Genomic DNA, 71,960 nt, shown 5'->3' with positions numbered 1-71,960 from the left:
CCGTACATATGTTGTATTTACGAGGCTCACTGAGAATTCTGTGTTGTAGAAGGTTTTGTTTTGTATACGACGAAATTTCGTACACGTATTTTATGTATGTTTCATAATATTTCGTTTTTTAGAGCTTGTCCTGACCTCCCACCCACCTTATTGATTCAGGGATGTCGTGAAGTGCTTTAAATCAGCACTTCTCTAAATGAAAAAAGACAAAGACACCAGAAATAAATTCCTTGGTTTAAGTAATTATCTTGTATGCTTTTTACGTTCGCATTTGCTCCAGCAGCTCCAACTCTTGTAAACATCTGCCTTCCTTGAATTTGCACCACGGATGAGTCATTTCTAACTTCACGATTTTATTTTCATGAATTACAACTCTCTTGACAAATACCTTAGAACTGCTGTCAGCAGCTCTCACCAGTGTATTTCGATGAACTGCGTGCTTGACGAAGAAAAGAAGGGTATTTTTTTAGAGGGGCCTGTCCATATGTTAGACACAAAGAAATGAATCGAAAAGACAAATTAGGGTGCGTAAAGCATAGATGACGTTATTTACCGTCTTGAAACTACAGCGTACTAGTTTTGATGCAATTGCAATGAGTGGAGAATCCGCTTTTCCGTTCCGTTGGTGTGATCAGAACCAAACATGCTTTGACGGGGAGGTCATAATCGAGATGAACTAGAAAGATTCCAACGGCGTAAAGGTTGGCACTACAATTATTTCACTTTACGTCACAATTACTACACTAAAGTCAAAGACATAGATCAACGTCCTGTATGCTTTCCCCGGCCTTACTGTCTGCTCGATTCATTTGGTTGCGTATTTTGACGAACTACGCAACAAGCGGACCTCCATCACTGCTTGAGGCTCTCCTCTAGGATGACGTTCACTACGAAATGCATCGTTCGTACGTGGCAAATTTTTTTATGCTGTGCCGTCACGCAATATTGTGGCACCTAATATTGTGTCAGCAAAGTGACATCGGATCTGTAACTTTACACATTGCCAAAAAGTTCCTCGAGCTTTAAAATTTCTGGATATGGAATTCCAGCCACCAGCGTTTCTATTTGCGCAATATATTTGTACACCTATGCAGTTATATCTTAAAATTAATCTTTTCTCACCCGTTATGGTGGTTTAGCTCTAGGTCACGGATTTAATTCTCAACCACGGCAGCCAAATTTCAATGCACTGCAATTCACTTATATTCGTTTATATAGATGTATGTGCACGTTAAAAAAGGCAACAAGCGGATAAAATAATTCTCGAATCTCTCAAAATTGTATGACTGGTAATCATGTCGTGATTTGACATATAAAGCACAGGAGCTTATTATTATTATAATATTATTATTATTATTTATTATTATTATTATTATATTATTATTATTATAGTAGTAGTAGTAGTAGTAGTAGTAGTAGTAGTAGTAGTAGTTGTAGTAGTTGTAGTGGTAGTATTTTCATTTGCTAAAATATTCCCATAGCAGAAAAAGAACATTGCATAACAAATATCGTTCCCCCAACAAATGTACACGTGGCCTATGTATCTTTGAGTACCATACGGTAAACTTGTCATGAGAGATAGGCCGTCCATCGGTATGGAATACCTAAACAAGGGGAAAAACTAGAAATTTGGATATTTGAGGCACTCACCATCGAATCCTTTCCCCACAGAGTTGCAGATTACAACGAGCAATAAAAAGTGCGATGCCGTGCAGATGTTCATGGCTGCTGTGTGGCGGCCCAGCTTCCTTAGAGGTTTCCTTTCGATGCTGCTATTAGGTGTCCGCGACCTTGTTGCAGCCTACTTCCGAAATAAAGTAGTTACTTCTTCGCGGCGTTTGGATCTGCGTATTTCTTTATTATATGCTTGAAGCATTGTGCTTCCCGTTACATCGGACGTATCCATTGTACAACAGAGGCATTGTTTCGACAATGGGTCGATACGTCACAGCTGCTTTACGCAGAAAATGTGCGTAGCTATAGAATGGCCGACGGTGCAAAAGTGTCCCCTGGCTAGTGGTATAACGACGAACAACATTTAGCAATCAGTAGTTCACATATTTTAGTTCACACGCAAATCTTCTCTGTCCCTGTTTATTTTGCACAGTGTTTCGTAGGAATGGAGTGCCAACTCGCCCAGCACTTAGTCATTATATAGACATATTTTAGATAGACAGCATAGCACTTAGTGTTCGCCTCGGTGGTACAAGGGTTGCAGTGCTGAGCTGCTGACCTGAAAGTCGCAGATTCAATCCCGGCCGCGGCGCGCGCATTTCGATAGAGGCGAAATGCTAGAGATCCCCGTACATCGCACATTGCACGTTACCAGTACGCGATGTCAGTGCACGGTAAAGAACAGTGAATGTTCGATGTTTTGCGGAGCCCCCGCTACAGTGTGCCTCATAATCATGTCGTGGTTTCGGCACTTAAAAATACACAAATTAATATTAGTACCAGTTAGTATTGTCAATAAACACAAAGTATCTTGATTATTGCACGCCATCTTAATGATTTAAACAATTTTAAACAAATTCACACTTGATTCAGAAATAAAGTGGATACTGTGGGTTACATCCCAACTGCGAAAAGAAAAATCCCAGACAACTGCGTGCTTAACTACGCCAGGATATTGATAGAAAAAGAAACTGCAGATTAATCAATAAAACAAACATTCTTCCAGGAAATAACACATGCACCATGCTAATACAACACATACCGTATATATTTTTGCAACGTTAACTCTTTTTATGCTACATGAATCAAGAATGTGAACTGAACAACTTTTGCTAGTAGCTAAGTATTAACGTTTGTGATGACTTGGGTTGATTGATCCGGTTATATCTTGGTTATTAGAAGCTTTGTACTGCAGGCCGCGATATCAATTTGAATTCCCTTATGGTTGCTTGATTTGGCACGTGAGACTGTGACGGACGAAACAAAAATCATCGTTCTGTCGACGTAACCGATTTTATACGATGCTGTTCTGGGACTTTGCTCGTCGTCTTTATCAGCGAGTCACCGAATGCCTAACGTGCTTGCACCCACTAGCTATCAGCTGTGTCAGGGTCACGGAATTGCTTTTCTCCCTAAAATCATTGCCTCGATACGGAACTGCTGTACACCAGAGATGGTCTCAGTGTGCCTCTAAGTGGGAGAGACGGTAATCTACGTGCAGATCTTTGCTGTCAACCAGGATGGTGTGGCTTCAACTTTGAGGTATGAAAGCCATCGCGTTGTCATAGATGCCGGTGGCGGCGAAGAGTGCCTGCCTTTTCAGATAGCGCCTGGTACTTGACGTCGTGAGTCGCTTACGAGGGCCAAAGAATCGGCAGAAGTTTATGTGACTGACCACGCTGGTGAATCGGTACTCATACCCATATTCCATCGCCATACTGCTATGCAATGTCTCAGCCACCAAGGTTCTATTGGTTGACATCGTTGCGTTGTTGGTAGCTGATACATACTCTTGCGACCATGCGTGTTTCTTCGGCACATGGTGAAAATTTAGCAGCATCAGTAACAAATGGAAAGGGTCGGCGCGAGCATTGTGTGCTAGGTTGTTACAGCTTCCCAGATATGCAACAAGAAGAAAGTCGTGAAGCCAGTCGCTTCTTGTGCGGGAGTGTTACGTACGATCGTGACATATGAAATAATATTGTAGAAAGAAAAAGACAGGACGCCGACCAAGGAGGTGTCAAAAAAATTGAAATGACATTTCGGCTTCCACACGGAAGCCTTATTCACTAAGCTGAGGAGGGCCGAAGCAATCCCAGCTTAAAATCCGCTCAAATAATCGCTTGAGGTCTCTTGGATACGTGAGCGGTGAGTGGCCGGCGTTACGGTTAATCGCGGTTTCCCTATTGGTTTGATAGTCCAAGATTCTAGATATTGCCGTTTCATCCAGGATCTGTGTCCCGGGTGATAACTGAAAGCTTCGTCCCAGTTGAGACCGTGGTGCGTTTTGTCTGCGTGCTCTGCGGGGCACTGGAAATGACTTTTTTTTTTTTTCACGTCATTCATGTGCTGCTTTAGTCGTCGCTCGAGAATTTCCGCTTTCACCCACGTAGACATAATTGCAATCAGCGCAAGGAATCTTGCACACAACGCCAGGGAACTTTCCTTTTTAGTTTGTCCTTGACGCTGACAAGCTCGTGACGCAGCATGTGGCTCGGAATAGGGGCGACTTGCACATTATATCCACGCAGGGACGCGTGCCAATGCTTCGCTGATGCCGGGAACGTACGGAATGGGAGGCGCGACGCTGCCTGAGGGAATCACGTGGCTAAGTCGGGCGCAGGGCTCGTTTCTCGGACGAACCAATAAAACGTCTGGGGTACTTGCACGCGCCGAGTTCGTGTGGGATGCACGGTAAGTCGGAGTCCAAGTCTTCTGGCTTGCTGAAAATTCTTTGGGCCCCTTTTATTTAAAGAAAAAGCACAGACCGTTGTGGCTTACAGAATTGACGGACGCGAAATGAAGATATCGCCCACTATGTGTGTCCTTTCTGTGAAATTTGAGCGACAGACCTTGTCGGTCCCGCTGTACCACTACGTCTAGAAAAGGTAGACGACAAGAGCTCCTCCTCTTCCGCAGTGAATTTTATAGCTTCCCTCGATGGCCATTCAAATGGTCGGTGAATGCGGCCAGGGCGATTCTCTTATGATGCAAAAGCAATCATCAACGTAGCGGAAGAATACTTTCGGAGGAGGGTCAAAGGAAGCCAGAGCCCGGCTTTCCACAGATTCTATAGCCAGATTTGCCGCAGTTACGGAGATCGAAGCGCCCATAGGGGCTCCATGCAGTTGCTTGTAAATGACACCACGGAAAATAAAGTATTATTCTTCAGAAATCGAGTAGTCTTGCGAGATCCTGCACTTCAAACACGGTGCGCTCGCCCAGTTTCTCATCAGCCTGCAGGGCAGCTTTGCAGGCGCTCACAGCAAGTGCCACAGGAACACAGGTAAAAAACGACGTCGAATGACGCCATGATTTCATCGTCACCTACAGTGAGATGGCGCACCTTGTCATTGAAGTCCTGCGAGTTACAGATGAACGTGGAACCACTTCCAACCAGTGGAGCACACACACTGTCAAGGTAACTCGAAAGTTTGCAGAGAGGCAAATGCGTGAAATCCACGATGGGCCGCATTGGCGTGCCAGACTTATGAATTTTGGGAAGGCCGTACAGTGCCGGAGCGGAGCCGTTGTGGCAAAGAAGCGAAAAATAAAGGGCCTTGTGTTGCGGATTCACGTAGTGGAAAACGTCAGCCAGAAGCTTCTACAGTTCCCGTTCCACTTTGAGATTGGGGTCACGTTTGAGGACGGCATAGGTGCTGCTATCTTAAACGAGGTCCGACATCTTGCTGATGTAAGTCAGTGGTTTTCATAATAACAGTGGCATTCCTTTTGTCAGCTGGCAGCATCACAATACCGCGATTCCTGCGAAGATTGCTGATTGCGTTATGCTGTTCGGGCGACAAGGCAGAGTGCGGTTTACGCGGGAGCTTGGCGAGAATGCTGATCGCACGAGTACGGGCCTCGTCTCGCTCGGAATCGTCCACCTGACCAATTGCATACTCTACGGCACAAATCATTTTCTTTGGGTCAGTGCGGCACTCGTGCTGAAGTTCAGTCCGAGTTCGAGCACGCTCATCTCGGGCTGACTGGGAGCGTACAAGGACAAATTGCACACCACATACATTGCTCGGTTCGACGTGTTGTTCCTGTGGCGAGGCTGCAGGCCATCCAGTTTGTTCCGATGCGTCTGTTCACATCGGGAGAACTGTACTTGAGCCTCGAAGTATGCGTGTAACTGAATACTGGCGAAAATATCCGGGCACTGGCATTCAAGGCGACGGCGCACAGAGAAGAGCTCATTCTGGAAGTCCCGGATGGTTGCTCTGCAGTCCATGATCCGGGCTTGAAGTAACTGCCGCTCAGCTTTCGATACTACTTGGTGTCCGAAAGCCGTGTGCACCGGTCACAGCAAGCGCAATGACTTCGGAATCAGGACTAGGGCTTTGCACGACAGGTTGAAGTTCAGGTGAGCATTGAACGAAGACGCCCGCACAGTAAGCGAAATAAACTGGCGGATTTGGGTAACCATTGGTTGGCCATACGCCTGAGTAGATGAAAGAAATCGAGAATTGGACGAAATCTCGTCTGGTCGGGATGTAATGGCATTGCAGAAAGAAAAAAGACAGGATACCGACCAAGGAGGTGTCAAAAATAATAAAATGACGTTTCGGCTTCCACACGGAAGCCTTGTTCACTAAGCTGGGGAGGCCGAAGCTTCCAGCTTAGTGGACACCTCCTTGGTCGGCGTCCTGTCTTTTCTTTCTACAGTACCATTACATCCCGACCAGACTAGATTTCGTCCAATTCTCGATTTCATATCAAATAATGTCTTTAATGTTTTCGTCGATGCTGTATAATCAAGACAAAGCTTATCAGCTGGTGCCTTGTCTAGCCCAGAGGACAAGACCGCGGTAATAGACCATGGATATAATGATTCAAATAGAAGAAGACAAGCTTTGACAGCCAACTAAGACATTATTTGAGAAGTTGAATTTCGATACGTTGTACATCAGTCACAATTACAGGAAAAACAATCGCACTTCTTTCTCGAAAAAGTTCATCTTTCATTCAAATGTGACAAAATAGCCCTAAAATATTTGTCTCCTTGTCATACATAGGAAGCTTGTATTGTTCTCCTCTGTGTTTTATTACTTCTCTATCAACTTAGTTCTGTGAAATAGGGGAATACACGTGCTCTTACAAGGGTCAGCTCAACAACTTCGTCATGCATTATTAAGGTTGTGGTAGTGCTCGCAAGCACGGTCACTAAAACACAGTTCTGTTTGGTCTATACAAATATTTCCACAGCTAGTAGGTGCCTAATGGGCCAGATTACGCGTGACGATTTAGGCACTCGAGAAAGACAACGTACACATAAAGGCAGGGAGGGAAGCTTCCTACGCACTCAAACAGCAGTATACGCTAGGTGCCCAGGCCCCGCGAGACCGAAGGAACCGTGTTGGCGGACCAGCTAGCTGCAGACGATACATCCATAGGCCTCCCTGCACTACCCCTAAAAGCCTTCCTAAAACGAATGCTCAGGGCTTCCTGGGAGCGCTTATGGAACAGTGAAACAGAAAATGAACTGTACTTCGTTAGGCCTCATCTCGATAACTGACCAGCCATACAAAAAAGCTACGTACGGATGTTACAATTTGCGGACTTTGTACAGGACATGCACCCATCACGCATGCAGAAACTTTGTCTGGTGGTGACCCAAACAGCTGTGATCGATGGGGTGAGCCATTTACAGTGCTGCATATACTCACATAATGCCCTAACTAGATTCTTACAAGAAAAAGCTTTAAATGCGAAGCAGCGTTTGCGCTGGGCTTTGTCCGTAGTTCCATTGCCGACCGTCCGCTTTACAAAACCTGCCATAGCCATCTGTAACATATTGAGCGCGAGCACGCTCAAGGAGAAGTCTTCTTCGTCTTGTTCTTCGACCGCCTTTATGATGTTACGTGTGGAGCACTTTAGGTCCCCGGGCTGCCGTATGCTGTCCTAGCTTGGCGTAACGCAGACAAAACCACGCGTGCTGGCACGCCCTAGCACGTTCCGGCCTGTGAAGGGGCTTGGTAAGACACTGTGACCTCTCCCCCTTACACTCTCTCAGCAATCGCGTGATGGCGTCGGGGAACGAGATTCTGCAGACGCACGATGAACCTGCGTGGCGGGCTACAACAAGAGTTCGGGATGAGTAACAGCAACAGCAACTAAAGTGAATTCATGGTGTGCTCCACATGCAAGGACGCGTTAACATCGGGCAAGGTGCCCGTGATGAACGGAACTTTAAGTCGACCCATGCGCTCCTTCGCATCCCCACATGCTTCTCTTTAGTGGGAGATGGTGAAATTTTTTTCTTTTCCTTACTACACCATCAACGACAGCGCTGGTCCTGTTTGGTCTTTCTTGTCTTCGTTGTATTGCGCTGTTTTCTAATATGTACGAATTCCACTGCCTCCTTCAATGCTCATACGTAAGAAATCTTCCATGAAACATGAAGCACTATTTGGATTTTTAAAATATGTACAAACATTTAAGGTTATATGCCGAGAGACTCCGTAGCACGGCCTCTCAGCAGAGGTGGCTTGTGCGGCAGTTACATTCCAAAAGCAGCGGCTTGCCAGCCCTTGGACTCAAGGGCGCTGACGAGGCATTCCTTCTAGAGCCACGCTTCCATATTTCAGTATATTGATCGCGTGTCACTCCTTCACGTCAGGCACGTTTATCATCACTTTCATGATCCTAATATTATTATTTTTACCGCACCTTTTGTGCGCATAATTTTGGGCCCTTATACAGCCACTAATTACCATCGTTGATCATATCCTATATTGTGACCTGGCGCCCTTTGGCCATCACTGGCCCTTGCAGCATAAAGCACCACATATCAACATCATTACATTATGCATGCAGTCGATGAAGCTGGTTTTATTATAATTCATGTGCAAAGGGGGCTTTTGTGTGTCTTCATAGCCTTCGACGGCGTGGGTAACTGGTGATGGGTACTGAAAAGTTAATTCGCAGTTTGTTTGTTTGTTTGTTTGTTTGATTATTTTTTTTAGATTGTGCCGCAACTTGAACACGCGTGGCACTATGTCTACTGATCTCGTGTTTGCATGTTCTCGGAAGTTTGTAGCGGTGCTCTATGTAGCGATGCGACTTTGCAAGGGTGTGTCATGCTCGCTGCTATGCTAGTCATCATTGACCGCTCACTCGCTCCGTCGATCGCATTGGTAACATGAGCGTACAGTGATTGTAGGGCCACTGGCCAAGTGGGAAAAGGACTAAAATTCTTTAGCGCAAGAAAAGCCATCGCTATAAAGTGGTGGCCTCGGCAGAAACACATTCGTTCCTTTGCCAGCATTGTTTTCTTGTCCAGGAAGTTGAAAACAATTGTCAAAATATGTATGCTTGCAAAACATGTATGACATAGCATGCAAGCGGTTTGTTCTCTACAATTCGAAAGGAAACAATGCAGAGAATATTAGTGATGCTCGGGATAACAGCAAGCGCCCCGCATCTGTGAGAGCATTTGGGAGGGGCGGGGGAGATGCAGGTTTTTTTTTTTAACCCCGCCGCAGCTATCATAGAAATAAAATTACCAAGATAGGGTCTATGATCCGCAAGATTTGTGCCTGCCCTCAAGATAAAAGATGGTGCCAAGCCACACAGAAATGTAGATTAATGCGATTTTCCCGTGTTCTCAACATGATCTTTGTCTTTATCTTGCAGTCTATGCATGTGCAGACGATCATCGAAACAGCAGTTTTAAAATTGCCAGGAATTCTACAAGCGCCTACAAATGAATACTTTTCGCAACTGATAACAGCAACATTTTGAAAGCCTTATTTAGGGAAAGCTCCAACATGACTGATAGAAGCGAGCCTTTTTTAGGAACAGTGTTTTGGAACGTATAACTTTGCAGCAGTGGGAAAGTATGAGCAAAGCCTGTATAATACATGACTATACCTAGAAGCTGCGATGCGCAGCGACTGTTACGGCCACCAAACGTTCACTGCGCTTGAAATCGCGCAGGAAAGTATGCATTCAAATAACTACGATCACGCAGGTTGAAGACGGACTTGACAGGCATGGTGGCGTCCCAGTAAAAGTAGCAAATTACTCTCCGAAACGTGACTTACCCACAAAGAAAATTTCCAATAACGAAAAAACAAGGGTTATGAATACGCTGTTTGAATGAAGTTAGGCAATGAAACATTTCAGTTTTTTTTAAGTTCTTGCACTGTATAATTAGGCTTTCTTCAGACGATCACCTGTTGTGCCGTCAAAGACCAGAAGCCACTATCAGAAAACATAGTGCCTTATTTGCATCGTACAGACACTTTTAAATGCAGCTTCTTTTCCCCTCCTGTAATTTAAACATGGAAGTAATTGCCTCGGTCTACTCGTTCTCTTACCTTAAAATTATTCTTAGAAACTATTCAATTGTATGCGCATTTATTTCATTTTCTTTGTTTATAATCATACGTCTACATCGTTCCGTATTCACACCAACTCCTGCAATAGCACATCAGGGCTGCAATACGTACAAATTAGTAAATAAAATAAACAAACGAGCAGTTTATACTTGTAAGTGTCGACATGCTTTGACGATAATTATACCTATAAATTGCCTAATTAGCGTGTATAAGTTAACAATAAACTATGAAGTCTAGTGCCGAAAGCTCAACAACATAATGGCCTACTTGTAGCCGATCGCGCTTAAAGGCAACTCACTCTTGCGTTTATGTTGCGTTGCCGGTACGCGATTCCCCCACGATGTTCCTCCGTCATGGACGCTTGAAGTGGTGGAACTTGTGGGTGTGCCTGTTGATTGGCTGCTAGTCGCTCTTCCGTTGCTTGAACCTTGTCCTCGAGTTTTTCCTGCTTAGAAGTCAAAATTGCAGTGTAAGCGCTTCATGAGAAAGCATAAAACTGTGACTTCACTATGATTCACCTGCCGATATTTAACTTAATACGTTACAGCAGAGATAGCCGTTCCGGAAATCTTAGGAACTGGCCGGAACGTATAATTAGATTGTGGTGGAAATGAAGAGACCGTGAAATATAGTGAGATACTCAAGGCTTCTTGGCGACTTGTGTGAGATTGTTTTATTAATCTGCGTTTGAAAGTCACAAGAACCCGGTATGGTCGAGTAGGCTAGCCAAAGAGGCTCGTTGCTCCACACTGGAGTCATTTCCTTTGCTGTAGGTAGTCCTTTACTTTTATGGCCACCATACTTAGTGCTTAACATTAGAGTATATGTATATTATTATGCATCGCCGCTTTAAACTGCGCTGCTTACGAGGCGAAGGACGTTAGCGCTGAGAAGCGGCGCGGCCTTTGCGATAACTAGTGCAACATGTGGAGCCTCATCGCTTGCGCAGCAAACCGCAGCGCACAAGCTCTAACAGCTGTCACCCTCACCTGTCACTGTTTGCAGCATGTGTTTTGTGTACGACTTCACAGTCGCCGAAGATAAAAAATTTTGATTCCGAGTGTTTTCAGGGTAGTTTTCTGTGTTACCATTCCGTGATTATACATTGTGACCTGTAATCTTTCCGCAGTACTAAAGGAAAGAAAGTAACAGTTTCGTCTCAAGGGCGAAGTAAGAATACAATAGCAAGAAATTAGAATGTCACAGAAAGAACGGCAAGCGGCTAGAAAGTTGCTGCGTGTTGCTCAAGCACAAAGGAGACAGGAAAAGAAAACACACAAGGGGAACGCGAACTAATAATAATAATATCTGGGGTTTAACGTCCCAAAACCACGATTTGATTATGAGAGACGCCGTAGTGGAGGGCTCCGGAAATTTCGACCACCTGGGGTTCTTTAACGTGCACTTAAATCTAAGTACACGGGCCTCAAACATTTTCGCCTCCATCGAAAATGCAGCCGCCGCGGCCGGGATTCGATCCCGCGACCTTCGGGTCAGCAGTCGAGCGCCATAACCACTAGACCACCGTGGCGGGTGAACGCGAACTAACAACTGTCACAGCTCGACACCTGCAGCGCCTTCCTGAAAACACAAAGAAGGACGCACGAAAAGAACGTTCTCGTATACACAGGAGGATCACGAACGGTCACATTTGTTACTTCAACTAGCCCCTACTTTGGCTCCTCTAGCTAGAAGCTCACTCCTTTCGCAAACGCGAAAGGAATGAGCTCTAGCAAGAGTGACCTTTGTATGGACTATAGCTTCAACGCAAACTTTGTGGTCAAAGCACAAGACGTAGAAAACTCCCCCACGAGGGATAATCACGCGAGTACGGTGGACCACGCCCTGTATGTCAAGGTAAAAGCCGGAGGCGCACATCCCAACTCCGGCGAAACACTAGAATGTTTTTAGACTTGGGAAATAAAAAAAATGCGATCCTGAAGGATGCATGCGCGGCACGCAAGCCACTCTCGGACTCTTGCGCTCGCGTTGTCCCAAGACCCTACAGGGCCTTCCTTTGGGTGGCGAACAAAACCGGAGAGCGCGTGACCTCTTGAGGTCGCGCGCTCTTTGGTTGGCAGTGACACGTGAAGCCGTGGCTCGTGTTCGCTGCAGGCGTCGGTTCTGGTCACTAAAATAAGACTTCACTTGAGGACTAGTTGGTGCAGATTCCAGAGTGAGTGAGTGAGTGAGTGAGTGAGTGAGTGAGTGAGTGAGTGAGTGAGTGAGTGAGTGAGTGAGTGAGTGAGTGAGTGAGTGAGTGAGTGAGTGAGTGAGTGAGTGAAACAACTTTATTAGGTCCACAACAGACGTGAGTAAATTCAACGTCACCTGGCTAGGCCCACTCGGGGACCATCAGGTTAAACCTGACGGCCGTTGGCGTGGGCCCTCTGGAGGGCCAGAATTTGAGAGGTCTCGTCCTGGGCCTTAATGAGTTTCTTCATTTCCTCTGGGGTGAATAGGGGACCGGCAGAGGTGCAAGCCGACAAAACATGCTCGAAGTCCGCATAACCACCACACAGGGGGCAGTCCGGGTTGGGAACCGCTCAGTGTGCATTGTGTGCAGTGCCGCAGGTCTCGAGTACGTGGTTGTTCGTAGCACTCTAAGAGTGACATCTTGGGCCCTGCATAGCGAGGAGTATGACAGAGGCAGCAGTCTTTTTGAGAGATAGTGGTGATTGCTTATGTTGTTGTACGAGCAGTGATGCTTGGGTCGCCCAGGAGATGACGCTTTACCCGGCACTTGCTCAGTCAAACCTAGAGTAGCCGAGTGCGCCTGCTCGTTGGGATGGAGCGAAGCACCCTCAGCAGTTTCAAGGTGCGCAGGAAATAACCAATGAGTGATTTTCAGGCATTTGGCTTTTTCAGTGATTTATAGGACCCGGATAGCCACCATGTCTATCTAAAAAGCCTTGATAGCGGACTTGGAGTCCGAATAAATCGTGTCATGTTGTTTTGTGCACCGTCCATCAATGCAAGAGAAATGGCAACCTGCTTAGCAACGCTGGAACTATAAGTGCGGATTGTAGCGCAGCTGACGACTTTGTAGTCACAGTTGACGACCACTGAGGACAAGGCTTTCTCTTGAGCGTACGAAGCAGCATATACAAAGCAGGCTAGATCCTTGTCCAAGCGGGCACTGGCGAGGAGAGCTTTACCCCTGGCTTGTCTAAAATTACATCGCAAACGCACTTCTTTGTCCTTCTTACTTTTTTGCCACTGCACCCATCTGAATATAATTTCATGTCTTTTAGTATCTAATACACTATCACCCTTGTTAAACATTTTGGTTTAGAGCTATCGATGTGCGCGCATGCGCGGTAAGTTTGCCTTGGGCTCATATATGCATTAGCATATTAAAGAATAAAGCAGTTGAGTGAGCGCTTGTGTCTTACGTTTCCTTTCATAGTGGTTGTCTCGTGGGTTTGCACTTTAATATTAGCAGCAGGATTCTGGTCACATACCATATATACTGACATTCTGCTTCAGCCGCCTCGTTTCTTCAAAAGTATGCCGCCTCCTAACACAGACGTCGCGTTGCACAAGGTTAATTGGTTGTAAGCATGAAAAGAGAAATTCCTCACCAGATCGGCAAACTTCATCACAGGCAACTTTGCTCAAGAAGGGTGCTTCTCTGCTGCAGCTAGGAAGGCATTTTCCAGATTCGGTGTCGAGGTACCATCTCTGACGACATTTGTGAGTTGATATTTCCGACTTGACATGACATCGCTTATCTGAAGCAGAGGCAAAGTTCGAACAACATTAAATCAGAAAAGTGATCCGGTACAGAGCTGAGAAATCAATTCGCTGTTATCAAAGCGTTTTTGCGTTCCTCGTCCCAATGCCCCCAAAAATTTTTTCAGCAGTGACTGGCTGATACTTTCTCGCATGTGTAGCAATTATCGGTTCTAATATTTCCTCAATGCCAGCCTTTACGCGTATAGGCACAACTCATATACGAGAAAAATACCCATTTGGGTATAAAACATCTCTAACAGGCCTCGTGTCATGACTAAGAACTAGCATTTTCTAATAGTTTGAATCTAAATATGGCTTCCACATAACCTAACACAATGTTCCCTGAATTGTTATCTTTTATAATTCATTAAAGGTGTTCGGTAAAGTGATATAAAGTTTACATTGCTGGTGTAAAAGCTCGAAAAATAGGCACAACTCAAGCTAGTTTCGAACTCGAATATGAAGACAATCATTAATTTTTAAAGCCACGCTGCTCACTGTCATTTGCACAATACCGTGCTGACTTATTCCGTCTCACTTTATTTTTTGCTGCCACACATGAGTAAAACATGGCAACTGAGCTAAAATTCTGTCATTGATATGTACGGCTTACCAGCCATAGGTGCCTTAGGTCTCAGATGTGCTCTGACTGCTGTCAGATTAGGCTGCTGAGGAAGTTGCTGCCCAACCGATGTACTGAAGTTGCCGTGTTCCCTGGATGCTCCTTGACTGCTCCCAAACGAGTGCGTAATTTCTTGTTGCTCTGCATTAGAGGAACGGATAGATTCTTAGTGCGTATGTGCCCGCTAAGAGCGATTAACGAAGGAAATAAAGATTTCTTTAGTTTTTTTGTATATACATGAGTCATAGGCGTAGATGAAAAGTTTGCTGGCTTGATTATAAATTCTTGACAAAGTAACAATTATATTTTTTTTATGAAAAAGTGTGTCAGAAAAACAGAGAAGTAAGTTTAATGAAACAATCTCCCAGGGCCCCGCTGGCCACTTCGACCGGTCCTGACCCATATTCGACAGATGGCATCCCAGGGTCGGACTGGCTGTGGATACAATAGACACGAACTCACCCGTCGCTTTTTTCAGGAGAGTGCTTGGCGTAATTGATGCTTTCAACTCATTCGCCTGAACGGATCCACGAGTGCTGCCCGTCGCTGCATTGGCGGACCCTTGTCCTGAACATATAAATATAGGACGGGCACGAGTTAATAGAGAAATGCTTGGGGTGCATGTACAGGAAGCACAATTTTCTACTTGTAACCTAACTCGCAGTGTGAAGTAACAGCGTAATATAGCAATATTTGTCAGCATCCTGAATACCCTAAAGCCCGATACCCATGGCGCGTTTCCAGCTCGCGAAAAGAAAACACGACTTGCGACAAACTCGTGCATTGCTACCGTCAAGATTGCACAAGCACGAAAAAAACAATGCAGCGGCAGTGCTGCAGTGCCGCGCCACACTTTCTGGGTTGCCAGGGTCACACAAGATAAATCAAAACGGCATGAATTGTTTGCGTTTACACTGCAATAAGAAAGACTGTCGTCTAATCAGTGAATGTCGCCTCAGCCGTTTCATACACTATACATTACCATTAGATTTGTTGGGACAGAAAAATAAATAGAAAAGTGTGAAGGCCTTAGTATACAATGATAGTGAGAGCTAAAGATGTTTTCGATGCGCCAAAGCACGTTACAATCACTAGTACGTCTTTTGGACGAACGATTTCAATAGGCGCACCATAGTATAATAATTGTTGGGTTGCAACATCCCAAAACCGCGATAGGATTATGATGGATGCCGTAGTGGAGGGCTGCTGGAATTTAGACCACCCTTGGTTATTTAACGTGCACCTAAACATAAGTAGACAGGCCTCAAGCATTTGCGCCTCTATCGAAAATGGGCCACCGTAATCGGGATTCGATTCGGCGACCTTCGGGTCAGGAGTCAAGCACTGTAACAACTAGACCACAGTGGCGAGTGAATGGGCATGTTAACTCCGCTTAGAAAAACTTCCGCCGACATGCACGAAGAGGAGGGCCATCTGGTGCCATTGGGAGAAACTAAAACGCGACTCCACATGGCTGCATTCACGGCTCTGATTGGCGATCGCGCACCCAAGGCGTCTGTTCTTCCCCTATTCCAATTAGTAGCAAGGCGCTACGTGATTTCGTGATGGCTTCTACTAGGCGCCAGTCAAAATCATGCCTGAGCCCTTGAAGGCACGTCAATCGCGCCATCAATAGCGCCTTGGTTTTCCGGCTTAAGAGGAGCACGTAAGTGTTGCGTAAACATCGAACGTTAAGGACCAGTGCATTTATTAAGCCATTTCATGTAACAATAGGAATGTGCATAAAATATTTTGTACACAAATTTTCGGTATTGATACCTTTTAACAAATGCACATCGTCGATATGTTAAATGTTTGCGTCTGTTGTTGGAAACCACCAATTTGACTTGACTTCTGCTTTTGCTTTCTGCAACTCAATAGCTTCAATGTATATCACAATCAGTGCTCTTGTATGTAAGCGAGAAGGTGTGTAGAAAAGGTAAAGTTTTGTAGTTCAGCCATGAGACTCAAATACAGCGTTTCCATCCTGAATGACCATTTTTGTAAAAATACACCAAACGACTTTCGCATTTAATGCATCTTATGTGCTGCTTCTGGTCCACAATTTTAGAGCCGTATTTCCCGGACTATTAATTGATGTCAGGGAATTTATAGTTACATTATGTTAGGTACGTCCAGAGGTGTGGCAACCGTATGATTAACAAAGACTACCTAGCTACCTGCAGTTATGTTTGCTCTGTACCTTTATTGTGGTGGATTGCGTTTAACAGGGAAGCTCTTTAGGCCGGCCGTAATGTCGACCCTGCCGAAAAACTATCATCATCATAAACAGGTATGTGCCACTACGGCGCCGCGCAAGAGAGGGCACCACTGCCTCTCCGAGTGAGCAAATTTCCCCCCCTCTGCGCTTCGTCGGCTCTACTGCGAAACAACCTGACGTAACTCGCTGCAGACGACGCGTATCTCAGCTGCCGTAACATGCAGGAAGTCGATAACGTGCAGCAAAAAGTAGCGTTCTTGTCGCACACCGAGTTTGAATCTGCCTAACAAGATTCTACTCGTGAGGTGACGGGCCCCTGCTTCACTGTGCCAAGCTTTGTGCGACTAATTTGCGCGATATAATTTTTTTTATGTGAGACTCTTCGTCTGGATTTACAAGTACGTTCCATGGCCTGCTTCTTCTGAATATAATAGTTTCATAAAAATAACAATAATGCTCGTGGCTCAGTAAAGAAAATGCGAACACTCGTGTAATTTTTTCGCACTTTTGTTTACCTTGAAACGCACATCGGTTACATTGCAGCGCACTATTTTAAACGCAATCGACGATCGCATGAAACGTCTGCATCTTTCGAAAAAAACCACCGCGGCTGTTTGCAAAAGGCGCATGCATAAAAAAATGCGTTATATAAATTGGCATTCGGCAATTGCACTACTTGCGTAATGCCTTGCTGTAGGCGAAATATAGAATCACAGTACACAACACAATACTCCACTGTTTGATTCCGGGAACTTCTATAGCTGCACCGTAAATAGCGACAACGTTTTTAGATCCTTGGCGCAGAGAGCTTGGTTCAGTACAGGGTTCGAAATGTATTTTATTAAGTAGTACTCTCCTATGGACTCTCCAGGTGCCCTTCCCGTTATTGCTCTTCCTCACAAAGCCATTCCTTATATGTAGTCTATTGTCTCTGAAGATCATGCAATCTGTTCTGCTTTGTTCATCCTGGAATGATTGCTGTGGCTCCAAGTTGATCTTAGGCAACCAGCTTTTACCTTAGAATAGTGTTTCAATCGCTAGCGCGATGGCTTCCGGGTGGTGGTCAATAATTATTTTGGTGCAGTGTCACACACAGCAAACCAGCGCGCGGGTACCAGGGACGTAGGCGCCTCGCTTATAGGCACTAAATAAACATAAGTGTTTACTATGTACTCACGCCGCTATTTCAACAATGCCCCTTTAGTAGTGGCCTCCGAGATTTGCTCCGGCGGCGCGCTGGAGCTAATCGTGGAGGCGTCGCTCTGTTGCGCAAGCTCGATGCCATGAGGCTCTTCGTACTGATGAGAGAAGGCGGAATAGAACGCCTTTAAAATATCCCGAGTGCATGCAAGTGCGTCCACTCGTCTGACGCGTTTGCACATCGTTGGTTGCTTCATCAGTACACTTCACCCAAGCGCGGGCGTCAAGACCCCTGACGCCTTCTCAAAGCGCTGACAGGGAGTCGTCGAGTTACCGTTATGCTAGCCGCAGTGGCAGTGTTGACTACACAGTTCACTTGTTTCTGTGTTTTCAAATTTTGTACACAAGTCGCCCAGACCACTTCAGTTTGCACCTCGCGCTTTGCTAATAGACATGAGGGCTCCTCGGAAATTTTGTTTTCAAGTGAACCTTTTGTGACTCAGATTGTGGCGTCGTACGAAAAAAAAGAAATACGATGCCCGGGGTCGCGAAGAAATGCGGCTCTTAAAGGTGCGTCGATCACATGCGTGTTTTTACGCACTGATTTCCAGTAGCTTATACCCTCTATGTCGTGGCCTTGTCGGCGATCAGCGTTTTTGATGTGGCAGTCTGATATTTCATCAAGGTGACTTCGTATTTCATGTGGCAAGATTTGATTTTTGTCTGGATATTAAACGCGTCGACTAATCATCCACGCCGCCTGTGCCTGACGGCGATTACATGGTTGCACCGATTCCTGCCGTGATGCTTACGCGTGGTTACGCTCTGATTTCATTGAAAGAAATGTTAGGTATACACAGCCCAGGATACTTGCAGATTGACAATGCCGATGATTACATAAGAAAGGTATACATTGATGACGAGACAAATGCTTAGTATAGGAAAATATTGTAAGGCATTCTCTAGTGCAGTTTGTTTAAAGAAGCTCTTGTTTCATTACTTTTTAACCATTTAGCGGTCAGACTGCCAGATCATTATTTATACTGGCTATTGTCATGCTAACCATTTTTGTGCTACGCATAACAATGGCTTATGGATCATCTGTCAATCGGAGCATATTGCTTATGTAACAGGCTCCACACAACGACCTTCATAAGAACTATATGGCACGCTCATAATAATAGCATAGCTTTTCATTGCGGTTGTGGGACTTCGATAACAGCTAAGAAAGCATGGACAAATTGTAACAAAGGAACCTCACCGCCCGTATGGCGCACTCCATATCCAGCAACAAGCGACGACTTTGATTGCAGCGAACTTCCATGTCTTACATCTCGAGATTGATCGAAATTTGCGACTGTGCTTGAAACGTTCGTACTGCTTCGTGTGGTACTTCTCACTTCCTGATTCCCTGCACCTGTGAACAAAAGGACAGTGTTTATTCAAGGAAATGTTCGCTAGCTTAGTTGCAGCTGAACACAGAGATTTACGATCAGGTTATAGTTAGATGTATGTGTGAAGATATTTTTTTTTTGGAATAGCGACGTACGCGCGTACATTATCAGCATATGCTACCACAGTATACGACTGCAGCCATGTTCTGTAGCTTTTTGTGAGCCACGATCGCTGAGTTACTGGCTTCTGTCTTTAATAGCTTTTTGATCTCGTTGCTAAAGCCACGGGAAGTGCTTAATATTCTGGAATCATTTAAAAATGATGCGTTATATCAAAATTTCAAGTATTAAAGCACCCTTTGTGTTGTTTTTTACAAACACAGCATCTAGTAGAACGCCTGAGTGTTTTCAAAGTTTTACATGGTTTAGAAAATGTCACAAAAGCTTAGACAATCTTCACGATTAAAAGGCGATAGTTTGGGTGAATCGCGGCCGGTGATATCGGCAACGTTGAGGACCGCCTGACCACCTCAAGGATCCCTGAAAGTCAAAATGCGATCGTATTACATGAGAAAACCCATCAAAGGGCTGTCTATGGTTTGATTTATATGTTTTACCAAGAGAGAGAGAATAAGGATGAAAGAAAGGCAGGGAGGTTAACCAGGGCTGAGCCCGGTGGGCGACCCTGCACTGGGGAAGGGGGAATAAAAGATGGAGATAGGAGGAGAGAAAAGTCACTGTTGGCGTCGACGTAACGGCAGTTCTGCGCTTGACATCACAGGCGGTGAGTCAGTCCCTTTGCTGAAACTAGAGAAGCGCATTCGTTGCTTTATGCAACTTGTATGCATGGTCCCATGCAACCAAAATTTTGTTGACGGTGAAGCCACAGTGGTGCTGTTAGTGTTCTCACGCAACAGACTTCTGAAGACTTGCGAAAACTGGAGTGACGGTGTCCAGCAGTTTCAACACGCTTCGAGATACCGGTGTCTGCATCTTGCTTAGCAGCACACGAATAGCACTCACTAGGGTGTTGACCATGCCGACAACTTGTCTTTCTTCGTCCGTCAGTTCATGAGGTACCGATGAAGTGTCCCTTTCTGTGGAAGTCTTATGTCGCTCATCAGGTGCATGCAGCTTTGGGAGTTGAGGTCAAGCGTCAGCTGCATTGCTGGTAGAAGCGTCATTGTCCATAGACACGGCTGCGTGTGGTCTGGGTGATAGAAACGAAGCGCCAGCTCCATTTCTAGCAGAAGCGTCTTTGTCCTTAGACCAGACAGCGCTTGGCCTGGGTGGAAGAGGTGGACGTGGTTTTGAACGTGGTTCGTGTGGCAACGAAGCTTTGGAGGCTTTGGTGCACCGCCGGCGACGGGACCGTCGTCGCGTAAGAGATGCAGCCGCTTCTCGGTGAGACAAGTCACCTCTAACCCATTTCTTCAGAATTGCTATCTCGCTTCGAATAACAGGGCAATCCTTCGAAGATGCATCATAGGGCCCGTTGCAATATAACAATGTGTCGCTAGCTAAAGCTTCCCTACTTGTACTGTAAGTGGTGTTCGGAAGCCTTTCAAGCTGGACTGCGTTCACTAACATATTTAAAATGAGTTTTCACCCTATCATTCTTTTTAACCTGATAAATCTATTTGTCTCTTCTTTTCTGTGAATTCTTAATAACTGTGATCATATCGTATAATGCACTTTGTGCAACTAATTTCTAGGTTGTAGTCAGCACAATACCAACTAAACATCCTCAACGATTGTTTGGGTTGTTCTAATCGATGAACAGCCACCTGTTGGCGACTTGGATGTGTCTCGTGATATCATATTGCTTGTCTGATCTGGTAATTTGGCGTTTGCCTGAAATTGTACAGATTACCAAAATGCTGTGACAGTTGCCAATGTTTCTAAAATAAATGGTAAATATAGGAACCGTTTGCATCTCTGAATGAATGGACGTTGACGTATTACTCTCCTAGACACATAGCTGCGTGAGTGTCGCCAACCTGTTTACGATGTAGAGTGTACTTAACCGAGCATGTATACCCTTGTTGAGCAAAACAATTCAGTCAGACTATACACAGCAGATACGAGAATTAAGCAAGTGAGCGCAAATGTCTAGACTGCTGGGACATCGAAGGGTGAATAAATATTCCGCTCGTATTAGCAACTTTTTGGCACCAAATTTGAAAACATACTTATCATACAGGTGCCCCGGCATTCTCCTAGTGTCGGGAACTTATTTCCGAAGTAAGAGCAGTCGTATGAGGCGAAGCATCTTCTCGTGTTAGGGTTGTAGATGTACACAGGAAATATATCACCGAAGCAGATTGCTCCTGCCATGGGGTAATCGCACACGGCACCTGTAATCGCAGAAGAGATAAATACTGTGACATTATTAAACAGAATTTATTGTTGCCGTGGTATAAGTTATTGCCACACACGGCGATGGTGAGGTGAACATCCTACAGTGATACGGGGCTTTTGTTCAAAGGTGATTGCTATCACTGGGTGATGAGAAGGTGAGCAAGCCATTCAATCGTATACGTTATTACAAAGGACAGAAATTGGAAAGAACTTGTTCTTTTTATTTCTGGCCATATAGAGAAGATTCGTGGATAAAATTATTAAGTTTAAGAAGTTTAAAGAGCTATTTGCTAATTCACTGGACATGTATTGGCGATATATCTTGAGACGCAGCAAAAACAAGAAAAAAAATGTACTCCCCACTTCGACATGTCCCTTCGCACTGTACCTTCTGTGTAAAGGGTGCTGCTTTATCACAAGTTTGAACGCACTGCTTGGTTTTTTCCTGAAAAAGCCATTTTAGATTAGGGCACCCGCTTTTTTCTGGTAGCTCCTTAGCAGTGAAACTACACCTCTTGTCTGAAAGGAAGAATTGACAAAGATGGTGTATAGTTGAGATCTCAATATTCTGTCTTAATTGATGTATTCAAGTGCTATGTAGGTGTACCATGTTAGAACCCATGTCACGTTACCATCACATCGCAACATATTTCCCATATTCAGCGTACTTATGAGCACCATTACTTCAGCATTTTCCAGCACTATACATCGATTAAATTTTAGGCATCTATGTCGGCATGTCAAAATAACTATTTAATAAACTTCACTGGAAAATCGTGACTATGATTTCGGAACTCTTTGGTCAGGCGTAACCCTTGCGCACTAAACCTGCCCACATTTCTTCATGATCCTCAGTGATTCAGGTGAACGCTCTATGTCATGTTCACAACCTGCTGCGCATATCCGTTTATTAAGGCAAAAGCCTGAGATACCTCATCAACGCGACAGTTGACTGGCTTCCCACGTCAACACGAGTAATGCAAAAAATGATCATCTGATGACATCACCGTATGACGTAGCGTGACGTCAGAGTGACGTAACGTCACATGATGACGTCATCACATGCAATCGTAGCTCGGACAAAGGTGGGCCGATCACGGAGGCCGTGCAATACCGGGAGACGGGCCTCTATTCCTGGAGGCACTGGAAAGCCACGTTAGGCGCACAAACCTTCCGGAGGGCGGTGAGGCAGAGCGTTAATGATATCTGGGGATTTACGTCCCAAAACCACGATATGAGTATGAGGGACGCCGTAGTGGAGGGCTCCGGAAATTTCGATCATCCGGTGTTCTTTAACGTGCCCTGACATCGCACAATACACGGGCCTCTAGCATTTCGCCTCCATCGAAATGCGACCGCCACGGCCGAGATCGAACCCGCGACCTTCGCGTCAGCAGCCGAGTACCGTAACCGCTACACCACAGCGGCAGACGGTGGGGCAGTATGAATACATCGACGGAGAAGAAAAATAATGCGGCTTTCGCCTTTCAGTCCTCTTAGATGAGTGTATAAGGGACCCTTTGAGTTTTTGTACTACAATCATCTTACTGCACGTTCAGTATTGCGTACTGGTTGTATGTATAAGAATTCATTACAAACTTTTATATGTCGAAATTTATACTTCGTGTACATGTCCATGTTTTGCGAATTGAAGAGCATGGAAGTGACATTTTAACTCTTCACGGTAGTGTGACGATAACTCATAACAGAAACATGAAAGTCTGACCTTTTGATCTTGAATATGACTTTCGTTATTCTTTGAATTGGCAAAAGAAAATCGGATGCATGCACACTACCACGCGAATCCTCGCATAGTGCGCAACTATTATGTATTTTTATTCTCAACCTTTTCTGAATTTGTGCTGTAGTTTTTGAAGTATTCCTGCTCACAATCTAATTTTGCAATATTATTGCACGTCTTATTTTTTTATAGCCCTGCTGGTTAAGCAGCCGTTGCTACGCAAATATTGCGCAGAAACTCGTGCGGGTATGTGCCACAGGAATTGAGCAAAGCCCACTACCGAGAACAACAGATTCCGAGGCAAGGAGCCGCGAAAGAGGAGGGAGGCGAGCGTTGAGCGAAAACTCTGCTCGGCGAAGTGGATAGCAGGAAGCAAAGGAGTTAAAAAAGGAGGACAGAAGTCGAGAGGATGAGGAGGGGGAGAAGGATTAGGAGAAGAAATAAATAGTACGAAAAAAATTAAATTTTTCTTCTGAATTCACCTAAGACGTCTCGAAGGCGAAAGTCATCTTTTCCTTGTCAGTCTATGTATTAGGGAGTCTACATCAAAGCCCGGAGGTGGAGGCTCTCTAGATCTGTTTGTGCTGGCCTGCCACCCTCCGAAATGATTTGTGCACCTAGCGTGGTTTCGCGCGCCCTCCTGGATCGGAGGCACCTCACCTGGTTTTGCACTGCCTCCGTGATCAGCCCACCTTTGACCTAGACACGATGCCATATGTGATGATGGTGTATATATATATGCCACAGAAGCGAATGAACGAGACGGCTGAACCAAAATTGGCGCCAGCGGGGAACACGAGCAGTGGCTTCACGCTCCACTGCGAAGCGCCGTCTAATTTCTTCTTTGAGGTCACGCGCCCTCCGTTTTGGTCGCCGCCTAAAGGAGGGTGCTACGACGGCATTATGTGGCGTTACGTCACGTGACTTCACGTCAAAACGTGTGACGTCATGATGACGTTATAAGGTGACGTCATCACGTGATGTTGATTTTTTTTCACCACTCTTCCCCTACGCCGCAGGGCGCTAGACGCCGCGGGACGCCGACGGTCAAAATTCGTATTTAGTGAGGCATATAAGGGTTTCGCCTTATTAAAATGTTTTGCCGAGGCGGGATCTCAACACGGGTACCCACTGTCCGAAGGCGAGCGTCGTAACCACTCGGCTATCCAGGCACGGTAGCAGAACAAGCATTTATGGGAACCATATGATTGTGTTGCTATGGGGCAGAGAACGAGAAAAAGGAGAGAAAGAAAAAAAAAACGGCAGGCCTGCGCAAAAAAGCAGCACAAATGCAGCGAAAGCTGGCAGAGCGGCATTTCTAGAGCCCGTTGTAAACACTCTTGGGGCTACTAATACATGTAGACTTGCAGATGCCTACTACGCCACTACACTTCTGTAAGGCATTATGTACATTTTGTTGATCCAGCGGCTGACAAAGATAAATAATTGTAAGCACTTTTAGCTGGGCATTGACGATCCGATCCGGTCAGACCGGTGAATGCACACGACCGCGTAGAAGCAACCGTAGGGCGCCTGACTCGGTTAACACACAAACACGTTGAAAGGACTGCAGCGCGCGTGCGCAGAAAGGTCGTGTGACTGGTGGAACATAGAACGCATCTCTCGCTCCGCTCGTGAAGCTAACTGACCGGAGCGTGAAGGTGCATCCATCTGGTTTCGCCATCGTGCTGCAGCCAAGCTGACCGCGTCTCGGCAAAACGCGCTCGTGAAAATCACGAAATCAATGCAGTTCCCTGCACTCTGTCAGGACGCTACATCTGCGAGGGTCTGAGCGTCAGCGACGCTCAGCTAAAATAGCCTTATGTCTGTGCCCTTTTTAATGGGTCAGAAGCTTTCGATGACCCACTAGTTACGTAATTCACATTGTGTGACGCCCGGTCGTTATTTCACTCTCCTACCACGCTAACACATGTTAACGTGAGCAAGAGAGAGAAATAACTTTATTGACGCCCTGAGAAAATGGATAATGGGGACCTTATTGGCTTCCTTAGCAAATAATACAAGTACACTTGCGATCGAGGTACCCGCTACTCTATAAATCATCATAATTTTTGTGAAATAGCTCCTCTCTACGTCATTTCTCGTCATTCTGCGAATAACCGTGACACCCAGTACACACCTGCAATTGTAGGAGGGCGATGAAGGCATCCATGGCATCGCATGGTGACAAACCGCAACAACTCCTGGACTGGAATGGCGTACCGAAAAGCAACTAATAACATGCTATCGCAAACTTACGTCGTCGCGTTTTTGTCGATAATATTCTCTCCACAAAAAGTTATGTTGCTGCACCGGTATATCTCAAGAGCCTCCAAGCTCACGCACTGGCTGAAGGCGTTCATTCGAGTTAAACGGACTTCTAGCGCTCCTCTGTATTGTAGTAAAGCTGGTGCAGTCCACTTTATATGCTCTAAAGGAAAAACAATATCAGAAAAATGATGTTATCCTTGCTTGATTTACCCAATATTCAAGCATAAAGATTTGAGTGTTCATGTAAGAGTGCACCGCATTATGAATACCATTCCCTCGAAGCATACGTTGCGAAAGAAGAAAGGAAGTAGATAATTGCAGTAGATTCGAAGTTGGGCATTTTGACTCTATTCATGGTGAACTTGCAGCCCACACAAAAGGCCTCATTGTTTGTAAGCGTTTCTTTGTCCTCTTCCTCTGCCCGTGTCTTAGAAATTTCACAAGCAGGCAATTGCCACTAGGAGGTAAAACAAACGCGTCTCCTTGAACAATAGGTCTTAGCGTGCTTTCCCAGCTGCAGAGCTGCGGCTGTCCCACATAACTAATTAGACTGACTACCTATACCGGCGTATGTGCACGTTGCAGCGGGCTTTCCTTGACTCGGCCTGTATTAGTTCTCTGCTTCAAATACGTGCAAACGTATAGGCATCACGGTTTCAACATTAACGTTTTCAGAATAACGAATGGGCTCCGCAATACCTGGACATCTCCGCATGGTGCAGCTATAGAAGTGCCCGCTAAATATAAGGTTGGCTCTGACGCAAATGCTTAGTCTAAACGACGCTGATATGACACACACTGAAGGCGGTGGAAAGAAGAGTCCGCGCATTTCTTAGCCATAAGCTGTCGCATTTCAATGTTAAAGGACTGTACATTTACCGGTACCAACATGACCAACGATGCCTAAATATCAAATACCTGAGGTATCTTTCAGACGATTATAACATTGCCCGTGTTTACTTTATGCCATGTTTGCGCCACTTGCTTTCGTCCGCGGTAACTGCGAAGTAGCTCATGTTTCTTTTGTTCCGTCTTCTCGCAAGAGCCCAGGGCATCAGTACTCGGCAGCGCCGCCTTGGTACAGTGAATACTATGCTCGGCTGCGGACCCAAAGGTCGTGTGACCGGTGGAACATAGAACGCATCTCTCGCTCCGCTCGTGAAGCCAACTGACCGGGCTTCATCCAGGCCGCGGGGGTCGCAACTTAGGTGACTGAAATTTCCGGAACCCTTCATTATGGCGTGCCGCATAATTATATTGTGGTTTTGGCGCGCCAAATCCCACGTATTGTTTATTATTGAGCACATCGAGGTCGGCGTATTTGAAATAAATGTGGCAGCGTCACTGCGGCACTGGCGAGCTCCAAAACCAAGGAGCTACTAGGGGTGCTAAGTGCGTGTTTCTTAAGATTCGTGCACATTTGTAAGGTATCTATCCTCGTATGTGCTCAACGAGTTGAATCTATCCACAGGTAAAAAATTACTAGAAAAAACCACGCCATATCCACGAAGTGAATGATGATTGAGGAGCTGGCTCGGAGATAATCGGGTAAACCGTGAATGATCCGTACAATTCCTCTGCTGTCATATAAAGACGTGACACGTTGTTATAGTAGCGAGTGTGGTCAGGTTGTTGTCGAACCACAAGCGGTCGCAGACCTTGCAGCTGTGGCCGAATGTGTGGTCGAGGAAATCGCGCTTGAAGAGCACATCGGCGCCATCAACTTGAGGTAGCGACCGCTTACGGCGCTTGGCCGCTGCATCCCGCGCCCATACCTCTTCGAGGTTTTTCTTGCCGCTGCTTCTGCGCTGTTTCGGCTTCGCGGGCTTGTATCTCGGGCTCTGCACGAGGCTGACGTCTCTCTGCGGCCTCACGAGCTCTCACCGTGGGTGTGGGCGATGAGCCCGCACTGCTGCTATATTGCGAGCCCTCCGTTCCGCCGCCGTTCCGCCGTTCCGTTCATGTTATTAGTATCGAAGCACACTGACTGACTATTGTCGAAAGGGAGAGGAAGCGCGCATTTGTGGGCCTCTAGTGGTTTTCTATCAAACTAGCATGCTACAGTTCGCATGCTACAGTTGGCTATGCGATAGGTGGTTTTGCCTGCGTTATTATCATCATCAAGACGCTCGAAGGACAAGAAGAAGACTTCTCCTTCGCGCGAGCTACGCCTGTAGCGGTCGCCTCTGAACTAAGTTTACGCGTACGGCGCGGGACTTCGCCACAGCTTAAGAACCTGCCGAGTCATCTCCTAAAATCCTACCAACGGAGTGATATCTGCTTGTGCTAGGACCACCATTCTAAGCTAGGGAATCTTGCTTTGTCGCGAAGAGGCGACAGCATTCAGAAAAGCTCTTTTCCACGAGGGCTCAGGCATCTAAACATTGCTCACATGCAGCAAACCTATGGGATCTGACAAGTTCGCGTTCCCTTCAGTGCATGCATTTGTTTTACATGCAATGCTGAAGCTCTTCTTCCTCTCGTGGTGGACGCAGCCCAAAAAACGTTATATAGGTTTATGGGGCATTCGGTTCTACTTCACGGTGTAACTCTGCGGTTACTAAGGGCACCACTGTGCGGCGCCGGGAGAGAAACTCTAATACATCACGACATAAAAATTCGCACGGCCGCTAATGCATTTGCCTAAGACGACTGGAAGACGATATCCATCGTCTTTTTCCTTCTTCATCAATTGGCCCCGCCACGGTGGTCTAGTGGTTATGGCGCTCGACTACTGACCCGAAGGTCGCGGGATCGAATCCCGGCCGCGGCGGCTGCATTTTCGATGGAGGCGAAAATGTTTGAGGCCTGTGTACTTAGATTTAGGTGCACGTTAGAGAACCCCAGGTGGTCGAAATTTCCGGAGCCCTCCACTACGGCGTCCCTCATAATCATATCGTGATTTTGGGACGTTAAACCCCAGATATTATTGTTAATATTCTTGATCGTTTGTGTTGACGTCGAAAGCTTTCCTCATCCAACATAGTTTTGCACAGCCACCAAGATTGAATTGGAAGCTTTTTACAACTGACGTGGTTTTGCAGTGCCTACGTGATCGGTCAACTTTTCAAAAAGTGACGATGTCAACTGATGACGTCATCGTGAGACGTCACGTCGTGTGACGTCTTCACAGCATGTTTTTTGCATCACTCGTGTGGATTGCGGTGACGCCGACGGTCACTTTTCACGTGGGATGAGGCATCTAAGGCTTTCGCCTTAAAAGGTATCTGTACACGTAGGTCTAGTCTATGAGCTTTATACATGTGACAAATTTAATTGTATTGCAGAAACTTATTGTCCACTTGTCTAGTATGTTTGCTCTTTTCTATTCATCAGTCACCTCTATGCTGGTCACCATTCATACGGTACCAGTGTGCGCTGGACATATATTCCTTCAGGAACAATCACCCGCTTTTACTGCAATATCACTTTTCTTATAAATCATCATTCAAGAGGCAGACCTATACGTTAACTTCTCAATAATACAAATTGCACTATATCAGTTTCGGATACGTAAAGTGCGACATGTGCATTTTTTCGTGCATAAAGCTTGGTACACATAAAAAAAAGCACCTGTCACATGGACATTAAATTTGATGAAAAAAAACTGCAGCTCGAAGTATCAAAACAATGCATTCCTCACCATGCTCATCTGGCTTCTTCGCTTCGCAGATCAAAATAAGAAACAAATGCAGAACACCCCTCCAGATCATCATGATCAATTCGTTCACTCCGCGTTCAGGGGACAGGGGTACATCTACACCGCATGCAGCTGCGATCGCAGTGTTTTTAACGCTACATGTGAAGCGGCAGCCCCTGCGCTCACAATTCAAGAATAACGTATTTGTATGGTTTGCAGGTTATTGTTCGAAATTTGCTAGCGGTATTTTCGCCAAGTTAACCTTGATACGGGTAGTAATAATATTTTTCCTCGCAAGTGCGCTATTTTTTTCTTTGAGCACATGTTCACTTAATATTTCCTGAAATGTCATGTGTTGCTGACTCATACATCGATTATTTCTATCAGTGATGCTGTCATTATAGCTAGTCCGCATTCTTTTAAGGTGAAAGCCTCAAGCCTTTGAGACGCCACCTAAGAAGAACTGCCTGTAAATGCATCAAATTTTGCACAACATCATTTCAAGGCGCTCGATATTTTATTGCAACAAAAAAGGAAATCATAATATGCTGTTTGTGTGTTTTATAGAAATCAATCCTAGTTAGGTTGTATTAAATATCCCTGAAGTCATTCATGTTCTATTTTTGCATAAATAGAGTCATGCCTCAGGCTGGAACAACAGTGCAAACTTATTTTCGGTTACCATAATTTCGAGCAAAGAAAAATGATACTTTTGTCGTGGCTTGCGGGAAGCGGCACGTCGATCGACTCATCGATCGTGGTAGTGCCTTCAGCAAAATGATTATGTACAACACTGCACTGCGAAATAAGGTTAAACGATAACACATAATGTATGCAGGGGGGTAAGTTCATCGAACCCTCAATGTATCTTGCCCTTAGCCACTAGTCGACACAACTAGCAAAACAAGTGGTGTACACAATTGTGTACAAAGCGTTTTCAAAGAGTTAAGTGTATCATCATGCGCTGACCTTGAAAACGCGGCGCATGATAGAATACCCATGCGACAACGTAAAATCGAATAAACATCAAAGTTAGAGTTAGAATCAATTTCAGCTGTTCGCCTGTTATTCATGAATTCTACTACATACCCACTCCAGTGCTTTAAATTGCCTTCAGGTGTCTGTACAGGCGTCATATCGAGAGAAGAGTGACATTAAATGTTACGTTGCCGAAGCCTGCAGCAGCAACAAGCTCAACACCACGTGAATACATAACGAGGGGTAGCGGTATAAAGCTTCAGACAAATTATGAGGCGCCCAGGAAAATTAATCATGTCCATTAGCCACAGCAACCACAAAATGTGCAGCTTTGTAGGTGCGCATGTACGTATTTTGTTAAAGTCAGTACATCCTCGAAATGGCGTACAAAAGAAAAGTGCTCGCACAACGCATTTAAAGGCAAAATGCAAGTCATATGCACCTGCGCGTTTGCTGCTCATTTATCTTCCATAAGTGCCCCCAGGATTTCGTCTTTTTGTGTTAAAAATGTGTAACACATGCCGACTTGTTTTTTTCACTAAACTCCATCACAATCCTGTTCTCATGTTTACTAGAACTTGTATTTTGCGGAAACGTCAATAAATGACACCAGGTTGGCGCAAAGGTATTTTACTAGTAACAAATGGCAAATATAGGGGCACGTCGGAATCAGGTGTCTTCATAGAAGAGTATTAGATGCGCTTACATGAGTGCAATTCACAAATTACTGAAATCAATAAAACACACTAAAAGACATCTCGCATGTTATAGAAGTAGGAGTTAACAGACTCAATGATAGTAGTGAATAGCATCATTTTTCCTGAGGTATGTGATCAGGAATTGATAGTTGATAAACATGCACATATTTTTGGGAAGCGCGTGGCACTGAACATCTGCAGGAGATAAAAAACAATATTTTAGAAAAATGTCTTGGTGATCATTGATATACTTGTATGCGAGAGAACAACTGTGTTATCTATCAATGCGACTTGTACATTTTACCCCGGATAAAATTTAGAAAAGAAATTGTATCCGTGAACGCTCTATATAAATTTTTGTCAGTTAACTGCCCATTGTCATGCTCCTTTTTTTTATATCTGTTTCAGGTTTCCATTTTTTTTGTTTAATTGTTTGTATGTCGTGATAACATCACCAATGACATCATTAGTGACGTCGGTGATGTGGGTTTTGTACTAATTCATTTAAGTGCTGCGCAACGAGGCATTTAAGGCATTGTCACTGACATAATCTGCAGACCGTAAAACATCTACTAACGTCATATCTCTAGAAAACTTTCAGCAAGGTAAGCTGCTCCACGCTATTTTACGACAACGGGACTAGTGCTGGCCCTCTGGCGCACATATCTAGACTTCGGCTTCAGTAAGTCGCTCCTTCGACAATATGTCATCACAGTTCAGTCTCTGTTTCGCTTTCACTTCTGTCTTATTTGCAGAAGGCTGCTGTTGCCGTAGCAGAATATGTGCAGGATTTACCGCGTTAAGTCAATAGACACACGATAAAGAAAACACTTAATGTGTTGAAGAGAATGTCGCTAACTATGATTATCGAATCAGATAGTGCATTAGACTACTCTAAAACAGTTTTAGCCTGCATTGAAGAACGAAAGTTGCGGCAGAGTGAATAAGTGCGTGTCTGAAAAGTTGTAATCACATAACTCCCAAATACTTTCATTTGTTATTTGTTAAACCACGCGCGCTTGCAAATGGCACAATAATCGAATACTTGGCAACCATTTTCTCGCGATCGCGCCTAACATGAAAGAATTGTATTCATCATTTTTACCATGCGAAAGCTCACACGATCCCTTGTGCATTAATCTAAAGTGACTCGAAGGTGAAAACTATCTTCTTTTTGCGCCTAGTCGGTGTATTGATCACTCCCCTCCCCCTCCGAATGCTTTCGGCACCTAGCGTGGTTTTGCAATGCCTCCAGGATCGGAGACACTTCGCCTGGTTCTGCACTGCCTCCGTGATCGGCCCACCATTGACCAAGCTACGATGTCGTGTGATGACGAGATGTGACGTGACGCCACGTGACATCAGCCAGAAATTGTGATGTCATGATGAAGTCAGACATTATGTGACTGTGCGGTCATGATGACGTCACATGGGGATGTCATCGTGTGATGATGATTTTTTCCATCACTCATGCTGTGCCCGACGGCGCGCGACGCCCACGCTGACGCGCAATTTTGGCGTTTGATGAGGAATCGAAGGCTGTCGCATTAATCATTGCTATTTATTATTCATACCAACCGTACTTCACTTACGTATTGAGATGTTGCAATTCTTGGTAATACCAGCAAATGCACTTTGAATGTGTATTGTCCACTTGTAAAAACAGTAAATGCAAACAAATGTCTAAAGCAAGGCCCAATACATTCGCTAAGATAGCCTTTCCCTTGTCGCTTGGTAAATACGTTTATATTTGCTGCATGTAATGTCCGCATGTAATGTTCGCACGTACAGGATCTGAACCTCTTGGAATATCTTGTGCAAGAAGCACATTCTTTCTTGAAGACACCTAGTGTTACAAACATTCCTTGTGTTCATTTGCACTCTCGGTAGATGAATCTTCTCAGATTTGTTGAGAAAACACGTGGTCGTTCCGAGGGGTCCCTGGTAATTTATGTCCATATGATTGTCCTGTTAATAAAAGTAAGCAAAAATTAGAAAAAAAAGGTGATTGCACGAGGTATTGTAGTGTTTATTTATATGTTCTACTTATTCGTTTGTGCATATCGTCGCTCTAAAATGAAATATTACATGGGTCACTGCATCACAGCGCAACATGAATCTCTAAGGAAAGCTGATTCAGGCACATACCGGACGGATGAAGCTCGAGTTAACTACACGGTCTTCACTATAGCACTCTGATAGGTAAGTAACGAACAACGCCTCTATTTTCTCGAAGTGGTGCTCCATTTACATCATATGCTGGAAACAATAGTAGCGATGCAATAGAAACTTCATACTTGATTGTCTACTGTATCAAAGGCACTTCTCCTTATCACATAAATTTCTGTCAGCTTAAAACCGCATTTAGTAAGCCAGCTTCGACGGGCTGCCTGCCCAGTCACTCCGAATTCACATCAGTTGGCTATAGCATGTGAAAAAATACGTTGGTAGTTCATAGTTTATACGCTGTGCGAGGAGGCAGCCCTCAAACATTCAATAGCTGGGTTCGTTTTGTATCAGAACAAAGAACAAGAAAATCATCAACATTGCCATATTGACCTACCTCTGTTTCAAACTTCATATTTAATTATCGGAAGTTGATGTGCGGCCGCCGCATCCTTCTTTCGGCAACCTTAAAAATTGTACTGATGAAAAATAAGTTGGCTCTCGGAGGTCATGCTGGCTGTACAGTTGTTTCCAAACGTTAAGCACAATTGTTTTACTTCGTAACTGAGCTTCCTAACAAAGTGTACTTAGATTTAGGTACACCTTAATGTATCCCAGGTGGTCGAAATTCCGGAAACCTCCATTACGGCGTCCCTCATAATGATATCGTGGTTTAGGACGTTAAACCCCAGATATTTAGTAACAAACTTGTTCGGAAAAAATGAAATAGACACGTCACAAACAGATCATCTTTGCACAAAAAAGAATCGGGCAGCTACGCACTAGTAGTACGAAGAGAGCTAGTGCCTTTAGATGCGAAGTATCTCTCGCTCGGGGGTATGTAACGCGACGTGGTAATCCGCACGCGGCGTAGTAGTCCGCACTCACACTACGCATGCACGACTCTCCTCCTTTCCACTCTCCAACAGCTGCGCGTTACTCTCTCCTCTTCTCTACCAGCACCTGCTTGCGCTTCTCCTGCGCTCTCGCTTCGGCTCTCCCGGCGCATACGCTACCCTCCTCCTCTAGTCTCCTCTCCTTCAAGTGGTAGAGCGCTGCGCGCGTTCAGTCCAGCGCTTGCCTTGGTTGGCTCCTCTCAAATGCGGGCTCAACGTGCCGAAATTCTCCCCTGCGCACCGCCGCGATGAGGGCCATCGCATGCGCGTCCCCTCCCCCTCTCTCTCCTCTCCTACGCTGCCTCTCTTTCGCACGCCTGTGGACTGCGTTCCCCGCACGCCCTATGAGAATTAACGGCCAGGCTAGAGGAAAGACACGACGCGCGTAGTGTTCCTCTTCGCGTTCCACGACGCGAGGTCGGTAGCATGCCCAGCGAACGCCAACGGAACGCGATCGTGCAAGTGCTCCGGCTTCGCATCGCCTCATGGTCCCCTTTAGCGGGACATGGTGTAATTTTTTCCTCCTCTTCACCTTCACTTTCTTCCCACCCCTTGCTATATACTGTACAATAGAAGAGTCTGCTGGGCTGTACCCTCTCCCCTCGTTATTTCCGTCCTCCTCATCCTCACTTCTGCCCGCTCCTTGCTATGTTGTGCTATACGTGCTATGCTATGTTTCACCCTCTCCCCTCCTCTTTTCTCTCCCCCTCACTCCCCCTTGCCACCCCTTGCTATTGCATACTGCACATAACTATGCAATGTTTCACACTCTCTCTTCGTCCTCACTTAACTCCTCCTTAACTTCACTTCCCTTTCCCATTCCCTTGTTATACCATACTATGCATGGCTATGAAATGCTTTACCTTGCTCCCCATCTTCCCATCATCCCTCCTCACTTCTCTTTCTCACCCACTTGCTATAACATATTATGCAACCCTATGCTATGCTTTCTTTCTCTCACTTCTTTTTCTTGCTATCTGTTTATCTGTCTCGTTCTCGATATGTTTTTCTTTAATTGTTTCTCCTCTGTGTTTATCTCTCTCTCTCTGTTTCTCTTTTTTCTGTCTTTCTTTCCTTCTCTCCTCGTCATAGCATGGCGCCATTTCTTGCGCACGCTCCACGAAAAAATGAAAACCTTAAACAGTTCGGCTGTTAAACGGCGTTACGCGAGAAAGTTATGTTCGACATTGACGTCATCGAGGCTAAAATCTGTCGTTACACAGGCAAAGTCGAATGCATGGACTTTTGTAAATTTTTGAACTCGCAAAGAGGTCCGCGTTCACATGTGCTTTGTTCTAGAGTACCGCATTTTGTTTTCCTCAAACTTATAGCATAATTCACTACTTGTTGACGCTTGCATTGCTGACGAAGAGGAAATATCTGTCGTTTTATGCACTCTTAAGTTCCTGCTTAAAGTTTGAACTGTATCCAGAAAACTAGACAAAAAGTTCTGGTTTCTTAGCAACGGCTAGCAATTTTTGCAAGTTTTTGCAAAAAGTTTTAGGTTACTTTATGACTAAGGGCATTTTCTGGCGCTACTTGCATAATCTCCTGATTACATCATGCCAAAAAGAATCTCATTCGGCAACACAGTTTGCTGTCTATAATATCATACCCAATGTTTCTGTTTGCATATATGGAGCACATCGTCTCATAACTAGAACAGATTGCTAAATTTTACCATGTCTGTCACTCTGTCGGATGCCCTGTCGACGTACTTGTCGTTGAGTCCTACTTCCTGTGAACCGAACGTGCACTTTAACACTTTCGCAATAATTTTGGCCAGTCTTCACAACTGGCGTCTTTTTAAATTATTTTCCCATGTAATTATATTTGGCGAACGTTGAAGTAAACGGAAACATTCACAGAAAGATAGAGTATTTTCTGCAGGTAAGTAAAATGATAATGATCTTCTTCCGCTTCGGAGTATTTCGCCTGGTTCAACTTAGTCATTCATCTAACCTGCTGGAATAATACATATAATGACGAAGCATCACTGTTTGTTCCAATCACGCTGCTGACCAGATATCCTGGCACCATCTTTCTTTGTCATTCCTAAATGCTCAAGCGTTCAGAGCGCTTCATGTGCTTCTCTTCCCATTCATTACGTGGGTCATTCTCAGTAACTTGTAGGGAATAGTTTACTGGTACTGCGATTTTGAAGAAATTATTTGTTTAAACAGCAAGTTACACTTTCACCATTCTATTCTTGTAGTTCAGCTCTCATTTCGTACACGCGTTTGAGGAAATGTTGGTTGTGAATATTAAAGCTATTAGCCTCACCAACTTTTTGTTCGACGTTCCCTGATGAATACATCCATTGCGATTTATACCTTGCGGTGCTCATCTGCATCTTAAAACTGAGAAATTAGACGTCTTCTAAGCACAAAGAAGATGTAGCAAAAAGAGCTCACCCACTCCTGCTGCCAACGCTCAATACAATGGATCATTTTCATTCACGAAAGGAGCCGAAGCTGGTTCTCGGCCAGCAAATGCGACAGAAGTCTTAGAAAAGCCAGGAAAGCGGCCACTGCTGTCCCCGTACACTACAGCCTGTTTGTCCTCTGCAAACATTAGATATTTTCGTTTTCTCAGAGGGGTTACGAATTATACAATACTTGGCAGCCGCATATAGGTAACTCACAAACTTTAAGAAATCTGGCTAATGGAACGCGGTCATTTATTTTTCTACGCGATACACTGTAAAATCGATAATGATGTTTTTGTCAAGTATTTCTAATAACAAATGCGTGTGGTAATACGCAGAAAGCACACAGAAAGGTTGTCGCAATCCTCCAATTCTCAGTTCTACTTGAGGAATGGTAATGTCATAGGTGACTATTCCAGTGTGAGCAGGCAAATTCATGCTGTGCACGTGAGATAGAAAGGGATGTAACGAAAACATAATCAATTAAATCTGAGTAACACCAGTTACTTTTGTGAGGCTGTAATTGTTAATTAAAATGGTGTTTTTGACCAAATGAGATACAATTGTACCAGTTAGGTTTTTCTGTACTGTGTAGAAGTCTCGTAGCTGGGCACTGCGAAATACATTTGGTTTGGTTACTGGCGAGTGACATCTGAAATAAAGAGTGAGGCATTAATTTCAAATATAACAAAGTGAGGAATGCGGATTTTGCTGGAAAGTTTCCCATCATTGCCTATTTCGTGTCTTTGAGAGCGCAGATTTTAGGCGCCCGTTCCTGCGTTGTGTGTCCTTCCTTGTTTGCCTTCACCATAGGCGCCTGTCTGTCACTCTTAAAGACAAGCGACGCCGATCGTCCGCAGAGGCCTGTTGCATTGTTCTGAAAGCTTCGCCGCCGAAATGGAAAATAAAAATAAAAATAAATAAACCTAATAACAAAAAATAGTAAAATAAAGCGTTGTATATGTAACTGCAGTTCGCGTCACCCAAGGAGAAACGAAAAATGCAATGAAAACTTAAAATAATACATTTAGCAATAATGAAAACTAAAATAAAGGTAATATGTAACTGTACATACATACATGAGTCAAAATTATTCCTTCAATTTAAAGCCAATGTTAAACAAGCGTATAGCTTGGCTCAAATTTCGAGTTATGTATTATCGTAATCGCCGGTGAGTATTTTCACGGGTGATATTTCCGGACGTATCACAGGCGAATAAAATATGGCTTGTCGAGTGACTACCATGGAGAAACATTTGCAAGAGACTTAACTCACGCATCATTCCTGCATAATTTTGCGAACCAGAATGCAATGCGGGGGTTCGATTGGCACCACTCGAACTAATATTGAGAGCTTTGCCGTAGTGCCGAACGGTGTTTGCTGTAGAACTGCCCAGTGACTCCTTATCTGCGCCTGCATAAAACAGATAAACAGGTGTTAAGTTTAGCGATATTGCTACGCGTGTTTTATTGTGATACCTTCGTGTTTCACCCTCAAAGACTGTAAGCAAAGCTCGGCGCAGGCCGCACACTAGTGTTTGAGAAGCTTCGCGATAACTTGAGATCGTTCTGTTAAGATTCCACATGGGACGCGAATTGTCTAGAGCTCACGCGTCCACAAGCAATAACGCTGGAGTCTTCGATGGCACATGTACAAAAGCCGACAGGCTGTACCGCTTGTCAATTATTCGGCGGCCGACGCTCTCTTTGCCGCTGTCAGTGTAGAGTGTGTATTGCCGTAGTTTGACTTTCCGTTTCCCGGCCACAAGTTTGGTGAAATAAAGAGTTTCATAATGGACGCGCCGACTGCTCCCTTCGTATACGTCACAACCCCGTGACAATATCAATACCCAGAATATTACAGTTTAGCCAGAAATACTGTTGATTGTCTAGCATGTTGCATAGCTAGCAAAGAGTATCGTACAATTAATGCTGCTGCCACGAATATCCGCCACGACGTGCAGTACGTAATCGACTAAGTTGCACATATATTTAGCAAGGTGCCGAGGCAATTTACTTACACTTCTTGCAGGTTTGTCGACACTCGTCCAAAGTAGGAAATTTATTTCCGAAATACGAGCAGCTGAACGACTTGAAGCATGACTGGTCGTTCTGATTATATATAAATACAGGGTGAACTTCGTTGAAGCACAGAAAGCTTGCCATCGGGAATTTGCAAACTTCAGCTGTGAAGTCAACAAGCACACATTATTGTCTAAATTTTAAATAGATCAGCTTGCCCTCATCTCAAAGAAATGGCAATTAGTGAGCTTCTCAACTAGCACATCAAAACATTGAAATCATTCAGACATTAGCCTTTGTCGATAGGTAATGGAAGTAGTTGTTTTCTGGCATTTCTACCTAGTAAACAGTTTTATACTCTGCTTTTTGTAAGCCTTGTTTATCTTATGAAAAAAAAGACAGCAAACAATACTTTATGCCCCTGGTGAACAGAGAACGTGGAACTGCGACACTGATGCTCCGTATTTCCCATAAATTATGGTATAAATGTAGTCAGAATGAAGGAGATTTCAGGTTCTGTTTAATACAAATCATAGAACTTTTTAAATCATACATGACAATGCAAATTTAAAGCGAAAACCTATGTAGTAATGTGTCCTCACCAGTTCGGCAGACTCCATCACAGGCTAGTTTATTTATGAATGGCGCATCCCTGGAACAGGTGGGTAAGCACGCTCGCTTGTACTCATCGTAGTACCACCGTTTAAAGAGGCAGTTATTTAGTGATACAGGAACTGCGTTCATTTTGCACTTATTATCTGAAGCGAAAAATAAGACAGAGAAATAAGAGGAAGTTGGAAGAAAAAATAATTGATATATTTTCCTTTGCAACCATGTCGAATTGAAAATACATATTTTATTTTAAATTAACAATCAAACATTTCAGCTTAGCAATGTGGCCACACTTCTGCAGTTTTCTTGGGCGTCGTGACTGATAGTTTGACGCTTGCTTAATAGTTATGAGTATGTCGCGCCTGAAGGAGGTACTTGAGCAGGAGCACAGCACTGGGTCCTAGCTACCGGCCTGACTTTATGGACATTTTGTCCTCCTGCGTACGGATCCTACCAATGTGGTAAGATCCGGCCGCAAATTTCACATAATGTCAAGCTACCAGCTAGTACCCAGTAGTGTGCTCCTGCTCAAGACATTGGCAGGATTGAGAAGTAGGAGGACCCTCAGAAATGCCATCTTTGAAACCGCTCTGACTCTCATGAAGGCCTGCATGGCCCGAATGAACTTTCTCAAGGCCGTTTCGCATATCACCGATGCTCAACACTGCGATATGGTTGGGGGAGTTTGACCGGCATCGGCACTATTTGGACAGTAGAGACACAGAAGATATGACAAACCAAGCCAGGAAACCAAGAAACCAAGAAAAGAAGCGAAAAGCTGGTTCGTGCGATGATTATGGCACGTTGATACAATGATGTAATTCAGTACATCTTTTTGAGCAAAACAGAAGACAAACTTGTTTTTCCTTTAACTCTCAGTATCTCGTAATCAATTTTGTTACGTCTACTCTAATATTAAAACTACTAGAAAAGCACAAGGCATAGTATTTAGGCAGAATAAACCAGAAAGCTACTGAACCTAGCTAGAAGTCTACTGAACTTGAATGGTGTGCGTAAGCGGAACAGTTTTCTTTTTTTGCGCTTTTAATTAAAGAAGGACAAGAGCTATCGGCTTTGCTAAAAAAATTGCAAAATGTCAGAACTTGAAATACAATTGTAATTCTAGTTCCATTGCAAGAAGAGACGCCAACAAATAAAATGAAAAAAGATCCCAAATGATTTACATACAACAGTTTCTTAAAACATGGGTATAAAGAAGCCTTAAAGTACATGGGAGGAATAGGGCCTACACTGTGCCCTTAAGGAAATCGTGGCATACTCCAGGGCTTGAAGTTGCATTTACCTATGTCCCTTCAGTAGCCGTAAGGCATGTTTCTACGAATGGGTGCCACGCAGATACAATAATGTGCATGAAGAAAGATGTGCCTTTCTTGGGCGCCCGTGTTGTCTATAGACAATCCGTCGTTTGCCAAAATTCTTTTCATTTCGTGTACATTCAGCCTGCCGTAAAGAAATCACACGACGTTTGTTATACGTCGCATCGCTAACAATCACTACTGGTTCCACGAGATTATAGCATTCCTGATCTCGATAATCATCAACAATATGCGCTCACCCTTTGTTGGCGGCTTAGGTGGCATGGCTATTTTGAGAGTTGGTATCCTTGACGATGCTAGACTTCGCTGTAACTGCAACATTTCAGTGTAGCTTGGCAGACGGCGGTCATCGCTGCGATTTTCGTTTTTAGTGCTTCTGACGTTTTGTTGTGCTGCACCAGCAAATAAGAGGTTAGATACTCATTTCAAACAACGCACCACAACAAATGCACAGGTGGCAAAGGCACCGATCAGAATGCGATAAAGCTCGCTCACGGAGGTGCTCTTCATTACTGAAACGATACAACGTCAAGTGTTCGTATTCTATAGACACATTCTATAGACACATGCAGCAGAAGGAAGAAAATAGTTTACGAAAACTTCATATTGGGCGAGATGGTGGAAAGCGTCTGGAAACATTAAAGCGCCAAAGTAGATTTTCACACGAGTGGCGGTACACAGGGAAAGCCCTAACCCACTTCATCAATTACTACAAAGCTGTTCTTCGTACTAACGAACTTAATTGGAGCTCTGCAAGCCATATGCCACTGGTAATCTTCCATTGTGAAGATTTCGTGGAACCTACAGTATGTGCTTGAGCGAGGGACAGAGGAGGCAAAACATTTTTTTGCTGTATGCTTCTTGACACGTTCTTTGCTAAGGAAAAATATCAGTATATGCATTTTTATTGTAATAACGCACACAATTAGGACCTTAACTAACGAGGAACCAACAGTATTGTAGTGCAATATGCATATAATTTTGATATTTACGATTTCCTTCTGGAGGACCAAGCTATCGTTTCTAGTTTTCTGCAAGAAAACAATTTCCTGAAAAATGCGCGTGTTGTTGATTTCCACTCAATAAATGCAGTAGTATTAAATGGCCTGCTGAACAGCATTGTTTTACAATAATAACAAAAACAAGTTATATGGACGTAAATTGTACCAACTTTTAAGCTTCGCCACCACTTACGCTGTTTGCAAGTTTGGTAGCACTCTAGTAATGTAGGAAACTTGTTCAGGAAGTATGTGCAGTCGTATGTCAGAAAGCAGCTTGCGTCCTTCGGGCTGTAAATGTATACTGGAAACGCCTGAAGGTCGCACACGGCGCTTGCCACCGGGAAACTGCAAACATCACCTGTATTTGCAAAGGAAAAGTTTGATGTCACTTTGTTTCGCACAACATAACGGTTTAAACTCATTTGACAAAAGTTCTGTGAGCCGCACAGCACGTTGTTAATCATGCTGAAGAATCTTGTTATTTTAAGTAATAACAAGTCGTTGATACCTTAAAGCTGTTTCGGTTCTAGATGCAGCTGCTTATTACATAATAAAATAATTGATTAAATAATTATATCATCCTATTGTCAAACGTACTGTCGTGGTCATTACTGGGTGTATAATTTGTCAGAAATTCAGATTTTTTATATGCAATATTCTTTTAAAATATGATTTTATACGCAGAGTACGAATTTTCTGACGCTATCGGTAACCATCCACAGAAAAACAAGGAAGAAACAAGCGTCGTTGTAGAACGAAATGTCAATGAAGAAATGGTGGTACCACAATCTCTTGCATTCCAGTGCCAAATTACTGTTTTCGGGCATTATGAAAATAGGGAGTCCTGTCATTGTTTCCAATTCGCTGAGCAAACTATTCTACATTCTCAGTGCGTCAGGAAACGAAAACAGAAAAGAAAAGCATCAGTGCATGTCAAGCGAGGTTATTTCACTATGCTGCTGTTTATTAAACTATTTTTTTCTCGATGTTGTAAATGTAATTACTCGTTTTTTTTGCTTACATCTGATTTTAAATAAAGAAACTGTAGCAGTTGTTTACGTCTGCGTGACACCACATGCTCCAATTCACACGATTTTAACAAAGTCGTGAGGATTCCGTGCGTCGTTCGCTGTTTCACGATGAAATGGCACAGGCAAATACAGTTTATTTGGTGGATTTAGTGGTGCCAAGTGGCTGCCTTATTTTATTTATCTGAGTATAACCAAAGCGTATAACGTTTCGGCTGTTTAAGGTACCCAGGCTACATTTATAAGTATAATGGAAATAGCAAAACCGTGCTGCCGTCACACTATGTCGTTCTTCAAATGATCTTATGCGGATTATCTTCTGAGGCATTTCTTCCGTGATATTACCACACTTTCTGCACGACATATGGGAAATTCAAACAATAATTTTAGCAGGAACCATGTATGAATAGTTATCACCGTCATTTCAGGTCGTTGATGAAGTCTTGATATTCAGTATACTTACATGCGCACACCTTCTAGTGAATACCGATTCCACGCCACCCCATCAGCGTTGGGAGATGCCTTAGGCGTCTCAGCATGCTAGGTTGAACGCGCGACATTGTCAAACGCGTTCCATTCTGCCTTGTTTATGCATGTAGATGAAGCGAGCTGGTCAGAGCAACGACTTCAATACAAGCGAGCCACATTTGGAATATATACGATGGAATATTTCTTATTTAGTTTGATGCCGTTTGGATATACATTGCTTCATTGTCATTCGTGTTTGTACCTTTTAACACGCTCGCCGTTTTAAACAGCATCCCGTCTGTAAATGCTAGATACCCGGTACTTAAGATTGATCACTCAGTATTGAGACTACTGCTGAAGCACTGCTGAACGCATTCAAAGAAGCGGCAGGAATGTGCCTTGAAGAGCCAAAACAGCTTCTAAATACAAATTTCTTGCAATATACTTTGCAAATTTCTTATCACCTGGCTTGTGATGTACATCGTCAAACGCGTCAAGAAAAAAACTGACTATCGCTTCATTAAGGTGCTAAACAAAAATAGATATATTTAAACATTTTCTGTGAATAATCAGAACCTGCAGTTTTCTTGAAAATAGCACACTCGCTGACAGTTTTTTTAGGAATTTGCTCCTAATCAGTTGACTAATATATGATATCTCTAGAAGTTGATAGCGAATGACATAAACAGCTTGAGAGCTTAAGCAAAAGCAAGAAAAGAGCATGTGTACCAGTGAAGAAGTGAGGCAAAACATGGGTTGAAAAAATTTACTTGCCACTTCGACATGTTCCTTGGCATTCTATTTTGCTTGAGAATGGTGCTCCATCGCTACAACTTGGAGTACACAATTTGGCATTTCGATGAAAGAACCATCGCTGACGAGAGCATTCGTTTAGCGGAAGAATAAAATCCGCAGTAATGCTGCACCGTTCATCTAAGTCAAAGAAATGTCAAAGCAAGCGCAGCGGTAAGATGCTAAGAGGCTAACAGATAGGCGCATTACATATCCGCCATTTGTCAGTGTCGCAAATGATGTAGAACACATTAGAGCGTCTCTTATCACATTTCTTGGTCACCGATTACTTTTCCTTATCTTCGGGTGCTGAAGCATATATCCTTCGAGTTCAGTTTATTACATCTATCACAATAGTGTTTCTTCAATATTTCTTGTGACATATATATCGCTGATGATCTTCACATCGTAGGCAATAAGTTGATAGATTTATTGATCTTTTCTTGGTCATCTGCACGATTACGCACAAGATGGCCTGTTTTCCACAAGCCTATGATGGCGGTTCTTTGATGGGGTGAAAATTCACATAGGGCTGAGGCAGCTGAATTATTACATTTTTGTACATCACCCATACAAATCATTCAATCGTTCACTATTTCAGCACTTCCTACGTTATTCGCGTTTATATCGTATCGAAACGCTTGCAGCTGTTCTCTGGTGATCAATATTTTCGGAATGATATGTTTGCTTCAGTGGTGTCCCTAATCCATGGGCGATGGGCTATTCGAATACCTTGTCCAGAGTTAATATAGGAGCCCGAGATCATTTGCGAATTTCCTCACTCGAATAAGAATTCACATCAACCTTTCATTCTCTGGTAGTGGCTACCTTTTCACTTTTCCAAATGCACTCTCGTATTTACTTCTCATTAAGGTAAATGCCTTGATTGCTTCATTAGACGCGCCTTTTGAAAACGTAGCGCAGTACAAAAGCTCATGTGACCTTAATAAAATAACATGATAAACATCAGTGTTTGAGAGGGAATAGAACCATTCCATTCTGCCTGGCAGACAAGAATTCTACAACAGGGCCACGCCAGTGCTTCAAGCCGCTGTGGAAAATATACTCCGCAAACGTCATTACGAGCAAGGAGTCACGTTAACAAATGCGACATTGCGTGGAAGAAGCATAGAATAGCACCAGGCATCACACCATGTGAACTGCGTAACGAATGGGTGGCTGAAAGCGGTTAACTAACGAAAAAGGGCTCAGACATGGTTGATCATCGCCACAATTAGCCAGAGTGCCAACTAAGACGTTATCCTTGTAAACGCGGCATGTGTCACAAGTACTCATGCGACCTCTCAAGCTCACGTGATGATGATGATAATACTGGTGTTCGGCTTCTAGCAGGTTTCTTTCTAGCGGGAATAAAGAAGGTACAAATGAGGACAAACATGGACACACTCGGCAAATCGAGACACATGGACACACTGAGCGCTATGTCTGCAGCTCTGTCGTTGTGCGTCTATTTGCACCGACTTTTATCAAGCTATGACGAAAGCTACAGAAGGTGTGTTACCAGCAAGTCCACATCGCATATATCGTTCGCCTTCGAGTCGTTTTAGAAAAATGCATAAGGCGCCCTGTAAGTTTTTTATAGCTTGTGTATGTTTTGCGCGATGATGCTTATTTTGACTAACTTGTTGTTAAAGGAACTTGTGTTGAGTCGAATGCGGTTTGCTGTATTTGTGCCCGGATTCAGTGTACGAAACCCCAAAGGAAATGTGCGTGAATGGCACCAAATCGCTGGCAACGCATCATTGCTTGGCAACTCGACATTTCGTTTATTCTGCAGAAGCCTACAGACAATGTGAAACTCGAGGAAGTGTTTATCCCTGTACCGCTAGGAACAGCTCTGCTTGTGATCACGTGCCAAGAGTAGTTTTCTCGAATTCTCGAACTGCCGAAAGTTAAATCTGCTAAACACATGTCGTAACCATTGCTGCTCAGTAACAAGGCTCTTTGGCATGTAGCCTCTTTTTACGGGGGCATTCTTGATTTCCTAAGCTTCGTTGAGACAATAACTACAATTTTGTTCCATAAAATAGAAAATCAGCTAAATTACCTATCATGTCATGAACATGACATGGTATCATTATAAACTTAATTGATTTCTCGCGTTCTGTTTGTTCCCTTCAGCAGAATAAATTCAGGTTGCTTAAGACATCAATTTGAATATTTATGAACGCCGACAAGTGCAATTAACAACATGAAGGGCAATGTTGTATTTTGGATTATTATCTCTGGTTCTTTCATATTCTTTCATTGTAAGAATACTTACAGGCATCGCGTGAGCCTCAACCCTAAAAATACGACAAGTAAACTTCAGAGAACACACGTTACTTTCATTAGTATCATAGAATAAAGACTACAGCTGCCATGCATCCCGTAATTTATTGGAAAGCCGAGCATTCTAACATGTATAAAAGCTGGTATACCTTTTTTGGGCTTTACGCAATATTCTTGCACACAAGTTCTCAGGATGAGAGTATCTTTATTTATTCGTCTATGGTCTACCCTACTTTTTCTCCTTCACCCCATTCTACGGATTTCAAATATTGAACCTCCGTTTGGGCAAATATGTCGTTTGATATTCCACGAGGTGCTATCAATACTAGGAGAAAAAAAGGCTGTTTCGGGATATTTCTATTATGAGCACTTATCAGCGGTAATTAATGATGATTTTACCATGGTACAGTAAAAGTAGTTTGGATCTTCTACAATCTTATCACGACTACTAAAAAGATAAAATTACATTGCCAATATTTCTATCTACAGGAATGAGCGTGCGGTGCTCTAGGAGCACAGCTTTTGTTTTCATTTTTCCCTTATTACAGATTAGCTAGTAAGATAAAGAAACTAGCCCACACAAAAGCGTTCATTAATGAAATGACGTAATAAAAATGATTATGTTATTCAGGCAGACTTTAGTCAAGATAATAATTATCATGAAGTATTTAAGAGTACGATAATGTGATGTTGATTTAACATGACAAAGCAACACGGACACATATGTCTGCAACGTGATATACAGTGGTGAAGAAGACTCACTGAAGATAAAAAGTATGAGTTCTCTTGCTCACCATATGCTTCTGGTGTGGACGATTCGCAGAGAACAGCAAAAAGTAGAAAATGCAGCGAAGCGAAGATATTCATGACGGTAATCCTGTGTTTGCGCACAAAACACATGGCCACTTTTTTTTCATATTGAGCGGAGCACTCAGCACAAAACTAAATAAAGCTTAGCTGGTTCTGTACAATGGGAGTATAAAAACATTGTTATGTGCGTCTGGCCCTGGATATCAACAGCTGGACAAAGCTGCACAATGATTCTTAGAGCTGAGCTGGACAATGTTTTCTTAGATTTAGTTCCCTTGATTGCAAGTTTTGTATTTAATAAATCAATGCATCGGCTCAACAGGGTTTCTCTATAGGCTTCAGATATTTTTAAACGTTTTTCTACCGTTTCTCCACTGTTTTGAAGCCAGAGCATTTGCGGTCGCGTATAATCCACGTGCAGCGTTGTTCGAGCCAGTTTCTTTACTTCTGCTTCAAAATTTACACTGTTAAACATTTAGGAAGTCCACATGTTTTTTGCCCCGATATGGGAGTGTTAGTATATTCATCTTGAGATGAATATTTCAATGGTAATGCTGCTCACATGTTATCAGCTGCATTGCGGGAGTTAAGCTAGTGGAGCAAGCTGTATATCAAGCACCAAGTTACCAACGAAACAATCAGAGAATTCGCAGTGGGCCGAATAATGAGTATGTTAATATTCGCTATAAGATCGCGCAAGAACAACTGTACTTTCATTGACAGGTAATGAATATGCAGGAAAGGTAGAAATTTAAGAAATAATCAAAGTAGATTTGGAAAAATATTTGTGAATACTTTGTACTTTGCGGATGGATATTTTCTGCAGCCCAGTTGCTGCGCACCACCTTAATGACTCAATAAAGCAGAGCATTAAATCCGCCTTGTAGGAGAGAACACCAGTACGCTCTAAATGATGCGTCTATTTAGATCCTGACAAAGTACGAGTGACTGACTGAATAATAATTAGCAGCGTCTCTGTGGCCTGCTGGGGGAACAGGTGGACAGCGGGAAAATGGTGAAAGCGGTCGGGATATAGGAACTATTGCTAAAGCAAGCCCAGGAGAGTTTTCTCCGTAGCATGAGCGTTCAGCAAAAGTGCGACTTATTCACCCTGTAAGTTCAGCCGGCGTGGTTTATCCAAACATCGCTGCTCGGAAGCGATAATATGCCTAGGCAACCTTATTAGCCGCACTTCAAGAAAATCTACGATATCTAAGGATTTAATGTCTGACTTTATTATCTGATTTTTATCATTTTTTTCACAAAGTATCTGATTTTTATCATTTCTTTTTGCCGTAGGATAACTGCGGGAACGCAAAAGAAAACTTTTGATTTCACGATACAAGCACTTTTACATCATTGTACAAAAGTTTACAAATCAAAATTGAAGGTTGGTGTACAAATGGTCCTTCGAAGTGTCGAAAGACAATGAAGTCAAACTCACCCACCGTCTGTTTCGTTTTATTTTTTCACTTTTGAAGGCAGCACTGTTTATAAGACGTAGAATAATTGCTACATCAGTGTAGAAATTCCTGTTTTCTACTTCGCCACGGTATGATTTTAATGCGATTGATTTACAACGCACATTTTGCGTTTCCTCTATATGGCGCGCCGATGCATCAGGTATTCGCAGAAAACATAAAATACTACTGGAGATCAGCTGAAAATAAAACATCATTGTCCAGTTGTGATCCAGTACAGGTTTATCTTATTAGCTGTTCAAATCCCATATCGGTGGATCATGTAGTCTCAGCTGCTCATGAGCACATAATAAAGCAACCAAAATTGTTCCGTATTGCCCATCTACTGGACTGCTCATCTGTGCTGCTAATTGTTACTTCGAACAGTGAGTATGGAATAGACTGAATGAAGTAATATGGATCCGTGATAACGGCGGTGGAACTATACGCAATTGAGAATTCTGAGAACCTTTTTTATTTGTCAATACGTGTGCGTGCGAATTATTCGGAGATAGGTTTTTTTACTACATTCAATTTATAGTTAAAATTGCATGTGGTGGTATGTTTGAAAATGGAAGCAAAATGGAGACGTTGGAACGTTTCATTTCCCCTCCGTGTAATTACGCAAATGAAGGTGTACTTTAGGGAATATCTCCGGTAACCTGTAAAGCAAGAACAGAAATTACGTTTACACGATATGCAAACAGGATAACACTTACACAGAGCGACGTATACCAATATATTACTGTGAGCGGTAGTGGAATTATGCTTTCGGAGAACCTTGCATAAGCATTACAAGACACACTGACAAACGCGGCTTTTGGCCTGTGCTTTCGTAAACATTTTTATAACGCTTATATAATGCTTGATAAATCGATCATTAAACACATTTGTGGTTGTTTACATTGATGCGATGACATCAAGAGAGTAAAACAACGAGCCATTTGTGTTGCCACTCAAAGAATGCATATATAAACAGGAAAATAATGTTTCGGTAATTTAATCTGGTTTAATTAAATAATCGTAGAACTATCACTTTTGACATAAATGTTTATATTTTTTTCCAGGCAGCTTTTTACTCGGAGGGCGTTTATAATGTGTAAAGAAGAATAATAAAGTTGAATTTCAAGTTGGAGCTTCTTAAAATCATTCCACTCAAGTCCTCCGAAACAAGCGCATCAACATGAATAAAACGGCATGGGATCCCCCCTTCCCATTCTCGAAAAAAAAATATGGCCACCCCCTGCCTCAAAAGTAAGCGCGAAAGCCAAATTGGCGCTTCTGGCGTCTGGAGGTAATATTATGAAAGATGCGTTCGTAGTTGGAAATTATTAACGTACCAAACCTGCCAATGCAATTAGTCGTACATATACATTGTATACTTAATATTATTTTGTGTGTTCCGCAATCAATGGAATCAAATCAACTTCACTTGATATGACAGGGCTCTGTGAATAATCCTGATGTGTGTTCATTCACAGAACATAAAACACGTTTGTTCAAATATATATTTGTTTTTACTGTGAACATGCTTGTCAAGACTGCACAGCTTGTTGGAAGGCGGTTAGAACTAGGACAATATGACCAGCTCGAGCTACAACTTAAAACGTGCTGATAAAATCCAGTGAAATCGGTAAAGCGGTATATAAAAATCCAGCGCCTTCCGTCGGCAAACTTAATTGACTTAGTTAGCTTATATACTTTTCAATGTGGCCTTAGAGCACATATTCAACTCGTTTTCATTATTTATTATTAGTTACAGATAAAGGTACTGTAGTTAATAATTACCCATACTACAACTTTTGAATATTTCCTACACGTTTGCCCTCTGTGCTGGGCATTGCGCTATATTTGTGCTCCAGTAAGCATGGTCACAAGAGATGCTTGCACATTGTGCGTTGTCGCTGCCTTTGCTTTTATTGTCGCATGTGACCTCACCGATAACACTGCAGAAAGCAGGACAGCCCACATATGCGTCACCTGCTAACCCTGTACCTAGGATCACAGATACCCCAGGTCGATGTTTTTCTCCATCGCATATATGCCCTGAAATCATTGTATAAGAAACGGGAGGCTGTGAGTGCTGACTAGTCACGTTAGTTCATTCAGGCGTAGTTTAACGCTTTTGAAGCTTTATCATCCTAAAACTGCCAAGTTTAGTGCATGAAAATGATAGCGTACAATAATTAAAATCATGCAATGAGTATCTAAATTTATACAGTGCAGAGAAAGCTACGCTGCACAGGAGGAAAGCCCCCTCCCCCTAAAAAAACAAAAAAAAAAGAACAGAGCGTGCATTACCACCAGGTAGAGAACGTCTTCACTTTTAACAAGGTATTCTGGCTGACTCCGCACGGAATGACAACGGGTGGTCAGTGAGAGCGACGGAACGGATACCAAGGAATGGTAAACGCATCCCATCACAATAGGGAGTTAGGTATGTTGGTGAAATTAAGAAGTTCGCCAGGCTAAAACGGAATCAGCTAGTCCAAGCTATGGTACATTCAAGGTATTTGGGAGAGGCCTTCGTCCTGCGCATTTCATAAAATAGGCTGAGGAGAGTGATGGTGACTATGGCTGAAGTTTGTTACCAGTTTATGCTCAACCGATATTATTTAGACAATTGGACGAAGATGCTATGGCGATGACCAGGCAACTCAATACAAGTATCGCCTTATACAGTAAAACCTCGGTGATACGAATCTCGCGGGGTTACCAAAATATTCGTATCATCCGAAATTCGTATCACCAGAACACATGGAAAATTAGTATGCGACAAAAAGAAGTTGGCATACGTTTTGATTCAGTGTTTCTCAGTGCCGCAGCGACGTCATGAACAGGTCTGCATGATTGCCAGTAAAGTTTTAGACGTCAACGACCTTACTTGTACTCGTAAATATACGGTGCATGCACGTGTGTGTAATTATTGAACCAGACGTGTTGTGCCCCGTCACCGCTAGTAGCTCCTTCATAATCTTACTACGCTTTTCTGCATGATACAACAGTACTGCGGCGAAAGTGCCTTAGGATCGCTTTGCACACAACAGATAGAGACTAAGCTCCTTCGCCAAGACCGTCCGCTTCGTCTCTTGGGGTCTTCATCCACCTTTAATGGGACTTCATGACGGACCCGCAGCCCAAGTTTCAGTCTTGTTTCATAGAACGTCTGATTGCGGGGACACGGCTTGCATCGACGTGGCAGGCACGTGTTAACACAGCACAAAGACGCTGCTGCCTCGAGCACAGGAGCGCGCGTCAACGCGTCAGAAAAAAAAAAGCGCGACGTCAAGGTCATCTGTAATCTAAACGTGAAGGCGCCTAAAGGCCTCCAAGATTCGCGCGCACTATCTCGGAGGCAACGACGCACCGTCGATGGTCGTGCAGCGCGCATGGCCGCGCCCGCGCATGACTGTCGCGTCTTCGCCGACAGCGCGGGCAGCACCTGTGCGCTATTGTACCTTCGTATCAAACGTCACGGGGTGCAAATCGGTTCGTAACAACCGCTCTCCAATACAATGGAGGCTAATGGGCCTTGGCCGGGACCACAGAAAAATTCGTATCACCCCGAAATTCGTACGAGCCGTGATCGTATCACCGAGGTTTTACTGTAGCTACGAGAAACTTGTTTAGTGTAAATCTCCTTTAGAGGAGCCTCTCATGCCGTTTTTGGTGACCCTTAATAACGCCAAATGCGTACAGCTCTAGTGATGCACATTTCTCAAGCTCATATGTTTAGGATGCTGGGCTTTCACACGGTGTCCTCTTGCTACTTACTACTGTGAAATCAATCACGTTACTTGGCAGCGGCTCCACGTAAAATCCGTCTAGTGGTATGTTCGCCAAACTGTGGTCCAAGATTGCACCGGTGATCTTGTTTGCGTAGCCATATGCGTATCCAATGCTGTACATCTTGATCAAAAAGCCGTTTCTCCGACGGAAGCGAATCGTCTTGATTAAAGATGCACTGAACAATGGGATGGTGATTTTGATACTGAAAGAGCAAAAATAAGTGACACAGCTAACGTGAAGCTGCGTAATGATTTTTGCCCGATCATCCACAACACCATAATGCTGGTGTTAGCCACATTTCGTACAGTTACAAAGCGTTGCATAGCTCTCCATTCCTTCCACATTTCTCTCTTGTACAGGCAGAAAATCGTCGTTGAAAGAACTACTCGAAAAATCTGCTTTGGAATTCGTCGAACTCATGCGTAAGCTGTAAGTTTCATTGACGGAAACGGCATAGATGCGGCCTTCCCGGGAAGGTTATTTCCCTAGCACTTATTATTACTCTTAAAGAAACGTCGACTTTTTGTAAAACTAAGCATATGGCTAAATAATTTTAGGGAGAGTATCAGGCACTTAAACTCACTCTATATCCTGTCGCCATTTGGCTTTTATGAAGGCGTATCCCCCGTTTCTGATGCTGAGGTTCTCGTGCCTGAAGGCGAGAAGTGGCTAGAAGACAATACGTCAAAAGCGTGTTAGATATATTTCTATGAACGCATAGCGAAATAATACACATACCTATCCATATAGGCAGCGATGGTGTCCACAATGTGCTGCTAAAGTGTGGCGTTTTTAGTTAAGAGCCAAATATTTGTTAAAGTACGCAATATCGGCTGGAAGTATTTTCATGATAGGAGCACACTGGCGTAAATTTGTTTGACCAGGCCAGCCCATATTGTCAGTAGCAAAAAACTGCATTTTTCTGCCTTTTAACTGGCTTACTGTGGAGGTCGAGATTTATACTACCTCGGCTATTCGATTTCTATAAGTTCCGCAGCGAAAAATATAAAAAAAAGAACAGAGACCCTACCTAATAATGAGCACATGAAGTGGACTGAGATGTTCTAGAAAAAAAAATGCCTCAAGTAAACGGTTTGACTGCCCTAGTAACGAGTTCATTTAATTGGCGCGCGTATGTATGGAGTGAAGCGTTCCTGGTTTTAACTTTCATAGGGCATATAAGTATTCGTTGGGATGGCATTAGTTCATCGGCACTACACTCTAAAACACCAAGCCGTTTATTTATTGCAGATACTTTTACTTCTTTGGGGGAGAAGTTTCTATGGCCATATATATATATGTCATGTCTGACGCCACTCTTCAAGCTAGAGTTAGCCTGTATGTTATAGCTAGATGTGTTACATGCGGGACAATATAGAAAACAAAAAGAACAACAGGTGCTCTTTTTTAGTGGGGTATCAATTCTATGGACACTCTCCAGAAAGGAGACGCCCCGCCCGTCTTGAAAGAGCATGAAAAGACGTGAGGGGAAGGAGGGAGTGCGGGTGTCGCTGGAGCAGCGACAGTCAACTTTGACTATAAGGGCGCGGTCGCGATCGCTGGCGCGCGCGCTGCCTCGGCAGCCATCAGTGGGCGGCTCGTATACCCCTCTACGCGTACGTGCTGCACTCTAAACGCGAAGAGACTGTACGTTAAGAGCATCTCTCTCTGGAGCGCCCGTATTACCTTACGCCAGCGTCTTGTCGAGTTACGCGAGATCGGATCCAAAAAAGTTAGCTGCCAGCCTCACTTTGTACAACGTTCCAGTTTGCCGCTAAGGCATTCATTGCTTCGCCTTTGCGGTGAAATCGTGACTTTTTAGGGAATATGAAACAATGACGCTAGCAAAATCTGTACTTATTCGCAACTCTTTTCTCAATCTCAATCAGAGTACCAGGACCGAGAGCTTCTTTTCTAAGTACATAATAATCACTATAAGCTAATGCTCGCTCAGTTAACGATTACCCTTAAGGAACTGGAATGTGGCCGCCATAATCCTGAGCTAATGGAGGGGTAAATACACGCATTTCAGTCACGGAAGTCAACCCAGAGCGACAGTTCCTGTTTACATCACTGCGGTTTCATTTTACTATGTCAAACTGAGAGAAATATGTTACTATACAAAAATTGCAAGCGTATAATCTTATGTCTCGAAGCCATGAGAACTTCATTGCATAGAGTGCAGAAGAAATTTATTAATTAATATCAGGAGGATTACCGCCATATCCGCGATATGAATATGAAACGTGCCGTAGTCGACGGCTCCGAAAATTTCGAACATCTGGCCTTTTTTAATGTGCAGCTAAATCTAAATACACGGCCTCTAGGATTGCCACCATCGAAATGCGACCCCCCCCCCCCCCCCGGTGAAGTTGACTGAACCCGGGACTTTCGGGTCAACAACTGATTACCGTAACCACTGTACCACCACGACGGCTTGCGCACGAGATTTACAGTAGTGTGGCATCTCATGGACTGTTACTTAAAATGAATAATCTAATGCTACTAATTACTTATAGAATTGTTATCAGTAGTCGTATTCTAATACAAGCCCCTGTTGAATACAGTCTCCAGGGAAGCACTTAGACGCTGCATTAGTTCACCAAGGTGCAACCATCAAACAAACAATAGGTACATTAATCCCTGTACCGGTCTAGAAGCAAAGCTTTTAACTAACTGCGTAAAAGCGATAAACATCCGCACATAGAGCCAAATAGCTTGAATTAGTACCTCAATAAAAATACGTTCTTACTTCAAACTGGACCAGGTGATACTCGCTTGCAGTGAAGTGGCTTTCCCAAAATACGAACTTTGAGCTTCCTGTTGGTCCTGTGCAAAAGATTTTCATCTCGTCTGTGTCTGCGTAAACACTCGAGGATGGGAAAAGGAGGTCGCCATCCAGAGTTACCTGCACGCATGATGTAACAGTCGTTATTGAAGCTGGAAAAGAAAAAGCTATGCCGCAAGACCGTCCGTTTTAACAAAACGTTCGAAAGCCATTGATGAAAACTGATCTTTTTTGTTGGTCAGTACGCCTATTTTTTTCGAGGTTTCAAGAAACCTCTTTGTACCGAAATTATACAGTATATACTTTTGTTTCGTTTTATAATTCATGGTTATATTGTGGCAGGTACATTAATAGCTCTTGATATTGGGATTTGTATCTCTCAGCAATTTTACTGGGTCTAACTTCCATTAACATTACATAATAAATACGACTCATTACCTCTATGCTTACTTATTAGCAACTATTCACAATAACCACAGCATACTGTTTGCATGACATCACTTGAATCATTATTTCATTAAAGCGGAATGTAGTGCCACCTAGCACGTGTGCAGGTGCTGTAGGGTGGTATAAATTTTCCAGCTCTTTTGAGGCAACGTTTGTACACTCACTTTTGAGTAAGAAAAGTTTGTGCTATATCGCATCATATGTCTCCGATATACGCAGTCAATATCACCACTACTCCGTGAGAGTGCGACAGCATCTACTACAAAAATTTACCTGCGCTACCTGCACCTGTACTGCTGAACACAACTACTCAATTATTGTTGCAATGCTTAGGCTATTTCAAGCGAAATCTACCTTACCACGAGATTGGATGCTTCAGTGTGGAATTCGAGGACGTGAAACCCTTTCGGAGGCGTCGTAGTGTACTCAAGTTTCAAATTTTGCTCCTCTTTGTCGCGATAGTATTCCAGTTTATAGGCGTCGGAAAAGCCAAGAGTCAGATATGTCTCCGTCGGTTTGATCTCGTGGGCAAGCGTTAATGAGCTTACGTCTCTGCGAAGAGTGAAACAAGCAGAAGGGTGATGATCTCGGAAAGCTGGTCGACTGGCTGATCTACTGGTTGGTCTATTCCATTCAGTTTGTTGTTAGATAAGGAAAACTTACGTGTATTGTCCGTTATATTCAAATACAACGGTGAAGGCGAAATGGTAGGCGAAATTTGAAGGAAAATACACTTTAAATTGTTTCGTTACAGAATCAAATCCACCCTGAAAAAAAAATACATAAAAGTGAAATTCCCTTAAGTCCTGCAATATTGAGCCACCTTATATACGTACGAGTGGCACGCGACTTTTGTGTATACACAGAATACAGTCTGAATTGCAATTTTCTAAAGTGGCCAGTCGGCCGCTCCAGCCGCCGTTTTTTGCCAAACTATGTAGAGAGTGGCGCCGTAATGTTACCAAACTTAGCCACACCGCATGCTACGCCCTTATGCTATACTTTAACCATGAACCGAAGCCTGTTTTTAAATCAACGTAGCAGCTGCGGGCGCTGCCAGCGTCCACAGCCACGTGCTCCACCACTCTAGACAACTACCATTCAGCCTGTACTTTAACGCTGGTCATTACCGCAAGCTCTGAATCGGCTGGTAACACAATGACCATACGTATGACGTAATATAAAACCATCCCGTGTAGACAACCCCATTTTCTCGCATGCCTTTCAAACGGACTTACAATACCTAGCAGTTCGTTGAAACCACCGCACGCATGCCATGGCCGAGCGCAAGGAAGCTCTAGTTTTCTTTCATTTCCTTCGAAAGAGGATTTCTATTTTCCTTATCACTATTCATGACCCTCTTGCTATATGAACATCACAAATCAGGACCAAGAAACATGGTGGACGCTGGATGTTTGCCTTCAAGAGTAGAACGCGATAGTAATAATAATATTTTGGGTTTAAAGTCCCAAAACCACGATATGATTATGAGAGACGCCGTAGTGGAGGGCTCCGGAAATTTCGACCAGCTGGGGTTGTGTAATGTGCACCTAAATCTAAGTACACGGGCCTCAAATATTTTCGCCTCCATCGAAAATGCAGCCGCCGCGGCCGGGATTCGATCCCGCGACCTTCGGGTCAGCAGCCGAGCGCCATAACCACTAGACCACCGTGGTGGGGCAGAACGCGATAGCGTAATTTGGTATCGGTGCATGCCTCAACCGATGTCGCAAGCATACGAACGTCTGTGCGCGTAGCATTGGCCGTTTCAAGCTACCCTAAAATCTAAACCAATAAACGATCTAACACGATATTTTTTTTTCCTTGTTTCGGCGAACATGTTTGCAGACACACATACGCGACACGAACAAATTGTCAGCTGCAACTCTACATTGGAGGTGGGATCTTTTTAATGTCCACTAGTCAACCAATTGGAGTGATGAACACTTGAATCCTTGTTCTTATTTCACTGCAATTAATTGCCCAGTTTACGTTACCGAACCACATTTCATGGGAAGCGTATGAATTCTCTCCCACTGGATTTCCGTATCTAAACTCCATCTAACCATTCAGCCAACTAGCTCAGAACCATCATGATTATGAGTATGTACCATATCAGGAATATTTCGACTCGAGTCACTAGATTGGGATTTAAAATAAAGAGTCATTTTATTATAGTTGCCGTGTCCTTGTTGACTTTATACATTCTAATAATGCGACTGTTCAGTAACAAATAGCAAACTATCAATTCTGCTTCTCATCTTTGTTAATCTACTTTTTTTGTACGCTGCCGCCTACTTTAATTTCCACTTGCTGTTCATGCAAAAGAATACTAAAATTTATGACTTCGTGACCCCTGCCTTCAACTGATTAGTACACGCCTACCATAATAATTTGTAAAACACACAGGAATGGTAAGTTGCACTAATGTTTTGTGCGTTACGCACGTTTATAGCCGTACTTCGCTGTTGAAAACTTGTCCATCTTTTATTACGATGACTTTGCCTTATGAAAGAATGTGTTTCAACAAGATGGTGAATATTGTAGTAGACATGGTAGAGACAAAGTTGGTGCGCTGAGAACTGTGGCTCAATGACTGCAAAATTAAGGAGTCTTAAGCCCTCGCTTCACCCGCCTGAAAAAATGGGGAGTTTAGACGCTTGCGTGTAGCTGATTAACCTCAAGGGGTATCGAAAAAAAAAACAGCTGTTCACAGCAACTACTTCACAAGGTAAGCGCATTCTCTGTGCCGGAAGAGACGCGCATTTTATGAAACTTTTGATACGATCACCTGTTATCACATGTTCCCATTTCAGGGTAGTAATGTGGACAGCGATGCAAAGCTTTCTCACTTGCTCGGAGCGGGACAGAGTATCACCCACCATGCTTCCGTCATGACCCATTATGATGGAAGACATTCGATTCTTATGGTGGATTAAGGAAATTTATCGTTAGTAATAGTTGGTGTTTAACGTCCCAGAACTATATGACATGATTATGAGGAATACAGTAGTGGAGGGCTTCGAAAATCTCGACCACGTGGGGTTTCTTAACGCGCACCTAAATCTGAGTACACGGGCCTCAAGCTTTACTGCCTCCATCGCCGATGTGGCCGCCGCGGCCATGACTCGATTCCGAGACATTCGGGTCAGCAGTTGAGCACCATAGCCACTGTACTAAAGTAGGGGTAGGGCAACGAATAATGTGCAAATTTCCAATTTCGGTATAAAACTTCAAACTAGTGTTTCACGTAGCACATTTTCCATCTAAGCACCCAGTTTTCAAAGAACGTCACTTATTACTTACCGTGTAAAAAGCGGTGAGCTCCAAGTCTATTCCGGGCATTCAATATGAGTTCGCGCTGCGTTGTAGATGCTTTCATTAGAGGGGTCACAAAATTTGCCATTGCTGTTTCTTGATGGGACACACCTGAAGTGAGACAACCGTTTGGTCCTGGTGAAGGAGATTGTACAAAAGTCGCGGTGGCAAGTGCACACACTGGAAAGACGGCGCCTATTGAATGCACTTCTAAGCACTGCCGGGAAGCGCCTACAATCAAGTCGTATTTCCTTATACGGAAGCAGAAATGTTCATTGGCACATGGAGCTTTCAAGACGGCTCTTTATGTTCATAAATTCTCAGGCATGAACAAAAGATGCATGAATGGCCCCCCTTGGTAGCAAAGAAAATCACTTGTGCTATGATTCCCACCATCTTGAATTATTGCAATCAGGAACCTTGCACACCAAAGCCTGAGAGCCTTTCACTCGATCTTGCCTATGACTATTTTTTTTCTGTTCGGGAATAAAGTGAATTAAGAGCTAAGAATCGAGGTTCTCGCACAACTAGCACCGGCGTTTGAGAGAGTGGTCTAGAAACAATAGCGCAGAGTGCCAGTAATAATCAGAAAAAAATGCACGGGGATTGGCCTTACCGCTGGACCATAGACATCACTGTTCTTTTAAAAAACCTATGAAAGTCGGTGTATTGAGTAAACCACTTGGATAAGTATTTAACGGAAAATATTTGTACAGCGTTGACACTGCAGCGCACCTGCCTAAGGATATTTTATTGCTACAAGAGTGCAAAAGATGTGAATTTCTCTAGCAGTTAAACCAACGCCAGCGTAAACAACGGCCCAGACTAAGGGGAACCACTAGTACATTCTTATAGTTCCTCTAGTACTTCCAGATCTGTAGAGTTCTTCCTAATTTTCAATGAACTTGTTCAGCTTCTGGGATAGTGCGCTGACTAGCTTTGAGCCGCAGGAGCAGCGTCGGCTGATGCAGCGGGCACGTGGTGTGGCGCGAGCCAATGGGGCCCTGCACTAAGGGCTCCACCCAACGAGGACGATCCTTGAGGCCTGCATAAATAAAAGTTCTCTCTCTCTCTCTCTCCTCTCTCTCTCTCAGCATAGCGGCAAAATCGAGATGTGCAGGCTTGTTAAGCTAACTTCAGCAAAGCCTTGAGGTCTACTGTAGATCGGCGCTACAAAAACTGACAGAGTCCGGCGCGCATTCACCTACGACGAATCGAAGGGGGAAAGCCCTCTGCTTTTTCTTCTCAGTCCATGTATTGATCCAGCCCACCACCCCTCCAAACGCTTTCTGCGCCTATCGATGTATTTCATTACCTCCGTGATCCATCCACCTTTTACAAGCCACGATGTCACTTGAGGATGTTCTCATGTGACGTCACAGCCACAGTGACGTCATGATAATGTCATGATGACGTCACAAATTTGCGATATATGTGACGTCACGATATCACATCTGTGACGTCATAGAGTGAGATCATCACGTCATGAAGATTTTTTCCATCACTCGTCCGTAAGGCCGCTGGACGCAAACGCCGATGGTCAATTTTTGCGTTTGATCAGGCACCTAAGTCTTTCGCCTAATAATACAGACAACTTACTGACTGTCACCCTCCTTTTTCAGCCGCCCAATTTTTTGGTCATTCAGGACTTGGTGGATTTTCTCATGTTGGATTTTCTCGTAATTGCACCGCGAGAACCTGTGCAGAAGGAATCAAACATCTACGTAATCCATTATACGTCCGCTCTAAGGAGGCCACCTCAGGGAGCCAGGTGATCTAGAATATGTTGGTTCGGTTCCGTTCCGTCGCAATTATGAAGTATAGAAACGCCAATTAACGCTCGTCGTCATCTGTGCCGTGGTAAACGAACTGGCATATGCTCCCATTCTGCACTTCTGTGATATTTTTATTGTGTCGTTCATGTTCGGATGCAAACCTCCGGAGGTGACCTGTGCTGTACTTCCACGAACCTGTGTTTGCGGCGGTACATCACCAATTCCTTTTCCCATCTGCAGACACCTTGAAAGCATTTCTAGAAAAAGAGACGTCAATTAAACTGATGTGATATATACATATATATATATATATATATATATATATATATATATATTGTAATGACAAAAAGCGGCAACAGAGCTTCGGCTCTCGCACTTGGCCAGCGCGAGGTAAAGGAGAACGAAGTTCAGAATAAGACCAGCCGGCCCGCAGCAAAGGATATATATACATCAAGGAGGTTAAAAAAAAAACTTCTGAAAGGGGGAGGGGGATCTTTCTGCTAATTAAATAAAGTTCGTTCATCTGGAGCGGAGGTCCCCTATGCGCGCCACGCGAGCGGGTGAAGCCTGGAAAACCGGTTGGCGGCCATCTTGCTCCAGGCAAGAGGCAGCGCAGCTTCAGCGCGGCGAGCGTAATTGCGAGCTTCCGCGGGGCATTTCAGCATGAAAACTGGATAGTTAGTGTCACTTATTTGGCCGACATTTTTTTTGTCCTGCAAGATTGAAGAAGGCGGTTTTTTACGCCATAATACATGGGCTGAAGCGTGCCTGATAACACGTACAATTCGCTTTCAGCATTCCCGAAATGAAGCACATGGTGGAGTTAATAAGTGGTACATAACATCTTATTCATCACCGCCTTTTATACAATTTCAAAAGAAAAAAGAAGCATATACAATGTGGTTTACACGTGAATCGATAAAGCAACAAGTTCAAAATAACTTCAAAATGCATCATAATGCAGTCACGAAACACGCGCCCTTAAAAACTGAACACAGGTAAAGAAAAGATACAAAAGCAGACTAGTTGACCAGTTTGCTGCAGGTCTTGTTTACACACGCCTACAAATTAAAAAAAAATAACAGTCCTTGTCAGCCGCGTTCTTACTCCGCTCTGGGAGTTTTAAATTCGAAGCATTCCTTAGCGAACCTTTGGCACATTCAGCGTTTCTATCTACGATTCTATCTACCTAGCCGCCTACGCCTGGGTGCTCTCATGATCGCCTCCTTAACTTGGTGTGGACCAAAATCGGCATGGGAGGGTAAGAGGATTTGACGAATGTGGCTGTCGGACCATGGCATGAATAATGGGAAAATGCTGTTGCGTACGTCATCAAACCTTTTCCTCCAGACACGTGTGGCACATAGCCGTTTACCACTGGCCGCGGTGTATGGTTATGCGCCACAGGTGATTGACAGTTTATATCCACCCAGGAACGGCGAAAACAGACATTAGTAATTTAAATGCGAGAGCGTTAAGAAAAACCGACATCGGCAGCGTTCACCCGACGAATGGAGAGAACAAATATTAGGATCACAGCAGGAATCGAACCCAAGCATTCTGCATGGCAATCAAGTATTCTACCTCAGAGGCACGTCAGGTATATAGACTGGTTTGGAAAAACAGCTTATGCAGGCGTAATTCGGTGCAACGTCAAGTGTGGTTGTGGTGCTGGCTATCTAATATTGCAAGAAAGCAATGCACAGTACGTATGTACTTCTACGATACCGGCGTCATATCAGATTAACGTCTGTGGTTCCAGTGTTGGCTCCACTTTTATAGCAGTGTAATGTAGCAGTGTAATAAACATTACACTTTTATTGATATGTTTCAGCAAGCTATATTGAAGTATTGCTCGACCCGGAGGAATACATTAACGACAGTTACGTATGGTATCCAGATGGTTGCACCATAATGTGCACTTTCTTTCGGTAATACTGACGTATGTACTCTAACGTGAGGGCTGTCGTTACATTGCACCATATAGTTACCCTTTAAACGCGAGTGTTGTGACATGCCTGGTAAGCCCACGATGTGTACACAGCTACTACACTTACAGAAATACGTTGATCCACCTCGTAACGCTTGTCTCAAAGCCATAAAATACAGCATAGAAGTACTCGTTGACTGCTTCGCATGAAACAAATTCACAAAACGCCGTGGGATCTGCCGAATTTCTTTCCGGTTGATTCCTTTTGAAATGTGGTGATGCCTGATTTTACAGCTAAAGCTGTTATCAGATTACAACGGCAGTGGGGTAGTTGTACGCTGCCGCCGTCGGTGTCCGAAACTACTATCGCGCGAAACTTAAAAAATGAAATAAATAGGCTCATATGGGATTTGACCCCGGGTCCTCTGCGTGGAAGTCGAGCATTCTACCACAGAGCCAAGGTAGTGACTGGAACTCTTTTGCAAAAACATACTTACACGCGCCATATGTCCAAAACGATTACTCGCGAAATGTGTAATATAGCGTGTCAGAAGAGTAAAATAACAACCAGGCGTCACACCATGCTAATTGCACAACTAGTGACCAGATCATTAATTGCTTTAAATCCATTACAAAAGGCTTAACCATAAATCTACATGGTCATCAGTCACAGGCAGCATCAGCAAAGTTCACATAATGCGCTACAGATGTGTAGCGGGCACGGAGCAAGAATTCCTGGTGAGGCGAAACTGCGCTCGCTCAGGCGTCCTAATAAAGTCACGGAATCGGGCACAGCACTCACGCGCCCTCTCTCGGGAAAGTCCGTTAGCGGAGAAGGAAAAATGCGCGCGTCCCTCTCACCGCGCTCACCGACGAAGATCGTCGGTTCAAGGCCATTCGTCGCCGATTCGCCGTTCGCGCTTCACGCCCGAATGAATGTGTTTTTGTGCGTCCTCGCCGGCTCCAAATTTTATCGGAACAACGTTAAAGAGCTCGTTTCGCAGAAATACCGGTGTCGGTGAGGCTAGCAATTGAGAAGGCTATGCGCACAGGGCCCCATTACGCTTTCGCGTTATACTCTTAAAGGGGAAGCTCAAACGCACTTCAAGTTTCTTCGGTAAATTAGCGAGAGAAATGGCGTCACATACAGGAAAATAACCAGCGTGATATATTTTGTACAACGCGAAATATATAATTTTTGATAACGTGAACACAATGAGTTAGGCATACTTTATTTCAACGAATCAAGGGACGTACCCTATATGCCATCAATTCAGATTTAGGTTGGTGCGTGTGATGAGTGAGCGTAAGACCACTAAGACGGTGCGGTGTACTCGGTGCTGTGTTGTGGTGTCGCGAGTGCTGCAAACGCGGTGGTGTGACACGACAGAGGCACCACACAACAGACACGTGTGGCGCGTAGAAAAGGACGACGTTGGCGGGCACAGCACGTGGAAATCGGAGGAGAACCAGTGAGATGGTGGCACGGGAGACGGAGGAAGGTGGATGAGTCGGACTCGGAGAGCCCGCAAGGACACGCTGGTGCCAGGGTTAGTGTCGTCGGCTTACGGAGCCGAACACGAAGGGCCCGACAGCGTCGAAGGGTTTCCAGACGTCCTCGGAAACGCGCATTCGTGGGTACGAGGCGTTCCTGCTGTCCGACCAGCTGGTTCCGGTTCGTGTGGAGCAGACGTCGCCGTCCAGGTTGGGTGAGCGGATTCCTGCTGCCGGTTGCCTGCCACGGGACGGGCCCGAGTGCCTACCACCAACCTCCATGCTGCGTACGTGGGCCGGGAGGTCGTCAGCATCCTGATGCCTGAGGGTGCTGCCTTCTAAGACCTCTGCGACGACTTGACTTCTCGTCCGCTCTACGAGGGCCCTCGACGCCAACGCAAGGCGCCGAACAACAACGAGACCGCCGTTCACGTCCACTTAAGCGTCGCACAACCGGTGATTGTTTTCGTCTTCGGAACGTTCTACGGAACTTGATCAATCCTATGCACCGGTCGCTATAGCATTAACCTAGCTGAGCTTGACTCTTTTCGTTACAGTTGCTTGTATTTTTTTCCTGTCTCTTTTTCGTGTGTGATAGTTTTTTTGTGTGTGCATTTAAAATGGCACCTTCCTTCCCGGTCAGAGGCATGGCCTCAATTGAAAAAACCGCTACCAAAAAATAAAAACCTGCATAAGAAATTGGCGTCCGCGACGTACTCGAACCTGCAATCTTCTGATTGCAGGTTCGAAAGAAAATAATTTAGTTCTGAAGGTGTAGCAAATCGTATGAAAAAAAAATAGCGAATTTCACTTTTTTTGAGAAAAGCTCTGTATTCATCGTCAAAAAACTTGCCTTGGTGGTCGGACTAAAAATATGCACGATACTTCATTTGAAAGCTCTATGTATTAAATAAACATAGACAAAGTTACAAAAGGGTATTGTTTTTTTAACTTGAGAAATATTTTTTTGACATTTTGTATCTCCACCAGCTTTTCGCCGACGTAACTCAAGCGGCATGAAACACTCGCAAAGGCAATCTTCAGCCCATGCCCACTGACCTGGGATGCAGACGTCAAGCATGGTGCTGTCTATAAAGCAACCACATTTCCTTCTCCAATACTTTATAGACAGCACCACGCTTGACGTCTTTTTCTTTTTTAGTATGTCGAACAGGCTTCCAGTATATAATTAATTTCTACCATCTGAGTTTGCCTTGTTTCTGGAAAAAAATATCACACTTTGCAACTTTATTGAATTTTCCTCGTGCGAAAAGCCCTCGAAGAATCGATATACATAAATAAGCCATTATTTTTACAGTTACGTCACTTCATTAGCTTGCCGGAAATACCATTTTATTGACTGCATCCTATAAACGCCCTTTGAAAAAAATTGTTGTTTGATGCCCCTTAGCTCAGTCGGCGCAAAACTACAGACTCTCACAAACAGGCGGGAAAATTTTTGGCAACAGTAATAAACGAGCACAATGAGTTTAGAACTTCAAGACAAACGTGGAAAATTTTTCAGCCATATTTGTGATGGTCAGAAAAACACTGAGTGATTTGGCATGGAATGACCCATATATATATATATATATATATATATATATATATATAATATATATATATATATATATATATATATAATAGCACGGTTCATATAAAATTATTCTCATTGTTTTCAGGCCTCTGAACACGTAATATTTGAGTGTCCCTGCTCAAATGCACAAATACGATTGCTTCGAATGGCGTTAGCTCACTACTTTTACCCGAGACGTACCTAGGTAGACTAGCAGTATTGCAAGGGTGGTTATTCTCGGCCCGGGCCCGGTATCCGTTCAAGTTTACAAGCCCGAAACCGGCCCCTGGCTCCAAACGAGACCCGGGCCTAGCCCAAACCCGAGAAAAAATTTCGCCTACACGGCCCCAGCTTGGCCCAAACGCTCATCGGGCCCGAGAGAGGCCCTCGCCAGTACTAGTGATCTAGGTTGTTTTGTCCGAACATGGAATCGACAGCAAGGCAAGTAGCAAATCTACGTCTTGTTGGCGCTTGCTTGGCGAACAAGTCAAATTCAACCTGCCGTAATTTCTCGTACAAACCGGCCGCGCAGTTTAAACATTTGAGCGGACATATTGCGTAGGGTGAACGTGCCTCCGGCGGTGGCAATCTGTACCTATTTTTTCTGCAAAAAGCACAGGGATCGTGAAGAGCGTTGTGTAGCAAATATTGCAGCATGGAGAGTGATTTGCAGCATGAGTTCACTTGCAATAGGGAGCGCAATTCAAACAGAATTCACATAGAACAGAACGCTCTCTTCTCTTTCTGTTTTTATTGCGTTCTCTACGAAATTGAATGCATGCTCTACCAAAAAACTCAATCGTGCACCCTTTTGAATTTGTATCACCTGTATTCGGCATAGTAGAGCCTTGCTACAGCAAGAAAAATAGAAGGCAAAAACCAAAATAGTTACGTTTGTTCTAAATGCACCGACGTAGGTAACGATTATGAGGAACTGCGCGCACCCGTATACTTTTCGCAATACGTATAAACAGCGCCGAAAGAAGGAAAAGGCTATTGGACTTGCATTATTTTAAAATACCATGCCACTGCTGGTATATAAGGTCTATAAGATTTTGGGGTGCAATTTACAGATTCCTACCAAGTTGTTGTGCAAAAAAGCAAATTATCAAGATGTTCCGGCTTTAAGCATGTCATGCGCTGGTGCATCACATATCCGGTCGCGCTGAAGTTTTTTCACTGCTTCCGATAGCCGCATAGAAGCAGACAATCTTCCTTGAGAGCTGTTCAAGCGTCGGCCCTCGTTATTGTTAGAGTTTCAGTACTGGAACAATATTCTGATGCATTTGCGTACCTCTGGAGAATGAACATAGCTGTCCTGCTCATCCCTTCATTTCTCTTGTTCCAGGAATGCTGTGCCACTCTTCAATACAATCTATGAAACTCCTCTTATTGTGCTTGTCGTTGCAGCTGTGTATGTTATGCACGGCTTGTGTCGTGCTCTTTTTTTTTATTATAATGATATATACCTTTCAAACGATGTTTTACCGGTAGAACGTGGCTTCTGGACTACGCAGAAGCACTAGCAGGATGTGGACGGGGAAATTTCGATCTATTTTCGGGATTCATTCCAGTTTGGTGATAAAGGCGCGAATAAGCTTCTGGACGCTTTCTTATTTGCTGCATGTGCTTAAAGGTAAGGGGACATCTGCGGCACAAAATTGGTAATTACCTATTTTCAAGTCAGGTATTTGCTCAAGCGAATATACTTTGGTCCATGACTTGTTTAATGGAGCTACGCCAATCCTGCCCATTCCAACACTGCCGCGGCATTGTCATGTAACTCTCCCACCGTATAGCGCAATATGACGGAAACTAAAACGTTAACAACGTGGGCACACACAACAGGCTGTGTATGTTCATCTTGGGACACATGACCACTGGGTGCCGTGATGGAGCCGCAGAAAAATAATGACACTTAATAGTAATTCTGGTTAACGATACTCCACGCAGAGATTACGCAGAACTGTATTCTTCAGCCTAAGCGCCCAGCGCTCAAGCCTGCTACAAGGGTCCTGAAGGTTGCCAAGCCAACACAACGAGTGGTGGTTAGTGACAACTGTGAATGGCCGCCCATACAGGTAGGAACGAAACCGCTGAATCGCAAATATAACTGCCAGGCATTCTTGTTCCGTGACAGTGTAGTCCTGTTCGGGCCCGCTCAGTGAATGACTTGCGTATGCAATGACGTGTTCGCGGTCACCACAACGCTGGACTAGAACGCCACCAAAGCTATGCCACTGGCATCTGTGTGAAGTTGTGTCGGGGCCGAAGGATTGAAGTGCTGAAGGACAGGTCGTGACGTCAGCAGAAACATCAGTTGACGAAAGGGAGACTAGCACTCCGGAGTCCACTCAAATGGAATGCCCTTTCATCTCAGGCATGTGAGTGGGTAGGCGACGTCAGCAAACTTGGGAATAAAGTGGCGGAAGTAGGAACAAAGCTCAGAAAACTGTGTAACTCCTTGACAGAACGCTTCAACGGCTGCTGTTTTCTGGAGCTCAGGGCGTGTGCCATCCTTATCGACGAGATGCCCAAGCGCTAGGGTTTGGTTGTCTCCGAAGTGGCACTTCGAAATTAAAACTAGGCCAGCGTTTCGGACGCAGTTCAGAACAATATGAAGACGCGAGTTGTGCTCACTGAATGTCCGGCCAAAAATGACGACGTCGTCGAGGTAGCATATGCAGATGTTGCACTTCAAGCTGCGCAGAATGGTGTCCGTAAATCTCTCGAACGTCGCCGGAGCGTTGCACAGTTCAAATGACATCACAATAAATTTAAGGAGCCCGTCAGTGGTTACACGGGCAATCTTTTCCTTCTCCTCAGGGTGCTTTGGAACTTGCCATAGCCGGATCATAAGTCTACTGAGGAAAAGTAGGAGGCCGAATGTAGGCAGTCGATTGCGTCATCAATATGTGTAAGTGGGCACACGTCTTTTATGATAACGCATTGAACCGGTGAAAGTCCACTCAATATATCCAAGATCCACCTTTCTTTTTAACAAGAAGCACTGTAGCTGCCCATGGACTGCCTGACTCCTGTATGACGCCGTTTTTCATCATCTCCAGCACTTGATGGTTGATAATTCGGCGCTCTGACGGTGAGACATGATATGGCTTTTGTCGAAACGGAATTGCCGAACATGTGTTCAAGACGTGTTCAAGACGCACGAATGGGGGGTATGCTGTCTATCTGCGCAAAGACGAATGCCGAAACGTGCTTCGAAAGCACACCCACTAATGGTCGGCGTTCGCTTGCGCTAAGCGACTCATTTATCATTGACAAAAGGGCCGTTTCCGAACTGCGAGCACCAGGTTCTTGTGTGATATCTATACGTTTAGCCACCGAAAACGGCGCGTGTTATCTGCTGACCCAGGCCAATTTTAATCCGCCTGGTAAAATCATGAGCTATTAAGGACAGTTGACAGTTCATGAGCCAGTGCGTCCGCCGTTGATGAACTCCACACAATGGAGAACCAATACATTCTTCTTCATACAGTTAACGTGCATCGGCTCTACGCTTGCGTCGAAGCTGTCGTAATCGGCGCCACAACAGACAAGTACACGAACGATACATGACGCGGGTATGACACTATCGCTATGTAGTAATGTAGTTTCGCCTTCCACAATGTTTTCCAGGAGCCTTGATGTCAGACCACCCACAGATACATTCCTTGTACGGCAGTCGACAACGGTGCCACACTCCCGCAAGAAGTCCATGCCCAGAATAACGTCGTGAGTCGACCGGGGAGTGATCGAAATTTCCTTCGTAATAACATGACCTCCCAAAAGCACGTCAGCGCTGCACGCACTGATAGGACGGAACGGCTCGCCACTCATACCGCCGAACTTTGAAGTTTCGTCCCACTTTAAAACAACTTTGCGCCCTAACGCACCTTTAAAAGAAGCACTCATTAACAAAATTCTCGCCCATGTGTCCACCAGGGCCATCACAGGCACATAATCAACAAGAACACGCACTTTGTTTTTGAGCATCAACACAGGGGTTCTTTCTGTCAGTAGCATATCTCCAGCGACCTGGAGATATGTCTGTCGAGTCTGTCGAGTCTGTCGTGAAATGTGCCTACAGTGGCAACAGTCGTAACGTTGGCCTCCCGACCAAACTTTCGCGTAAGCCGACGCATCTTCAACATTGTAAAAGTTCTGCAGTGCTTAATGAAGTCAGACACAGAACGGCGGGTACCTTTTCCGATTAGAAAACTCTCCACGCCCGTAGTCACTCTTTTTAGGAAATGCCCGACTTTATCTTCTTCCGACATAATATTGCTGACCACCTACTACGGCCATAATACTTCTTCGATATATGTGGTGCACGTCTCACCTGGTAGCTGCGCTCGTTGCGACAGTGTCTGCTCAGCACGCTTTCTTTAGCGACTGAGTCCCCGAAGCACGCGTATCGACGAAACGATCCCACGTTGTAAACGCATCCTCGTGGTTTTGGCACCACACAAGTGCGGTGTCGGTCAGGTTCAGGTAGAACACCACGTTGGTGAGCAGGGCAGCTGTGTCCCATCCTACTGGACTTGCTCACTCACTTGTAGTGGATGAACCACGCGTCGACGTCTTCTCCCGATTTTACTCTTAAGGGCCGGGGGACTCAGCAGTAGTGCAGCGGACCGCAAGGTGCTGCCCCGGGAGCATATCCTTTTTCGGGCACGTCGTAGACGATCTCGTCACATGGCGGGAGCTGCAGCAGTGATGCAGCAGTGATGGTTCCGTCGCCGGAAGCGCGTGCTCCGCGTCTACACTACTCTGTTACGCGCGGAGGAGACCAAGACGTGTACGACTGAAGCGGCTGTTTGTTGGGTCGCGAAGGTGTGCGCAAGAGCGGCCAACAAGTTTAATACGCCAGCGTCATCGCCTTCTCTCTAGTTGCCTCGGAGCGGCAAGCCCGCACACCGTTCATCGTTTTCTTTGTCCATATGCCCAACAATACCAAGACATACTCAGAGCCTTTTTATTGATTAATTTCATACAGTGACTTCATGCTAGACGGTAAGCTATACCGGCTAATGTACCGGCTGTGCATAGCGAGGTTTTCTTTCCGCCGTTATAGAAAACTCCTGGTAACACTAAATAGTAAAGGGAGTCTTATTAGCATTTCGTAGTGAGCCGCTGTTAATATGGTCGGGAAGGTTGTGAACGTATAATTATCTTGAGAAATAACCAGATGTCGTTGGATTCAAGTACATTGTTCAATGACGAAGTGTTGTGTTGCCTTAGTACTTCTATCAATACAAGCTTGCGTGAAATTTAAATAATCTGTTCGACACAAACACTGGTACTTATTTTCTTTTAGTTTAAACGTACTGCCGACCCTTCGATGACGAAGCAGGTGGACACACTTCAGCGTTGGAAGGTAAACATTAAGTATTATAAGGTAAGTAAAGAAGTAGTGTTCATGGCGGGAATCCGATACGCTATACTGGGTGCATAAAAAGCTTCGGTATTTTGGCAACACAGTATTATTAGTCAAATTGTTTAAGTAGATTTCTGTCTTGATTAACTGAATCGCTTTAAAGTCCTGCAGTAACTGCTCGGCGAAACCATCATCACTCAGTTATAGCCCAAGGTGGCCACAAATTACCCTAACCACTTGTCAGCCTATTTTTGTCCGCTGCAAGACAAGGCCTTTCTCAATGATCTCAAATTTACCCTATACTGCGTTCCTGTCATGTGCGTGGCTAGTTTCCTCTGACTCTACCATGTCATGGAGACAAAGCACTAACACTGTAAAAAAATGACAAGTTGGGCTAGTTGGTGCTTGTTCATTTTTGAAGAAAAACAGCACACAAAAAACGTAGACTGATGTTAGTTGCGACTGCTGCTCTGTGTGTCTTCCCCCTCCTTTTGTGTACGTTTTTTTTTGTGGTCGTTTTCTTCAAAATTAACTAACATGGCAGTTTCAGTAGTTTTCCCCGCTGGAGCGAAAAACCAGAATCGCCAGGTGCATCATGTCCATCATAAGAGATATCAAGGCGAAGCCTTTGCACCTCCATCTTCATATGTTTTCATTTCCTTATTCTCCCTCTTTTTCTTCTTTCTTTTCTCGGTCATCTATTTTGATCTTACCACTCGACGAAAGCTTCCTGCACATCACGCAGTGTCGCATTTCCTCCAGGACTGGGTCAACATTTGACCAAGCAAGGATTTCATGAGAAGAGGCCGTGGTATGTCGTGATAACGCCACAGATCTTCGGATGGACTGTGGCGTTAATATGACGTCACTTCATGCCATCACGGTATCAACCAAGGTCTCCTTCCTTTTTTTGACGACCGACCACAGCTCCTGTTCCTGTACCGGGCACCGCATATTCAAGGTCCCCGTCTGATGACGCAGTTTAGGCTTCCGCGCGAACAATTTAAACAAGCAGCTGCCGAGTAGCACATTCCCTTTATTGTCTGCAGTGGTTATATTAAGGTGACGTATAGATTATTTTACGGATGGGTTTTGGTGCTGCGATATTGGGCTGTTAACCTAGCCGTTGTGTTTCTAACAACTGAACGAACAGCGTACTGTAGACGGACAGGCATGACGATGGTTGAGTTGGTGCGTTCGACGCTTCATGACCATGAATGCATGCCACAATGTGCAAAAATAAGAAAAAAATGGTTTAACAGACCAAGGTGGCGGCGTCCATATCTCTTACAGCGTATCGTCTATAGTTAGGACCCCCGAAGAGCA

The 71,960-nt window shown here is 44.2% G+C and overlaps 2 protein-coding genes and 1 long non-coding RNA gene across 4 annotated transcripts in view; 1 reads left to right on the top strand and 2 right to left on the bottom strand.

The window, feature by feature from the left end:
- LOC119403314 (apomucin-like) overlaps positions 1-5,663 on the top strand; it is a 28,615-nt gene extending 22,952 nt beyond the window's left edge. Inside the window, exons 7-8 of the mRNA XM_049418271.1 lie at positions 4,206-4,368; positions 5,609-5,663. Coding sequence (XP_049274228.1) covers positions 4,206-4,368; positions 5,609-5,663 — 218 coding nt within the window. The remainder of the gene's footprint in view (positions 1-4,205; positions 4,369-5,608) is intronic.
- Positions 5,664-11,315: 5,652 nt separating this feature from the next.
- LOC125759553 (uncharacterized) lies at positions 11,316-56,836 on the bottom strand. The gene is made up of 2 exons (XR_007417147.1): positions 56,793-56,836; positions 11,316-11,508 (listed from the first exon to the last, which is right to left on the bottom strand). It is a non-coding gene; the product is annotated as an uncharacterized LOC125759553 (long non-coding RNA).
- LOC119402069 (uncharacterized) lies at positions 32,376-46,792 on the bottom strand. 2 transcript variants are annotated; one of them, XM_037669162.1, is made up of 9 exons: positions 46,662-46,792; positions 43,558-43,716; positions 41,481-41,645; positions 40,526-40,678; positions 38,940-39,095; positions 38,337-38,501; positions 37,592-37,729; positions 36,303-36,452; positions 32,376-32,794 (listed from the first exon to the last, which is right to left on the bottom strand). In XM_037669162.1, exons 1-8 carry the CDS (start codon positions 46,765-46,767, stop codon positions 36,322-36,324), a joined length of 1,173 nt encoding a protein of 390 aa, XP_037525090.1. In that variant the 5' UTR covers positions 46,768-46,792; the 3' UTR covers positions 32,376-32,794; positions 36,303-36,321. The 2 variants fall into 2 exon arrangements, with proteins under 2 accessions (XP_037525090.1, XP_037525091.1); XM_037669163.1 differs by lacking the exon at positions 36,303-36,452.
- Positions 56,837-71,960: the final 15,124 nt, after the last annotated feature.

The sequence above is a fragment of the Rhipicephalus sanguineus genome, chromosome 8, assembly GCF_013339695.2.
Source record: "Rhipicephalus sanguineus isolate Rsan-2018 chromosome 8, BIME_Rsan_1.4, whole genome shotgun sequence".
NCBI lineage: Eukaryota > Metazoa > Arthropoda > Arachnida > Ixodida > Ixodidae > Rhipicephalus > Rhipicephalus sanguineus.
This window is presented reverse-complemented; position numbering and strand designations above follow the sequence as displayed.

What these genes read in the sequence shown, in the direction of transcription:
- LOC119402069 (XM_037669162.1), bottom strand. Translation starts at nt 46,767, where the DNA reads ATGTGTTTTGTGCGCAAACACAGGATTACCGTCATGAATATCTTCGCT. An exon ending in CTACCAAACTTGCAAACAGC is followed by an intron (nt 40,679 to 41,480) that starts GTAAGTGGTGGC and finishes TTGCTGGTGCAG; the next exon opens with CACAACAAAACGTCAGAAGC. An exon ending in TCGACAAACCTGCAAGAAGT is followed by an intron (nt 37,730 to 38,336) that starts GTAAGTAAATTG and finishes TGTTTTATGCAG; the next exon opens with GCGCAGATAAGGAGTCACTG.